The sequence below is a fragment of the Mobula hypostoma genome, chromosome 3 (genome assembly GCF_963921235.1).
Source record: "Mobula hypostoma chromosome 3, sMobHyp1.1, whole genome shotgun sequence".
Taxonomy (NCBI): Eukaryota; Metazoa; Chordata; class Chondrichthyes; order Myliobatiformes; family Myliobatidae; genus Mobula; species Mobula hypostoma.
The window spans coordinates 132,254,683-132,326,771 of NC_086099.1; the positions used below are offsets into that span (position 1 = coordinate 132,254,683).

The 72,089-nt window shown below is 39.5% G+C and overlaps 1 protein-coding gene across 2 annotated transcripts; it reads left to right on the forward strand.

Moving 5' to 3' along the window:
• Nucleotides 1–3,083: 3,083 nt before the first annotated feature.
• LOC134343552 (transmembrane protein 196) lies at nt 3,084–36,033 on the forward strand. Of its 2 annotated transcripts, none has more exons than XM_063042291.1 (4): nt 3,084–3,388; nt 11,318–11,374; nt 14,612–14,863; nt 35,371–36,033. In XM_063042291.1, the coding sequence occupies exons 1-4, from the start codon at nt 3,227–3,229 to the stop codon at nt 35,431–35,433; spliced, it is 534 nt and encodes a 177-aa protein (XP_062898361.1). In that variant the 5' UTR covers nt 3,084–3,226; the 3' UTR covers nt 35,434–36,033. The 2 variants fall into 2 exon arrangements, with proteins under 2 accessions (XP_062898361.1, XP_062898362.1); XM_063042292.1 differs by having other exon boundaries at nt 3,084–3,370.
• Nucleotides 36,034–72,089: the final 36,056 nt, after the last annotated feature.

Sequence of the window (72,089 nt, forward strand, 5' to 3'; positions counted from 1 at the left end):
TTCATTGGTTTCTATTATCTTGTCTATGAGCTTATTTAATAAATAGAGTCACAAGAGACTCTGTAGATGCTGGGAATCTTGAGCAGCACACATAAAATACTGGAGGAACTCAACAAATCAAGTAGAATCTATGGAGGCGAATAAATAGTCAATGCTTCAGGCCAATACTCTTCATCAGGACTGGAAAGGAAGGTGGCCGAAGCTAGAACATGAAGGTGGGGGAAGGAGAAAGAGTACAGGTGGCAAATGATGGGTGAGATAAGGTGAGGGGAGTCACAGTCTCATTCTAACATGTCTGACCATGGCCTCTTCTACTGCCATGATTAGTCCAAACTCTGGTTGGAGGAGCTACACCTCATATTCCATTTGGATAACCTCCATCCTAATGGCATGAACATAGATTTCCCTAACTTCCAGTAATTTCTCTCTACTTCCTCCTATTTTTATCTGTTCCATATTCTGGTTACCCTCTCACCCCTTCTATCTCCTTACTTTCCCATCACTTTCATCTGGTTCCCCTCCTCCTTATATTTTTCCCATAGTTCACTCTGCGCTCCGATTGGATTCCTTCTTCTTCAGACCTTTACCTCTTCAATCTATTCCCTCCCAATTTCTTACCTCATCCCCCCTCATTCACCCACCCATTTCATTTGGTCTCTCCTATCTCCTGCCCAAAATGTCAAATGATAATACCCCTCCATAGATGCCGCCTGGCTTGCTGAGATCCTCCAGCATTTTGTGCATTGATCAAATATTTTGTAGTTATGTTTATTTAAGTGCAAGTGATCTTCAATGTTAAAATGAGAAGTATATTCTTCAAAGTCAATTGCATTAAAGTGTGAACATTACTCCTTGGCCTATCAACTAAATTATCGGCTTTTGAGATGAAAATTTCTTTATGGTTTAGCAACTACAGAAAGTAATTCTGACATTGTTGAGGCAGACTCATTGCATAACTGTGGAACAAATAAATTTATAGTCTGAAATTTATGAGGAAGCTCATTTCTGGCCAATTCTAGGTTATGAATGCCTCACTTATCGACACCCATACATATGAGAAAGCTCCCATTAAAGATTATCAAATTCAAACAAGAATCAGTTTTGAGTTAAAACTGTTCTTCTCACCTGCCTATTGAAGGTGAGGGGGTAGGTTCAAGGTTCAAGGGGGATATGAGGGTTAAGTTTTTTATTCAGACAGTGGTGGATGCCTGGAATGTGCTGCCTGGTATGGTGGTAGAGGCAAATACATTGGAAGCTTTTAAGTGACATTTGAATATGCACGTGGATGTAGGGAAGATGGAGGGATATGGACATGGTGTATGTAGGAGAGATTAGTATTTGGGTGTTTTTGATTTGCTTTTAATCTGGTTCATCGCAACATTGTAGGCTGAACCTCTGTTCCTGTACTGTACTGTTCTATATTCTATGTTTTTTCACCTCCCCCTGAGTCCCATCCTCCTTCTCTTTCTCCCATGGTCCACTCTCCTCTCCTATCATTAAATCAGAGATAACTGCATATGTCAATTTTTAACAGGGAAAAAAAGATTAACACCACAAAGATGCACTTGAAGTGTAATTAAACAAAAATAATTAATGCCAGACATGAAACACCATGTGAGAAGATCTAAAGTATTGTTAAAGCAGGGAGTTTTAAGACTCTTGCAGTAAGTCTTAGACTCAGTTAGAGGGTGGTGGTGTAAGGAAGGGTAGAGAAGGGGATTGGGTTGAGATGGTGCCTGTTGAATTAGCCACCAGTCTGTGTGATATGGATTGCCACATATATAACTTTCAATGGTAAAGTGTCATAGACAGATAGGGCTGTACAGCAGAGAAAGCACTAAGCAGTATTGCACCCACATTGTACTATCTCAGTACTTTTATATTTGTGTGCTGTAGCACTTAATGTTTATTCACAGTTATTGTGTAAATAACACTATTCTTTGCATTTCTGGTTAGATGTTAACTGCATTTCATTGGCTTTGTATCTGTACTTGGCACAATGACAATAAAGTTGAATCCAATTTCATCTAATCTCAACAGTTCCTTCAGCCGCCACATCCACGTTGAGCATGGTACATGATCTATGGTACATAGTACACGACTTTATGGGGTTCAAACATATAGAATTATAGAAATAGAATCATTAAGGTACAGATCACAAATGTTTTTGGTAGTTGGAGATACAAGGAGGACAATGGTACTGACAACTTTAAAAATTGGGCAGGGTCAAGTCCATAAACTGAACTGCCTGCTGAGAATTTTACATTTGAGAGTTTGGGGGAATGAACTGAAAGAAGCTGCAAGGTCAGGGCAATGTCACAAACAAGAGAAAATCTGCAGATGCTGGAAATCCAAGCAGCACACTCAACATGCTGGAGGAACTTAAAAGGCATGGATAAAGAGGTACAGTCCAATGTGTTGAACGAGGGTTCATGTGGTTTAGAATCAAACAGATGATTTAGATCAGCTAATTTTTCCTTGGCAGATATAAGTCTGGTCAGTAGGAAATTAAGACATGGATGTGAGTTTCAGTAGTAAACGTACTGAGTGGGTAAAATGGATATTAGAATTGCATTTGACAGCCTTGGTGAAGAGAGAAAATGCTGTCCAAAGTTCATCTGGCGCCGTTGAAGAAGGGAATGGGGATGCAAAACTGAGTTCCAGAAAGATTGGATTTGTCACTTTATTGATTCAAATAAACGCGCTTGTTGATGCTTTAGCGAAGTTCTGCTCTTGCAACTTAAGGTTTAAGGCATCTATCAGACCAATAAATCAACCATTTCGCGTTACGCTATGCAGATGTGTCAGCCTGTCATCTGGCCGTGGTGGATTGAGCGAAAGCAGTCGTGACTGGCAGTGTTTTTTTCTGTCAACCAGCTGCTTCGACAGAAAATCTGTCGATGTCTAAACGACCGTGAGTTCGCAGCCGTCTGGCGAAAGACTAGCGCCGTGCGCTGCTTCAGCGAGAAAGGTGATTTGCCCAGACGCGGCAAATGACATCTTGGACAGCCTCCACTGTAATAAGTCTCCGTGCATTTTGGCAATGAGAGGGTGTTATTACTGGATGTGGCTGTACATGCATCTCTCCATCAGTTGAAGAAACCGATGGAAGCTTTTTAAAGGGGAAACATTTATTTATTTATTTATTTATTCATTGGTATATTCAGTTGTGTGGCAGGCGTGTTGGTTGTTTTCCTTCTCTCGAGAGAATGCTGGTGGGAGCACCATGTGCACCAGGGGTCAGATCATTGCCAGTCTCTTCGTGCTCTCCGCTATGGAAATAGGCTTCGGGGTTACGAGCGTGGCTTTGGGCGCGGTCACCATCGGGAGGAGCCGAGCTCGCCGACCCCAGCTCGGGGACTCTTCACCGGTATGGAGCGGTGTTTGTGTACGTTGCAAACTGTTTCTCCTGCATTTCTTGTATTGCGTTTGGTCTCGGTGAATGTTTTGCGTTTAGTGCGATCTGGGGAAACTAAAAAGGGTGTTCACGTGCACCGGGAAGGTGGAAAGAAGTGTCTCAAAGCTTTCTGTTCAATTTAAACTACAACGAGATCAAATGGATTAGAAGGCACTCTGACCGAGTTTGCTTAAGGTGCATAGATTGTTAGCCTCACGTTAACTTTGATTAGTTCACTTTTATTTCCCACACAATGGATATAATTGTACATTATGTAAATGAAGGTGATTACGAGTTTAGTGCACCGGATGTACCTGCAAATTAAAATGGGACGATGCGGCCAGTCCATTAAGAATGGACATAAATTAATGTATGCTCTTAAAAAGACAGAATTTGCGGAGTTTGATATTACATAAAAATAATAAATTTGGATGTGGCTGAAACCTGTACCCAACCTAAACTAGTCCTGCATAACACCTTTCTATTGGCTTATTTCAGCTTAATACTCTAATATCTGCAACACTTGCCGGGAATATTTCGGAGCCAGCGCTTCGTTTGAAAACTGCAGCGTGCAGATAAATTGTCGCTTGTGACTTTTTGCCTGGAGCTTAATTTGATGACAGCATTCATCGGGCGCTGTAGCTTGTTAGTGAAAAAGGATGGGACCTAGGTCAGGTTCCAGCATTTCTGTAGATTGTAACCAAGTTGTCAATTGCTGCTTGGTCAAAAACAGTAACGTTGTTACTTGTCTAAGCCGCGGTACCAGAGGCGATGAGGGTGCGATTGTCAGACTTAAGCCCCCGCTCGGCCTCAATCCAACAGTTGAGAAGACACCCTGTACTCCAAACACCCGACTGGGTTCAGATGATCTTTGCCGTTTCTAATGTGTGTTCCGCAAAGTCCATACTATTCAATTAGCATGTGCTGAATATACATTTCTAAATAACTTTCACCGTTCAGTTTCGGATCAACTTTTAATTGCACCGAGCTATATTTTTTGAAGTTTTGAGTTTTGATTTGGTGCCTGAATAGTGGAGTTGCATTTTGTTTAAAAAAAACCTGGTTAATATCTTAAACTATTTCAGGTGAAAGCTGGTTTCTAGGTTGGCATGATTGAAAATACTTTATTCCTTTAGTTATCCTTTGTACCGCTGGCTGCTGGAACACTGTGCCGCCACGATGCAATTGTCAATTGTTTCAGAATTTGCCCCTTATTTATCCTGAAAAATACTAGATATACAGTAGTTAGTAATGTTAGCAGTTAATGAATAATTTTATTAATTAAAAAGCTGGGTACGTGTTTGGCAGCATTTCTTTTTGAGGTTTTCTTCCGAACAGATTGTTTCCGGAACATGGGGAAGCATTTGGTTACAAGACGCGATTTTAAAGGGGTTATAGGGGAAAAAATACTTACGGTCCACAGATATGGCACACCTGTCAAATTGCCATTTTACTAATAGAAACAAAAAAAACACTCGTTACAAACTGCACAGTCGTTAATGTGCTTTATTTTGGCACAAAGATGCTTGGTTGATAAATGTTCCTACACTTGAACATGCTTTTGGTTGTATGGAGTTCTAATTCAGTTCTTTGTTGATTATTTCACAGCTTTGCTTGCCATCTCTTGGTTGGCAGGTTATGGGAGGCTAGGAAGCACGAGTCAGGTTCTGGCTATGGTGACCACTTCCTCAGCAGTCCCATGGCCAACTTCACAGTGTTCTCTGTTTTTCTGTAGTCCAGTGACCAGACTGCCAATCCTGATCATGAAGTCTGCTGTGCTCCGTGTCCTCTTACCACCCCCCCACCCCACCCCATGCATAACCTTTTACACAAGTTATCTTCTGAGTTTGCAAATGATTGTCAAAGGGTGTGGGTGTTTATTTGCCAAAAAACGGCAGTGGACACAAGATGCACTCAGTGGCCGCTTCACATCTGCACACCTGCTCTTTAATACAATTATCTAATCAGCCAATCATGTGGCAGCAACTCAGTGTATAAGAGCATGCTGACATGGTCAAAAGGCTCAGTTGTAGCTCGCACCAAACATTAGAATGGGAAAGAAATGTGATCTAGGTGACTGACCATGAAATGATTAGAACATAGAACACACAACAGTACTTCACAGCATCAGGCCATTGGGCCCATAATGTTGTGCCAAACCAGCTAAAAAGCAAATCAAAAATACACAAACACTAATCCCTGTGTCCATAGCCCTCCATCTTCCTTATATCCATGTGCCTATCCAAACCTCTCTTAAAAGCCTCAAATGTGTTTGCCTCTGCCAACATACCAGGCAGTGCATTCCAGGCATCCACCACTCTCTGAGTAAAAAAACTTACCCCTCACATCCCCCATGAATCTATTCCCTCTCACCTTCAATGTATGTCCTATGGTATTAGACATTTCAACTCTGGGAAACAGATAATCTCTGTCCACTCTATCTATGCCTCTCATAATCTTGTAAACCTCTATCAGATCTCACCTCAGCCTCCGGTGCTCCAGAGAAAATGACCCATGTTTATCCAGCCTCTCATGATAGCACATACCCTCTAAACCAGGCAGCATCCTGGTAAACCTCTTCTGCACCCTCTCTAAATCGTCCACATCCATCTTGTAGTCGGGCGACCAGAACAGTATGCAATACTCCAGATGTGACCTAACCAGAGCTTTATAAAGTTGCAACATAACCTCTTGTCTTTTGAACTCAGTGCCTCAACTAATAAAAGCAAACATTCCATAAGCCTTCTTAATCACCTTATTGATAGCAGTCCTGAAAGTTAAGGAGTTGTGGTCACTTTTCCCTAACAGCTCACCCATTGAAAGGTCAGTCACCTGGCCTGGTTCATTACTTAACACCAGGTCCAGTACAGCCCCTCCTTTCATTGGACTGCCCACAGATTGATTTAAGAAACCTTAAACACTTAACAAATTCTGCCCCATCCAAACTCCTTGCATTAAGAAGGCCCCAGTTTATATTAGGGGAGTTGAAATCCCCTATTATTTTTACACATTTCCTTAATCTGATTAGGCATCTGTTCCTCAATGTCCCAGTGGCTATTGGTTGGTCTGTAGTACAATCCCATCAGTGTGATTACACCCTTCCTATTCCTGAGTTCCACCCAAATGGACTCAGTGTCTGACCCCTCCGTTATGTCTCCCCTGGGTGCAGTTGTGATATTGTCCCTGATTAGTATTGTAACTTCCCCACCCTCAATTTTACCTCCCCCTCTGTCTTGCCGTTGCAAGATGAGGTGGTTTGAGCATCTCAGAAACTGCTGATCTCCGGGGATTTCCATACACAGCAGTTACGTTTATGAAAAATGGTGAAAATAACATAAAAATATCTAGGCAAGACAGTTCTGTAGGAGAAAAGGCTATTGAATGTATCTTTGTGGTCTTTTGCTGCTGTAGCCCATCCACTTTAAAGTTCTATGTATTGTGTGTTCCGAGATGCTCTTCTACACACCACTGTTGAAATGCATTGTTATTAGAGTTACTGTCGCCTTCCTGTCAGTTTGAACCAATCTGGCCATTCTCCTCTGACCTCTCACCAACAAGGCATTTTTACCCACAGAACTGCGGCTCACTGGATTTTTTTTTTTTTTGTTTCTTGCACCATTCACTGTAAACTCTAGAAACTGTTGTGCACGAAAATGCCAGGAGGTCAGCAGTGTCTGGGCCCAACATATTGATAGAGTTACAATAGGGCATGATATACTATATTTCATTGGGAGTTTGAGGAGATTTGGTATGTCACAAAAGACACTCGCAAATTTCTACAGATGTGCCGTGGAGAGCATTCTAACTGACTGCATCAATGTCTGGTATGGGGCGGGGGTACTACTGCAAAGGATCAAAATAAGCTGCAGAGAGTTGTAAACTGAGTCAGTTTCATCATGGGCACTAACCTCAGTAGTATCCAGGACATCTTCAAGGAGTGATGCCTTAAAAAGGGGGCATCCATCTTTAAGGACCCTCATCACCCAGGGCATGCCCTTTTTTCATTGCTACCATCAGGAAAGAAATACAGAAGCCTGAAGGCACACACTCAATAATTCAGGAACAGCTTCTTCCCCTCTGCCATCTGATTTCTGAATGGACATTAAACCCATTAACACTACCTCTTTACCTTTTTTTAAAATTTAGTTTTTGCACTATGTATTTAATTTAACTATATTTACTGTAATTCACTTTTTTCTGTTATTATATTTTGTATTGTACTGCTGCCACAAAGACAACAAATTTCATGACGTAAAACCTGATTTTGATTCTGATTCTGATACTCAAACCATTCCATCTGGCACCAACAATCATTCCACGATCAAAGTCACTTAGACCACATTTCTTCTCCATTCTAAGGTTTGGTTTGAGCAACAATTGAACCTCTTGACCATATCTGCATTCTTTTATGCATTGAGTTGTTGCCATATGATTTGCCGATTAGTTATTTGCATTAATGAGAAGGTCTACAGGTGTGAAGTGGACAAGAGCGTATTTTCAGCTCTATACTGCCACATTACTGTGCCTGGAAATTACACAGACATTGCAAGAAACACCTCTGCCTAGTTTTTAAACTTCCTGCTTTTTATATATCACATACAAAGTGTACCAGCTTCTCAGAGTTTTGGACATCTTTCCAGAGTTTCATAGCATAGCAGCTAAGTACGCTGTTATTGAAAAGCAATGACAATGGTTGTGACCATCACAGCATGTTGAGCTGATTCTTCCCCTCCACCCCCCCCCTCGCTTTCTACAGGGATCCCTCCCTACGCGACTCCCTTGTCCATTTGTCCCCCCCATCCCTCCCCACTGATCTCCCTCCTGGCACTTATCCTTGTAAGCGGAACAAGTGCTATACATGCCCTTACACTTCCTCCCTTACCACCATTCAGGGCCCCAAACAGTCCTTCCAGGTGAGGCGACACTTCACCTGTGAGTCGGCTGGGGTGATATACTGCGTCCAGTGCTCCCAATGTGGCCTTCTATATATTGGTGAGACCCGACGCAGACTGGGAGACCACTTTGCTGAACACCTACGCTCTGTCCGCCTGAGAAAGCAGGATCTCCTAGTGGCCACACATTTTAATTCCACATCCCATTCCCATTCTGACATGTCTATCCAAGGCCTCCTCTACTGTAAAGATGAAGCCACACTCAGGTTGGAGGAACAACTTATATTCCATCTGGGTAGCCTCCAACCTGATGGCATGAACATTGACTTCTCTAACTTCCGCTAATGCCCCACCTCCTCCTTGTACCCCATCTGTTATTTATTTTTATACACACATTCTTTCTCTCACTCTCCTTTTTCTCCCTCTGTCCCTCTGACTATACTCCTTGCCCATCCTCTGGGTCCCCCCCCCCCTTGTCTTTCTCTCTGGGCCTCCTGTCCCATGAGCCTCTCATATCCCCTTTGCCAATCACCTGTCCAGCTCTTGGCTCTATCCCTCCCCCTCCTGTCTTCTCCTATCATTTTGGATCTTCCCCTCCCCCTCCCACTTTCAAATCTCTTACTAACTCTTCCTTCAGTTAGTCCTGACGAAGGGTCTCGGCCTGAAACGTTGACTATACCTCTTCCTAGAGATGCTGCCTGGCCTGCTGCGTTCACCAGCAACTTTGATGTGTGTTGCTTGAATTTCCAGCGTCTGCAGAATTCCTGTTGTTTGTGCTTTCAACATTCTATTGGTTTCTCTGAGATCCCTCCTCATTCTTCTAAATTCCAGCAAGTGAAAGGTCCAGAGGCTTCAATCGCTATTCATAGCATAACCCTATCATTCCCATGTACCTCCTCTGAAAGCATCAACACATCCTTTCTTAAATACCTTTCATGAGATAGCATTTCTTAGAGTGTTTGTGAGAAGCTATCAGAGTGTGCAGTTTACTACAGTCATTGCAGATCATGATGAATTATTTTTGTTTGACTGATATATTTCACTGAAGGTGTAAAAATTCATTTCAGAATAATAGTTCTAAATAGTGTAACAAAACTTATATTAGAGAAAGATGAACTATCATGCTGTGACTTCAACAGTGATTTAATTATAGAGATGTAGTTTCATGATTTTATTGATCATTGCTTCTGAGTGGAAAGATTGTTAAGCTTGAGTCTGGAATATTGTGTGCACATTTGTTTTCCCTGCTTGAGGAAAGACATGCACTCTGGAGGGAGTGTTACATAGAAACATAGAAACATAGAAAATAGGTGCAGGAGTAGGCCATTCAGCCCTTCGAGCCTGCACCGCTATTTATTATGATCATGGCTGATCATCCAACTCAGAACCCCGCCCCAGCCTTCCCTCCATACCCCCTGACCCCTGTAGCCACAAGGGCCATATCTAACTCCCTCTTAAACATAGCCAATGAACTGGCCTCAACAGTTTGCTGTGGCAGAGAATTCCACAGATTCACCACTCTCTGTGTGAAGAAGATTTTCCTAAAACAGAGGATTACCAGATTGATTCTTGTGATGGAGTGAAGTTAGTCCAATGAGGGGAGATTAAAACGACCCGAGCATTAGAAGAATGATTGGTGATCTGTTAGACATACAAATTTATTCCAGAGCTAAACAAAATAGATCCAACAATGATGCTGCTCCGGCTAATGATTTAAAACCAACCTTTACCGTCCCATTGGAAGACGTCATCACTCATGATTGAGATGAAAATAAATCTCTTCATCCAGAGATAGTGAACATGGAACTTAGACCAGTACTGCTCAGTACAGGCCTTTTTGGCACAAGATGTTTTGACAATATTTTAACTTACACTGGATCAATCTAATCCTTCTCCCTCTCAACTCATTGCCCACTCTTTTATTTTCATCCATGTACCTATTTTAAATCTCTGAAATATCCCTTATGTACCTGCCTCCGCTATCACCCCTGGCGGCGCGTTCCAGACACTTACCATTCTCCGTAAAAAACCTACCTCTGACATTCCACCATACTCTCCGCCATCACTTTAAAATTACGCTACCCCATATTAGCCATTTCCGCCCTGGGGAAAAGTCTCTGGCTGTCCACTCTATCTATGCCTCTTATCGTCTTGTACACGTCTGTCAAGTCACCTCCCATCCTCTTTCACTCCAAAGAGAATAACCCAGATTGTTCAATCCATCCTCATAAAGCGTGTCCTCAAGTCCAGGCAGGATCCTGGTAAATCTCTGCACACTCTCTAAAATTTCCACACCCTTATAATGTGGCAAACGGAAATGAATACAATGCTCCAAGTGTGTACTAACCAGAGTTTTATAGAGCTGCACCATTACCTCGCAGCTCTGGAACTCAATCCCCTGACAAATGAAGGCAAGCACACCATATGTCTTCTTAACCATCCCATCAACTTACGTGGACGCTTTGAGGGATCTATGGACGTGCCCCACGATCCTTCTATTCTTCCACATTGTTGAGAATCCTTCCATTAACCTTGTACTCTGCTTTCAAATTTGACCTTCTGTAGTGTATCATTTCACACTTCTCCAGAATGAATGCCATCTGTCACTCCTTGGCCCAGCTCTGCATCCTATCAATGTCCCACTGTAAACCTCGGCACAATTTCTGCATTACCCGCAGTCTACCCACCTTCATATTGTCTGAAACCTTTAAAATACTGCATCATGAAGGCTGTAGCTGTTTAAATGGTAAGTATATTCAAGACAGAGATTAAGACATTCTTGAATATAAAAGGAATCAAGGGATATGTGATTTCAGGAAACTGATGCTGAGCTGAAAGACCAGACAATCTTACAGAAAGGCAGAGTATGCATGAGTGGTCCACGCTTGCTTCTGTTATGTTATTGGAATGCAATGTTCCAAATAATGAGGTCACAAGCTGAAGCTTTATTGCTGGCGGCATTATGAAAAAGATTTCTATTTTATTACATTAATCATTCTGTATCTCATATGTCTTTTCTTCTTTCCAGTTTTTAATCTGTGGAATATGTGGAATTGTCTGCGCCAAAAAGAAATCTGGTCGGATAGTGAGTAACCTATTTAAAAAACATGCTTCAGTACTGTACCTCTTAATATCCATCATGTAATTACCATTATAGTTCTTTCAAAGTAAATCCAAAGCTACAAATTAGCGTACATACTGTTCTTCATAGCTGCCCATGCATTGAATTACTCATTTGGGAAATACAGTGGATTTCAGTTAATTGGGACACCTCAGGACCAATACATTTTGGCTGCTCCAATTAGCCAAAGTTACGTGGAAATAGTTAAAAAGGTATAAAAATGACAAATACCTTTTAACTGAGCAGGAAATTATGTACTTAAATGAAAAACAGAACAGATTTGAATACTACCAGTACTACTACAGTTCTGAAAAACTATTATTTCCTAATTGTTATTAACAGAGGAATTAATCCAGTGTATGCTGTGATGTTCTTTCAATTAACTGTAAATGAACAAAATCAGCGCGAATACCTAGTGTAGATAATGGATTGCCTTCATACAATCCTTTCGCTATGGCATTTTTCCAACTCTTCATTTTAATTATAATACATTCAAGGTGATTGTCGATGCCTTCGAGTTCTTCATAGCTCCTAAATTGTTGAAGTAGTAAAATGGCTTCATTTTCACTCCCGGCCATTTCTGGCATCTCTAAGCCTCAGTGACTGAAAGTGCGATGAGATTAACAGTCCTCAATTGTCTTAATGCTTACTTCTCACCAACTATCAGCAACAGACATCACTACCTTTTGAACACAAAAGTATGCATTTGACGCTATTTCATAACTGTTCGCTCTAAGTGCGGTGTAATGTCTAACAGCCACACAAGTGCATGCACCTAATGCTAATTAGAAACTGTTCAGCAACAGCCTCCTGCCCCAATTAAGCAGCATAGAGTCCCAAATAACCGAAGGGAACCCAGTTATTTTCTTGATTAGTTTTTGTTCTTTAAGAGTTGGGCCAAATAAGCAGCTGCCCCAATTAACCAATCGACCAAATAACCGGAATCCATTGTATTTTTGCTTTGTATATTTATGCTACTTTTAATATAATATTACTAGTTTTACCCTGAATATGGAATATAGGTTTTGTAATGGATCAAAGTCCCGTTGTAACATTGCCATTTGAATGAAAAGAAGTGAAAACAGATACTAGTTCCTTCTTCCATGCCCTGACCTATCTTTGAGACTGTTCCACGATCCGACAAGTCGTTGATTTGTCTCGAAACACTTTGTTTCTAATCAGACGATTTGTTTTTATTTAATACTTTGTGTAAATATTTTAAGCATTTAATAATGAAATTAGAGTCACAGAATGCATGGAAGTAGACCCTTCAAAACAACTCCGCCACAATCAAAGATGCCTGCCTACGAGCTAATGCCACATACCTGTGTTTGGACCATATTAGTTTGTTATTAAACATTGTAATTTTATTTTTTATTATTATTGAGGTACAGCACAGAGTAGGCCGTTCTAGCCCTTTGAGGGCCCAGACCATCAACCCCCAATTTAACCCCAGCCTAATCACAGGACAATTTATAACGATCAATTAACCTACCAGCCGGAAGGTCTTTGGACTGTAGGAGGAAACTGGAGCACCTGGAGGAAACCCACATGGTCACGGGGAGAACGTACAAACTCCTTACTGGCAGCAGTGGGAATTGAACCCGGGTCACCTGTACTGTAAAGTGTTTTGCTAATCATTACACTACTTTGCTGTGCCAATGTATGCACCTCTATCAGATCCTTTGGCAGTTCATTTTGTGTACTCACCACCCTCTGTGAGAAAAACCTGCTGCTCGGGTCCCTTTTAATTTCTTCCCCTCTCACTTTAGACCAACACCCTCCAGTTTTAGACTCCTCTTACTTAAAAATACTGTGACCACTCACCTTACCTTTGACTCTCGTGATTTGATAATGTCATCTCTTAGCTGAATCCACTGAAAACAGTCCTATCTTACCCAGTCTGTCCTCACAACTCCCAGGAATATCCTTACGAGTCACCCTCTCTCGCTTAATCACACACTAGTTATAGAATAGAGACCAGAAGTCCATGCACTATTTCAGATGTGGTCTCACCAACACTTGTGCAGCTGTAACAATCCTTTCGCTTGTACTCAGTGCTCTGCCCAATGAAGACAATTGTGCTATAGAGTCATAGAGCCCTGCAGTTGAAAAACAGGCCCTACAGACCATCTGGTCCATGTCATCCAGGTTTTCTCCCTCATCCCATCTACCTGCACCTGGAACAGAGCCCTCTATACCTCACTTATCCATGTACCTATCCAAATTTTTCTTAGATGCTGCAATTGAATCCGCATCTACCACTTCCCCTGGCAGCACACTCTACGCTAGCTTTATCCTCTGAGTAAAGAGCTTCTCCCTCATGTTCCCCTTAAATATTTCACCTTTCATCCTAAGCCAATGATCACCCACACTGAGGGGAAAATGTATTCATCCTCTCACCTTATCTATTCCCCTCATAATTTGTATGCTTCTGAATGATCTCCCCTCATTCTCCTATGGTCCAGGTAATAAAGTCCTAACCAATTCAACTTATCCCTGTAACTCAGGTGCTCAAGTTCTGAACAACATCAATGTAAACTTTTTCTGCAACTTTTCAAGCGTATCATTAAGCTTCATCCTCACCATAGCTAAATATGTTGCCATTTTCATGAAATTGTGCTACTCCTGGATGACAGATATTCCTCTTTGGACTGATGCCTGGATGCAACCAGTGCAGAGATCAGACTTATTACAGATTGGAAGTAGGTGGGCAGGCTTCTTCAGGTTCAGTAGCAAGTGCCACAATACCAGCTACAAGATTAGGACAACAATTATAACCAGCGCAGAGATCAGACTTATTACAGATTGGAAGTAGGTGGGCAGGTTTCTTCAGGTTCAGTAGCAAGTGCCACAATACCAGCTACAAGATTAGGACAACAATTATAACCAGTGATGTTTAATTTTTGTTAGCATTCGTTGAATCATAATTCTGTCTCTTGAGTATTGAAAATCACCTGTTGAAGAGAATAATTATCACTTTGGGAAATTTCAAATAGCATTTAAGGACTCTTCCATAAACTGAATCATATTGAATTTACAGACACTAATATATAAATGTAATTAATTAAAATAAGATTATTATGCTTAATTTCTAAACTTTCCTTTATGTCAATTAATGGAATATTTATTTTACCTTCTAATATTATTTCCAAATTGCTGGTGTGATACCTGATTTTAATCCTTCCTGTTCCCTACCAGATGATATTATTTTCTGCCTGTTGTATCTGTGGACTGATCGGAGGAATATTAAATTTTCAGTTTCTGCGAGCAGTAGCAAAAAGGACATTTACTTACCCCATTTATCTTGCTTCCATGTCAATGGCATGTCTGGGCATTGTGGGGTGTACACTGTCTGCCTGGCTCACTTGTCGGCTGGCCAGCAACGAGCAACAGAGAATGTTCCTAGAAAGAGATCACTCACTGCACCACTCTCATGAAATGACAGAAAAAGTATGTAACCTTTTGTAACTAATTTTATAAATTTGATACTAACTTTCTGAACCCTGCAGCAGAATGGAAGTAAGAAATTTATATTTTTATTTGAATTTGCAATGCTTGATGCTGTAGAAATATTTGCAGAGAAAACTGTTTACTATTTCTCAAAACCACTTTTGTATTATCATAATAATTGGATAATCTGATCTTTGATTCAAACAACTGCATGTATAAGGTGTCAACTAAAAAAAATCAATCCAAGCCAACTGAATACTGCGCAAATTGTGACTCTAGCATTATATAAAATTAATCACTAAATTATTTTACAGGATGCAAGGGGCAATTTGGCCCATTTTCCTTGTAATATTATTGTTGCAAGCATGTAATTCTGAAATTATGTCGTTATTTGTAAGAATATAGATGATTTTTGTTCCACTTTTGAGTTGTTTTTCTTCTTCAGTTTTTTTAAATGCATTCTTTGACCTTTTATTACAGGTAGCTAGAAGGTGAATTTATTTACCTACATGTGACACTTCCATGTCATTAAGACTTAATTCTACTTTTATTTAAACTCATCCATGACCTGGATTTCAAATTGTAAAATGCCTGATCTCATTCAACCTTATTTCTTCTTAACATTCATAGAGCCTTAAGACACCTAACCATTCTTTTTCTCTATTTATATCGTCTTCTCCTCTACTCTTTGTAGTTTAGTGTACTCTTGCACCACAGATTCTTAGTGTTTGATCTAGGTGACTTTTCTTTAGATTTTTGTTAGAATGGTATAATTTGGCCTCAGCCCTATTGATTGTCCTTGTGAAAACTCAGCACACTTTCTTCAGTTCCTCTTCCAACCCGCCCCGGTGAACCTGCTAATCCACCATGAGAGAAAGCATTGCTGGGACTCCTAATCCCACTGCTGCATGATATGGCTTCCTTTTTATCATTCTAAACACTGAAAATGCTGCACGTGATACAAACTTTAAAGTCACAAGAGCATTGTTTCATTTTTGTGCAAGCTGTATAATGCATCAAATATTATACCTAGATCCAGCCCACTTCTAGCCAAAACTGTCAACCCCAATAAGTGGGTTGAAGAAGACCCACAAGATAAAATTCCATTTACTCAGACTTGAGGTATGAGCAAAATCCAAAGAATTTTGTTCTGAAATGGACTGGATTTCAGGTGCACAGTGCAATATTCAGTCAAAACTGTCAATACACAAACAGAATTATCGCTAAAACAAGAAATTCTCCATTAAGTAATTTTATGATGTGCCAATTTAAATTGTACCTTATCTTGTTGCTTAAACAATTAGCAAATAATAAATTTTTGTTGCATTTGATCTCTATGTAGTTAGAATGACTTGGACATAGATAGACATTGTCAGAATTAACTGATCACCAAAAATGTGGTTTCTGAAAATAATTGTTAGAAGTAGGAGCAAATTAAAACAATCTATTATGAAAACTATACAATAGTACTTCAGTCATGTCAGTCATCTAATGCAAGTATTGGTATTTAGTTTAAACAGCTGTGGTAACCATTACAGCTAAACTCCTAACAATTGCCTGAGAATGTAGGGCTTAGCTTCAACAAAGGAAATCTTAACATGCGATTGATGATGTGTGAGCTTTTTTGAACTCTCAGTGAGACACCTGATATTTCTAGTGGGGAAGTATAGCCACCAAGTACAAGTGAGAAATTGGGAATTTAGTCTCAATTGCTAGAAGGATGTATGTATATACAATATTTGGCATTTATCTGAAGATGGACATCTGTAACTGCAAAATCTAAATACAGAAAGAGTAGGAGAACAGTAATAGCACAGGCATTTGTGTCAAAATATTGGTATGGTTAATGGGACTTTCATTATTTAAGCCTTAATGATTCATCAATTTCAAGTAAAAGCAGAAACAGGTTTAAAGTAGTAAAATAATTGTTTTCTGAGTTACTCTACCTCCCTGATTTATATTGCTCTTCTCCTAATGATTTATATTGCTCTTCTCATCAACACAGTAATATTGCTAACGTAAGCACCCCTAGTCTAAATGTTTGTTGTTTTTTTTTGGAAAATAGAGAATTAACACAAGTAAAGGGAAAGATTTGGGAAAGGGATAAAAAAAATGAAAAAATTAAGTAAATAAGTACATAGGGATTGGATAATTATGTCTGCGGGCAGGAACAAGCACGAACAAATTGGGATATAAACACCTACAATGGTTGGTATATAGGCTTGTATGCAACATTTTGGACCAGTGGAAATGGTCCAGAAGGGTTGTATGGAAACTATTATTACCATTTTTCTTAACAACTAATTTCATTACTTAGCCTAATAGGTTAGATTTACCACAGTACATAATTATCTATTTAAATGTTTATTTTGCTTTTATATCATCTCAATGTGTACTTAAGAATGTATAAATAATTGTAGTTTTATACATATAAAAAAATGGAAAAGGTTATATGTGTGAAAAAAGTACAAGAAATGCATTGATTGGCAGTAATTTCCTGCACTTGTGCAGCAAATACAAGCCAAAGTTACCCAACCCATTCAAACTATACACACTGCGTCTTAATTACAGTTAGTTGATCTCGCAAAATGAAAAAAATATATACTAATGCAAGTTTGGTGCTTCAGGCCTTGAGATTATAATTGAAGGAGGTTTACAAGACATTAAATTATATTAAGATGTCTGTTACACTTTTGTTTTGTCTTTTTCCCTCTCTCAATTCAATCTATTATCTTTTTCTTTCTCCTTATTTACTTCATTTGGAATTGAATTCATCTCCTCTACACTTCCTTCTCAGTTTCCATACCATTAATTGTACAATCATTGGCTTAGACAGTTGCTTGTCCCATTCATTCAAGCCCTAGGTAATGTTTTTTTTGTTTTTCCATGTACATTGATTCATTTGCTATTCTTAAATGCAAAAAAAGTCAAATCAATGATGCCATTAATGATGGACACTACTTATCAGCAAGTAATTACTTGAATAGTGAGTTACAGAGTTATGCAAATTACTTTATACATGCTATTGAGAGACTGTAAACAACAGGACACACAACAGAACATGGGTGAATTCACCATGTCTCAATCCTCATTATTTTTATGTTTAAAGGCAAACCCAGCACATAATAGGCGGGCAGTAACTGCAGCTAAATGATGGACTTCAGACCATAACAACCTGACCCTATAGGAGGAAACTACTGTCGAACTATTCAGGAGAGCTTGAAAGGCATGGGATCTGTGGAGCTTGGAGGCAGCATAGAAATTATGGTTTGTCCCATAATATTCAAATACTTATGATTTGCAGTGTGTTACATCATGATGCCCATTCTCTTTGGCTCTATCTAAGTATATTGAACAGCACGCCACAATAACGCTGTGCTTTCATGGACGCAAGGACAATGCATTGATCTTGTGATATTGCATTGTTATACCCTCACAAAGCTTTTAAGTTTCCCCATTTGCCATAGAATTCAGCTGAATTAGAAATAAATAATCATCAAAGCAGTTTTTTTGACTTGTTACATTTGAGTAGCACAGATTTATGCTAGAAAATAGATAACAAGATCAAAGGAAACACTGATGGTACACAACAATGAGTCCCGATGATGAATGGTAAAATTAGTTGTGGTCAATAAGCACAAATGGTGCTGAGCGAAGGGCTATTATAGTGTTTGCACACCTAAACCACCTGAGATGAGATATTATTCCACCTGCTCTGCTGAAGTGTGAGATATCTGTATAATATGAAAGAGCCAAGCACATGGATGGTTAGCATTATCTCTAATGTTAGTGAAAGTAGTTTTCCGCATTGATACTATTATAGAACAGCAGTTGTAATCTGGTAAAATTCTTGGCCCATTTGAAGTGTGTCTCATGAAAGCTTCCTTACTCATATGAAGCCTCTATATACCAGGGAGCTGTCCTGGCCCAGCTTCAACAGTTATGAGAAAACACAAGACATGGATTCCATGTCATCATTGATGCCTAATGGTCTATACTCAAATTGATTATTAGGTATAATTATCAGTTGTCCCCTGACACATCCATGTTGGAAATAACAAAACAACTACAGGAATTTTTATGTGCTGTTCAGCTTTATCAAATGATTTACTGCAAACCACAGACAGAATGAACCCACAGCCTGAACTCTTATGAAAGCTAATTTATGCTGTAGGCTTATTCAGAAACGGTATTCACACTATTCACACGGTAGGCTTATTCAGAAAGTTAGAAGGCGTGGGATCCAGGGAAGTTTGGCCAGGTGGATTCAGAATTGGCTTGCCTGCAGAAGGCAGAGGGTGGTGGTGGAGGGAGTACATTCAAATTGGAGGATTGTGACTAGTGGTGTCCCACAAGGATCTGTTCTGGGACCTCGACTTTTAGTGATTTTTATTAACGACCTGGATGTTGGGGTAGAAGGGTGGGTTGGCAAGTTTGCAGACGACACAAAGGTTGGTGGTGTTGTAGATAGTGTAGAGGATTGTCAAAGATTGCAGAGAGACATTGATAGGATGCAGAAGTGGGCTGAGAAGTGGCAGATGGAGTTCAACCCGGAGAAGTGTGAGGTGGTACACTTTGGAAGGACAAACTCCAAGGCAGAGTACAAAGTAAATGGCAGGATACTTGGTAGTGTGGAGGAGCAGAGGGATCTCGGGGTACATGTCCACAGATCCCTGAAAGTTGCCTCACAGGTGGATAGGGTAGTTAAGAAAGCTTAATGGGGTGTTAGCTTTCATAAGTCGAGGGATAGAGTTTAAGAGTCGCGATGTAATGATGCAGCTCTATAAAACTCTGGTTAGGCCACACTTGGAGTATTGTGTCCATTTCTGGTCACCTCACTATAGGAAGGATGTGGAAGCATTGGAAAGGGTACAGAGGAGATTTACCAGGATACTGCCTGGTTTAGAGAGTATGCATTATGATCAGAGATTAAGGGAGCTAGGGCTTTACTCTTTGGAGAGAAGGAGGATGAGAGGAGACATGATAGAAGTGTACAAGATAATAAGAGGAATAGATAGAGTGGATAGCCAGCGCCTCTTCCCCAGGGCACCACTGCTCAATACAAGAGGACATGGCTTTAAGGTAAGGGGTGGGAAGTTCAAGGGGGATATTACAGGAAGGTTTTTTACTCAGAGAGTAGTTGGTGCGTGAAATGGACTGCCTGAGTCAGTGGTGGAGGCAGATACACTAGTGAAGTTTAAGAGACTACTAGACAGGTATATGGAGGAATCTAAGGTGGGGGCTTATATTGGAGGCAGGGTTTGAGGGTCAGCACAACATTGTGGGCTGAAGGGCCTGTACTGTGCTGTACTGTTCTATGTTCTATGTATGCTGATAAAAAAATGCATCCTTTGGAGCAGGACAGTGGGCTTTGTAGTCAATCGGGAATATAACTTTCAATTAGGTGAACTTAGGCATGCATCAGGATATTCACAGTGAGTAAGGAGAAATATGTAAAACAAAGGAAGCATAGTATGATACTGTACAGCATTCATTCTCTTTCCCTACATGCTAGTTAGTTTTCTCTTTTAGAGCAGAAAAGAAAGTTTATTTGCTCAAATAAAAATAGAACACCCATTCTCTGCAAGAAATAAGTATGTGGATCAGACAGTAATTCTTTGCTTGAAAGCCTGTATAATAGAAAATTATGACAATTATTAAACCAACATTAAAAATAAATTCTTGCCCAATATTCCAAACCTAAGATCTAAATATTAATAATACTTTAGACAGTGACTATATTGTTTAAAGATTTACATTTGACCAGATCATGCTGAGAAAATAACTAATAAGGTGTTAATTTTCTCTCCTGATATTAACATGCTGACTAATCGATAAATTCATGAGCTTCAATATTCAAAACTTCAGCTAGTTAGTTTGTAACATTCCACTGTGTGATTTGCAAATACTGTCTTCCTGTCTTCTTTCAGAAACTGCTAGGTTTTCATATTAATTCTAAATTAGAATCTGTAGTTAATTCTGTTAGTGAATGCGTTAAATCTGTTTTCACAAACTACTATAGTTAAAAAGAGATGGAAATATTGGATCTGATAAGCATAGTAAGCATTAAAATGTTTAGTATCTTTGAAGTAGATAAATGGCAGACCTAAATGAAATATACCATTATTATTCAAAGCAGCAAGGAAGAAATTGTACAAACTCATCATCATTCTTCAGTCTTCTGTAATTGAAGCAGGCAAGAGCATTGGAGTTTTATTTTACATTATTTAACTAATTGTAAACATAATTTATAGTAATTTTATGCTTTTGCACATCATATAATGCAGTGATTATAACCCCTATTCTGGATTGCCTTCATTATATCATTGATAAATAGAAGGGATAAATGAAGTATGTAGAGGCCAGTTAGGTTAAATTTTGTAGAAGATAAACTATGAAAATCAATTCCAAGAGACAGGTACACTTTCATTTAGAAAGGGACAAAATAATAACAGACTCCGCATGGGTTAAGCTTTGACTGCATTTTTGAGGAGACAATACAGAAGATTGAAGACAGTGTCTTTGATAGAGACTGCATCGGTTTTAGTGAGGATATTGAATTTTCTGTGTCAGGATCACAAAAAAAACGTTCCAAAGATGCAATGGATGATGCCAAATTGGATGCAAAATTGCCGCAGTAGCCAGATTCAAAGTATAATGAATGATGAGTGTATTTCTGTTTATAAAGAAAGCTGTTACTATTGGACTTTCATAGTTCTCTTTACTTGGTTGCTTGTTTTCTGCATTATATATTAATGATTTAGTCTAGTGTGAAAGGATGATAAAGGAGGTTCTAGGTGACAAAAAATCGACTCTGTGATTAAAAGTGAGGAACAAGTGTTTGGACTTGTAACCATCACCAAAAATGTAAAGTGATCATTTAGGAATTCAAGTGTAGCTGAAAGTAATTTTTGACTTTTCCTGTTCTATGATACAGACATGGGGGGGGGGGGTGTGGGGGCGCGGGGTTCTTTCTTGTACTCGTTATTTACATGTTTTTGTTCAAGGAAGTTATTTTAAGATAAATACTTTCCAAATGTATTTCTTCAGGTAGTTCCTTTCACTCTCTTAATACTCAATCAAAAAAAAATCTTCAAATTCTTATTAGGAATATTATTTCAGTAAAATGACAAATCTCATTAATTGTGCAGCATCCATATCACATTACAAAGGGTGAGTTGAACTTAGACTTATAAAGAAATATAATGTTCGAGGAAACTACATACACAGTTGGCTATATAAATCTAAATATCGTGCACAACTTGCAAATGTACAATAGCTAGTTTTGTCAAATTGGCTTCCTCAAAAATTAAGTATTTTATACCTTATTGGTTATTATTTACCAGAGGAACTGAAAAGGAAAGATCAAGGCAGTGTAGTTAATAAAGAGATAGCCCCAAAAAGTCGAAAGTTGATAGCCCCATGGAAGTTGCTGTGATTTTTGTTGTTCTCCATGGCCTTCTGGAACTGTTGTGCGTGTGGATCGCATCTCTTGTGCAAGCTGATGGAGGTTGCAGTGTGACTCTGGGAATAGACGATGAAGCTTCTTGAAATGACTTTTCATGTGCTAGTCAACGGGGATATTCTGCTGAAATGACTATAGCTGTTTTCTTTCATCAAGACTGTCAGAATTGCTGAGATCTACGGATTCTTCTTTTCCTAGATGAGTGAAATGAGATCATGAATTTGCGTCACCATGTATTTAAGCTGGAATTTTTCCTGCTCCAGAAGCTTCGTTGTTCCTCTGTAACTAAAAGGCCTTTTCAACCTCAAATTTTGTTGTGGGATGGTCAGGAATTCCTGTTGACCAATCATATTTTCAAAATGGCTGATTATGCTAAATATCTGAGGACTTGGCCACTTGGAAGTTGGCAGCTGCTACAGGTTGGCTGCAAATAGAATCTCCATACTGGAATTTCCATACTGACGGAAGATTATAGTTGCGTGCTTAACATCAAAGAATACGCATTGTATCAAGAGGACAGGTAGGTAGGCAGAGGGGATGGCATGGCTCAGTTGGTAAAAACATGAAATCAAATCCTTAGAAAGAGATGACATAAGTTCTGAAGATGTAGAATTGATATTGGTAGAGTTAAGGAACTGCGAGGGTAAAAGGACTGTAATTGGAGTTCTGTACAGTAGTCAGGATAGTGGCTACAAAGTACATTAGGAGATAGACAATGCATGTCAAAAGGGCAATATTATGATAGTCATGGGGGATTTCAATATGCAGGTGGATTTAGGAAAAACAAGTTGGTGTTGGGTCCCAAGAGAGTGAATTTGTAGAATGCTACGAGATGGCTTTTTAGAGCAGCTTTTGGCTGAGCCCTCTGGGGGATCAGCTGTTCTGGACTGGGTGTTGTGCAATGAATTGGATTTGATTAGGGAGCTTAAGGTAAAGGAACCCTTAGGAGGCTGCGATCATAATATGATACAATTCATTCTGCAAACTGAAAAGAGAAGCTAAAGTTAGATGTATTAATATTACAGTGGAATATAGGGACTTACAGAGGCATGAGAGAAGAGCTAGCCAAAGTTAATTAGAAGGGAATACTAGCAAGGATGACAGCAGAGCAGCAATCCCTGGTGTATCTGGGAGTAATTCGGAAGGCACAGGAAAAATACAGGAAAGATGAAGAAATATTCTTAAGGCAGGATGACGCAACAGCAGCTGACAAGGGAAATCAAAGCCAACATAAAAGCAAAAGAGAGGGCATATAATAAAGCAAAAATCAGTGGGATGTTAGACAATTGGGAAGCTCTTAGGAACCAACAGAAGGCAGCTAAAAAGCCAAAAGGAACAAAAAGATGAAATATTAAGGTAAGTAGCTAATATTATTAAAGAGGATACCAAAAGTTTTGTCTGATATATAAAGAGTAAAGAAGAGGCAAGAGTAGATATCGGACCGCTGGAAAATGACACTGCAGAGGTAGTAATGGGGGGGGGGGGGTTGCTATTACTAGGAAGAAGGTCGTTGGGATGTTGAAAGGTCTGAAGGTAGATGTCACCTGGACCAGATAGATGACAGCCAAGGGGTCTGAAAGAGGTAGTTGAAGAGATTAAGGAGGCATTAGTAATGATCTTTCAAGAATCACAAGATTCTAGCATGGTTCCAGAGGACTGGAAAATTGCAAACATCACTCCACTCTTCAAGGGAGGGAGGCAGAAGAAAGGAAATTATAGGCCAGTTAGCCTGACCTCAGTGATTGAGAAGGTGTTAGAGTCGATTGTTAAAGATGAGGTTTTTGGGTACTTGGAGGCACATGATAAACTAGGCCAAAGTCGGAATGATTTCCATCAGGGAAAATCTTACCTGACAATTCTGTTGGAATTGTTTGAAGAAATAACAAGCAGGATAGACAAAGGAGAATTGATAGATTTGTGTACTTGGATGTTTGAAAGGACTTTGGCAAGGTTCCAGATTTGAGACTGCTTAGCAAGATGATAACCCTTGGTACAGGAAAGATACTAGCATGAATGGAGCCTTTTCCGATTGGCTGCCAGTGACTAGTATTCCGCAGGATTCAGTGTTGGCACTGCTTCTTTGTACATTGTGTGTCAATGATTTTAATGATGGAATTGATGGCCTTGTGGCCAAGTTTGTGGACAATACAGAGATAGGTGGAGGGGTAGGTAGTATTTAGGTACCAGGGAGATTGCAGAAGGACTTAGACAGATTAGGAAAATAGGCAAAGAAGTGGCAGATGGAATACAGTGTCGGGAATTGAATGGTCATTCACTTTGATAGAAGGAATAAAAATAAAGACTATTTTCTAATTGGGGATAGAATTCAAAAATCCAAGGTGTAAAGGAACTTGGGAGTCCTCATGCAGAATCCCTTAAAGGTTAACTTATGGTTAATTCAGTGAAGAAGGCAAATACAAAGTTAGCATTCATTTCGTGAGGTCTAGAATAAAGAAACAAAGATGTAATGCTAAGGCTTTATAGTGTACTGGTGAGGCCTCGCTTGGAGTATTGCCAGCAGTTTTGGGCCTCTTATGTAAGAAAGGATCTGTTGATGTTGGAGAGGGTTCAAAGGTTGTTAATAAAAATGATTCCAGGATTGAAAGGCTTATTGTATGAGGAGCATTTGATGGCTCTGGACCTGTACTCATTGGAATTTAGAAGAATGAAGGGTGATCACATTGAAACATATCGAATGTTGAAAGGCCCAGTTAGAGTGGATAAGAAGAGGGTGTTTCCCTTAGTGGAGAAGTCTCGGACAAGAGGGAACAACCTCAGAATAGAGGGACTTCCATTTATAATGGAGATGAGGAGGAATTTCTTCAACCAGAGGGTGGTGAATCTTTGGAAATCGTTGCCACGTTGAATATATTTAAGGCAGAAGTTGACAGATTCTTGATAAGACAGAGTATGAATGTCCTAATTCTGCTCCAGTATATGATCTTATGGTCTTACAGAATTGATGGTTGAGATTGGAGTGTTACTGGTTCTGGAATGAAGGTGACAGAGGATGAATGTTCATCTGTCATATAATGTAGCTGAACTTCACTCCAACAGGAGGCTTGATAGTATTGATAGAAAGTGCTATGATGAAGAATATTGAGGAGTTGATGTTGTGAAATATCCTTCCTTGACACAGTCTCAACTGGGATTGAGTTTGTGGTGTCAGTGATGACCATGATCAACCTGTAACTGTGCACTTATTTGGACATTGAGTTGGAAACTGAGGTAAATATCTTCAATTATGTTTTTGTTGGAGCTTGTTCTAAGCACTTGTAAGGCCATGGATATTCATTAGCCTGTCTATCCCAGAACAAAACCACTTCCACAAGGTGACCTTAAAAACTATGGAGCATTTTCCATATGACCATAAAACCATAAGGTGTAGGAGCAAAATTAGGCCATTTGGCCCATCAAGTCTTTTCCACCATTTCATCATGGCTGATCCATTTTCCACTCAACCCCAATCTCCTGCTTTCTCCCCATATCCCTTCATGCCCTAAATAATCAAGAATTTATCAACCTCTACCTTAAATATACGCAATGATTTTGTCCTTTGGTCTGAGGCTCCCCGATAAAGGGACCATCCACTCTATCAAGGCCTTTCAACATTCAATGATGTTCTCCCCCACCCCCCATTCTTCTGAATTCCAGTGAGTACAGGCCCAGAGCCATTAAAGAGTCCTTATATGATAAACCTTTCAATACTGGAATCATTTTCATGAACCTCCTTTGAACCCGCTCCAATGTCAGCACATCCGTTCTTAGATAAGAGGCCCAAAACTGCTCAGAATACTCCAAGTGAGGCCTCACCAGTGCCTTATTAAGCCTCAACTAGGGAGTCACCTCTCAATGATCCTCATCATCCTATTATGCTTTGAAGCTATGGATAACTTACGCTAATTACCTCAAAGCATTGAAGAAGTACCATCAAATCTTCTAAACTCAATGGGAGAGTAGGGAAACTCAGGGATAATCCCATCCTTTGAGGCACAAATTACTCTTAATCTGAGTGGCAACGTCATTCTTATTGCCTGGCTCCAAACATACAAGACACGTCCTCTATTCAGAACTCTGCATGGCATATGACCTCCAGGAGCACAGAGAGCCAATGCATTGAGGATGTTCTCCTAGCTCCCTAAAAAATGTCCAACATCAGCAATAATAGGTGTCTCTGAACTCTCTCATAAACTAGAGGGGAGTATTCGAGAAGGCACTGAACACTTTGAGTCTATGATGAAAACATGAAAATCAAACACAAACAGTGGAAGGGGCTTGCAAGAGGTCAAACCATGCCCCCTCCAGTTTTATCAAGTACTATTTACCCCATCCCTGGAAGACTTTATAGATGTTTTGCAAAGGGCTCCATAGTCACCCCATGGTCATGGAACTCAAGTGGAAACCAGTCAAGCTTGATCATCGGAAACACCTAAAGAACATAATAGTATTGCCAGTGTACAGTATTATTTCTACCTTTGAAATTCAGTTCCATCAGACAATGGAATGCAATGGTGTCAACTTTACTATATAGATTATTTAGCATGGCTAGCATTTCCAAGTGGAAAACACACATAGTTTGTTATTTTTTTCTTAATTTTGGTACAAAATAAAAGAAAAACTCATCTGTAGCATTGACAGATTTTTCTCCTAAAGGTAGACCTGTCTTGAAAGTCCCATTCTCCAAGAATAGTGCTAGTGATAGTTGAAATGATGTAAAATTTATCAGAGAAGTTCATCTTCAGAATAAATGCCTTAAAATAGTGAAACATCCAGTTCAATTTTAACTTGGGTTCCAAGACAAAGCAGGCTGGTGACAATGAAAATCCACTGGCTTCTATCACAATTACAATCAAAAAGCAATGAACAGCTATAGCTATTCTGATCAAATGTACAGGTAGAGAAAATAAAGGATGGAAAATGTTAAACCAGGTTGAAGGTGCATAAATGGTGCCTGCTGCAGATATTAAGAACATTTTTCATTAACTCTCGCTAGGTTCCAGGTTACAATGCCACGATGGGACAGGACTTTCATTGCCTGCAATAGTATTTGGACTTTGAATGAAATGGGATTGGACAGTTGTACGGACATTCATAATTATCGATGTCAAGAAGAGGTCTTGCTTGTAATGCCATATTAATTGTATTAAAATTTCTAATGTTATTTATAGACTCAGCAGATGGTATTTGAGTACAGACCAAGGGTGGTACTGTTTTTTCACAGAGCACTGCATTATAGAAAAATAATTCTCTGGGATCCTCAGGAAGTACAAATTTTTCATTTCAAAATGTAGACATCAACAGGTCTAAATATTTACAAGGAATTGTTATAAATTAACATCCATGAGAGGAATTTCTGGAGAATAAATGAAATCCAAAAAAAAAGTAATGACAGGTGGTCTACAGGATATAATCAACTGAGAAACTCTATCCTGATATAGTTTACTGGAAGTAAATTCAACAGTATTCAAAAGTATACTGAAGAGAAGGTTTTATTCATAAAAGTATATATACAAGAAATACAAAAAATAATGCATTCCCAGTGTTGTTCAGTAAATACGCATAGTACTATCAGGTAGTATTAGCACATTCTACACGCAAGTATTTGTAGTGTTAGTGCATTCTACGTACAAGGCAACATTACCATTCCAGACCCTCAAATATCTAGTGGCAAAAGGATGATATATTCCAATCCCTCTGTCACAAAGGTGTTTCACTGGCTTCAAAAAGCTTCATTGCATCCCTTAGCGCATATCTCTGCAGCCTGGAATTTACTCAAGACATCTTGCTTTACTGGAAGGTCAGGCAAACCAAAACGTGTCTTTCATTGAGTTGATGACCTTCTAGTAGCAGTTGTTGTTGGCTTTGTTAACAGCCCACAGACAAGGACCCTTTCCTCGTTTTCTTTTCTGGACTTACTTTGCAAATCCACAGTTCACGAGGAGGTGGGCAATCATTTTATCCTCTTGCAGCTATTTCACCTCTGCCGCAGGTGAGATGCCAATTTTGTAGGAAGGATCTGATAGAGAGGATCCTTCTTTCTGCGAGACAAGAGAGGAAAAGATTTTAGTTACTCATATTACCAGCAGCAGGTTTCTGGATTTTCTACCATATACGTTGGTATACAGAACCTAGAGCAATCCATGAACTTAGATAACATATTTGTTAATTCGAGAAGTATCAGTTCAGTTAATGGATATGGACCAAACTTATGATGATGATGACATATTGAAACAAATCCAAAAATTATTTTTTATAATCTATAATACTGATTTAATCATTTTTTAAACTGAGGTTAAAATTCTACACTGTAGTGAACTTTTTAACCATTAAATCTGTTTTGATAAGATACTTATTCCCCTTGCAAGTGTACCAAAAGACATTTTACAAATAATCATTTGAGAATAATATAATTTTGTTTGGAATAATTATCATCACAGATTGCAAGCAGTGGTTCCATTACTCATGCTAAAAAGCATGGTGAAACTTTAAATCTTTTTCTGGCAACTATTTTAAATATTTGAAATGGAAGTTACAGCCAAGAAGTCAGGAACAAGCAAATATGAAAATGTCACACTGCCCTTGAGCTCTGCTCTCTTCAACAAGATTATGTAGACCGAAAGCTTATTTCCTTCCTTGGTTTGCATAACTCATCTTTAGAAAACTCTGTCATTTTCAGTTCTGAATTTTTTTATTAACCATGTTTAAAAAAAAAGTCTCTTATCCTTTGTGTGAAGGCGTGCAGCCCACAAATAATCTGCTCAACTTTTTGAACTTTCACCTTTAACAAGGTTGCCTGAACCTTTCTAAAATCAGAATGCTTCAGCAATACTCTCATTTTACTGGTGTATACAAAAAAATGTCATCCAACAAGTAAGATTTGATGTTGAAGTTAACAGTAGAGTTGACAGGCCCCCTGTTACTTATATGGAAATGAGACATCAATATCCAATTAAATAAGAAACAAAAATGCTGTAAAAAACTAGGCATGTCAGATAGCATCTGTGGAAAAAGAAACAGTCTGTGTCCGAGGCTAGAAATAAGTTAGTCTAAGTATCAGAGAAGATCGGGGACCGAGGCCTTATCTAGTGGCCGGTGTTTTGCTGTTGAACACATAAGTCTAGAAGCTGCGGGAATCCAAAAGCTGTCTAACAAACAATTCAAGTATATTGTGTAAAGGGAGAATTGAAAAGAACTCAGAATGTGCCCATTCCCATCTAGATGCAATCTTATGATGTATTCATTTCTACTAATCAATGTATTTGGATACTAAATTTACCTCATTGATTTTTGGATATTGGAAGAAAATTTTTAAGAGGTTAAAATACAGCCTTTCAATATCTCTGTTAATTTAAACATATTTTCATTTCTTTATTTAAATTTAAATAAATTTATTATTTCAGAACTTCCTAAATGACTTTTAAGAATCCAACCCTTAGCATCATGTTCCATGCACCCCCACTCTATGCTTAATAAACCTCACTCTGACACCACCCCTCTACACTTTCCTCCAATCATATTAAAATGATGCCCCTTCATATTAGCCATTTCCTTCCTGGGGAAAAATTCTCTGCGCGTCCACTCAATCTAGGCCTCTCAATATTTTGAACATCTCTATCAAGTTACCTTGCATGCTCCTTTGCTCCAAAAAGAAAAGCCCTTAGTTCACTCAACCTACATTAATAAGACATGCTCTCCAATCTAGGCAGCATCCTGGTAAATCTCCTCTGTGTTCTCTCTAAAACTTCCACATCCTTCCTATAATGAGGCAAACAGCATTGAACACAATATACCAAGTGTGGGCTAACTATGTTTTATAGAGCTGCAATATTACCTTGCGGCTCTTGAACCCAATCCTATGATTAATGAAGGCCAACACACCATATGCCTTCTTAAGAACCCGAACAACTTGCATGGCAACATTAAGGGATCCATGGACATGGACCCCAAAATCTCTCTGATCCTGCACACTGCTCAGAATATTGCCAGTAACTCTCTATTCTACCTTTAAATTTGATCTCCTAAAGAGAATCACTATAACACTTTTTCAGTTTTTAATAATACACTAAACAATAATTACTACTGAATACAATTTAAGGGCCAAAAGACAATTTCCTTGTGTTATTTTCTTCATTTCCTCATGACAATACCATGAATTTACTTTAAATAGAAATTATTTTCTCTATTTTTAAAGTTTATTTATATTTCAGCTAGACACCTTCTGTTGTGTGTGCTCATATTTTTTTCTTTTTGCATGATGAGTGAAGCATTAATTGTAATCTGTGCATGTATTTTTATTATGTGTTGTCTGAGAGAATTTTTCAGTCTGTTTGGCTGCCTTACCTGCTTGATGGCTGCACTATTCTTGGATGCCTGTTTAGCATATAGAAGGTACTTCCAGAATGCAAGCCTCATCAGAAAAGTGAAACGTGACAATAGCAGACTCCACAGACTTTTTTTTCAAGATTAGTTGTTTTGCCACTGACTGTAAAATCTATTCCATTATATTTATTTCTACCATTGGCAAACAAATATCTATTAATGCAATAATTATATTATTTTATTATTTTAATTGCTAATATATTGTAAATATAGTTATTCCGTTTCCCACTTTGTTTTATCCAAGCTGACACCCTATTCATTTACCCCACCCTTCAATTCAATATTGCCGCAAAACATTTGTGTAAAATCTTAACACATGCTTGATTAACCCTGAGATACTGCTACTGCTAAATGTATGAACAAGCTATTATTATTTAATCCATATCCATATGCATTTCTGAAGTTATAGGTTACTGAAAATGCATTTTCCTTATCAACCCTTTGGTGACTATTCTATAGTATCAGTATCTGTTGAGATATATTTTGAGTTTTCTATAACGTTTTGGGGTTTACTGTCCTACCCAGTATCTGGTTCCAAGAAGTTGTGAATCTTTAAAAAATGTTTTTGTTTAATATGATATTTTTGTCCAGTTATATTAGGAAATATATGACTTGTTCCTTTTCTACTTGTTTCAGAAGTAATTTTCCGGCTTTACCTATCTTATGCTGTCAACTGTTTTTCATGTTTCAGAGACGTGCCCTTTCTGTCTCTCTTTTGCACCCCATAACTTTGTTTCTAGGCTACAGAACAGAACTTTTCCCACTATCCTTTATGTATTTGTGAACATTCTGATTATTCTTCTCTTTTAGCTCCTCCACCATGATACTGCGGGACATATTAGGATGCTATTATGGTTAACTTGTCAGTGGCCCAGAATAATAATTATTCCTTGAAATCTGTCTTCGTCAACAGGTCTGCCTTGTATGTGACTCCAGACACGGTCACTCAGCAAACCATTTAGTTGTACATAACTTGAATGTTAAAATAGAAAAAGGATAAAACTGCCAGACCACGTCATATTTACCAAGGCACAAAGACCAGAGAAAACAAAACTCACTCCCAGTGGAGTTGGCCTCTCAAACTCCTCACAAATATTTGCTTATGGGTGTCTAAGTTATGAGACTGGTCCCAAAGACAAGTCAAGCACCAAACAGCATGACACGGGCATCTGTACAAACAACATGCCGGACTCTATAACATTATGTTCTCTTTCACTACCAAGAAGGATTGACTTAAGGGAGCAACACATTGGTACACAGATGGGAAAGAAATCACTTCGTGAGTTCTCAACGTTTACTCCAGATCCCATGAGGTCTCATGGAATCAGGTAGAAGATAGGCCAAGGAACCTCCTATGGATTGTTGACCAAGCACCTTATCCCAGTTAATGAATTGGTGCTCCTCCATATCTTGGGAGAAACACTGAAAGGGAAAACGTCAGCGAATTTACTGTGGATGGAGGATGCATGCTTGTTTGTTGAATCCTGAATATCAGTGTTTCTTACAGGAGTCTTCAGTGATAAAAGTGACCACAGTGGCAACAAAATTAAACCTTCAGTGTCTCTGATATTGCAATTGTACTAAATAAGATACACTTCAGAACAAAACTGGGCATCCATGAGGTGCTATGGACCACTAGAAGCAGAAACATTCACTACCAGAATCCATTATTGCATGGCCCACATATCCCTCACTCTGTTATCAAGTCAGGGGATCATGAGGTGAACAGGACATCATACTAAGCACAGTACTAGTGGTTGCTAGATATAATGAACTAACCTAGTGAAACTGCAACATAGGAAGTAAATACTGAACACCAAAAACAGCATGATCCCACAAACAACTGGTGGAAAGACTGTGGAATGACTCCACAGTCTTTCCACATTTTGTTGTGAATGGTGATGGATGTATAAACTAATCACAGGAGGAAGAGGCTTCAGAGCATCTTTTTCTTCATCGATTGAAGCACCAGTGTGTGAGTGCTAAAGCGAAGACTGAAACTTTTAGAGTCATGTACATCTAAAAGTGACAAATATATGGATGAATACAAAGCTGATACTTCCCCTGACCGGAGTGTCTAGAACCACAAATCAAAATTTAAAAGGAAGGGGGTCAACAGAACTGTGAAGAAATTTCATCATCCACTGGGTGGTGAATCTTTGGAATTTACTGCCCACCAAACTTTAATTACTGACCATGTTCCAACAGAGACTGATTGATCTTTAGATGTAAACAACAGGAATTCTGCAGATGCTGGAAATTCAAGCAACATACATCAAAGTTGCTGGTGAACGCAGCAGGCCAAGCAGCATCTATAGGAAGAGGCACAGTCGACATCTTTAGATGTGTAAGGATTGAAGAGATATCCATGTTAGTGCAGGATAGAGTGAGTTAAAAAGTAGGGCATGACTCTTATTGAATGCTGAAGCTGGCGTGAGGGGATGAACTGTATACCCCACTTCTGATTCATACGTTGATCTTAGCTTCAAGCTGAGATCATCGCCATTATGGAAGTTAGTTTTTATCCAATTCCGGTGTCTCGGTGTGAGATCAAGAAGCGGATCAGGATGCAGTAAAAATTATAGACATCCTGATTCCAAGTTCAGAACTGACTATATCTCTAGATATAGTTACTAACTTATTATCAGGATGTAGCAAAAGCTATGGACATCGGGACTGTAAGTTCAGAATTGATTATACCTCTAGGCAGGCTATCCACTACACTTGCAACATTGGCACTACTTAACAATGTGGAGAATAGCTGAGGTACATCTTGATCACAACAAAACTGGAAAACTCCACTTTGGCTAATCACTTACCAATCAACCCACTCTCACTCAGCAGCAAAGTGATGGAAGTTGTTGCCAACAGTGATATCAAGTGGCACTTACTCATGATTAATTTACTCACACATGCCTAGTTTGAGTTTTGCCAGAACCACTCAGCTGCAAATCTTATCACAGTCTTGATCTGAATATGTACCAAAGAGCTAAATTTCAGAAGTAAGGTGAGAGTGATTGCATTTTCATCAAGGTAACATTGAACATATGAACAAGCGGTCTGGTAAAATTTACATCAATAAGCACCAAGGGGGAAACAACTGTTGAAGTCATGTTTACCAGAAATAAGATAGTTATGGCTGTAAGCAGTCAATCATCCAAATCAAAGTAAGTTAGTTTTGATCAGCATCCCAGCTTCAAGACATCACTGCAGGATTTTCTCAGGATAGTGTTCTAGAATTAATTATCTTCAGCTACTTATCAATTTACACTCCATTAAACAGCCCAAAGTGAGTCTGTCCACTGATGATTGTAAAAGATTTAATTTCCTTCACAGTTCATCAGAAAATGAAGAAGTCTGTGCCTGTTTGCAATAAGACCTATTCAACATTCAGGCAATTACCACAAAAGAGCCAGGTAATGGCCCTTTCTATTGAGAAAGAGCAACCTCCTCAGCTTGACATTCTCTGGTATTGCTGTTGTCGAGTCTCCAAATTCAAATACCTGGGAATCACCAGTGACCAGAAATACAGCAAGACCAGCCTAATAAATACAGTGGAGCCACCCTGATAACTACAGTGGGACCAGCCTCATAAACACTGTAGGAACAGCCTCAAAAATACAGTGGGACCAGCCTCATAAATACAGTGGAACCAGCCTCATAAACACTGTAGGACCAGCCTCATAGGTACTGTAGGATCAGCATCAAAAATACTGTGGCTACAAGAGCAGGCCAGAACTTGGATATCTGGTGGTGAATAACTCCCCTCATTTCATCTAAAAGTCCTTTCCTCACCTGATAGGCACGGTCAGGAGTATGGTGAAGTAACCTCCGCTTGTCTGGATGTTGAAACCTTGACACCATCCAGGAAAGGGAAGCGCATCTCACTAGTATGCCATCCACCACCCAAACATTCATTACCCAATTCCACAATATTGTACTATCTACAATATGCACTGCATTAACCTCCCCACCCCCAACCTCCAGGCTACTCTGACTGCACCTCCCAAGCCTGCAACATGTGCTACTAAGAAGGCTAAGGGAAACAGGCATGGGAGCACCACCATCTACATTGTCACTGCTTCCAATTCCAGGAACTTCCTACTAAACAGGATTTTCACCAGAAGGACTGCAGCAGTTCAAGGAGATGCCTCACTCCAACTGCTCAGGGGCTATCATAGATAAACAATAAATGCTTGCCTTCCAGCAATACCCAAATCTTGAAAATGAATAAATAAATAACAACTATTATCCCTTTTATTCTGTTTATCTAGATTTTGAAAGTAATTTGAGTTTGAATATTCAATTAGATCTGTTCATTATATTCTTGTGATGAATATGTTTTTGAGGCAATGAACAACTAGCTGCACACGGCTGCAACCAGAAGGAACTTGGTAAAGATGTCAGGCAGTCATGCTAGAATAACTTTTTCATGACTTCCAACAGGAATGGAGCCTAATAAAGTGTGGTGGGAAATATTTAGGTATGAAAGTTGTCATTTGCTTTGGGGGACATTTTTATTTCATTTCCCTGGTCCTACCACACTTAATGCCAGCCATATTATAATACTGCAGATGCCCAAATCACCTTTGGATAAAGATACTGTAATTGTAAAGAAAGTTCAAAATAACTTTTTTTCTTCTGGTCTTGTTTTCGTGTACAGGACATCCCAGATAATCTAAGCAACGGAATGCCACAAATTGCACAGAATGGGAGACCCATTTGATTCAACGAATATTGCACAGTAAAATATTTTACTGCAATTTAACTGCATGAGGAATGTGATATGTTTGCATATCCTGTATTTATTAATAGCAAAATCTGGAATTCAGGTTTTGCCAAGACCAACTGATGAACAATTGCCAGTACTCATTCCAATCAAATGGCACTCTATCCACAGGAGCCTAGGAAGGAAAATTAAGTACTGTGCTTTCAGGAAAAATATTTAGAAGAGCCAAAAAGAACTAGGTTTGCCTCAGTTAATAAATTTCTTGAGAAAAATCGAGACTAAAGCTTTAAGAAATGTTACTGAACAAATGTTCTAAGATGCATGCAAGAATGAATTATCCTTAGCTTTCAAGAAAGCACTTGAATAGCGAGAATATTGATTGTCAGAAGTAATTTCTATGGAATGATATTAATATGAAAATAAAACAATCTCCAAATTACTTAATTTATGCTGAATGCACTAAAATATGTATGAAATGCAAGTAGATGTACAATATATCTATTTGATGTTTAATTATATATTTACAATTATGAAACTATTTTTCTAATGATGTAATAATATAATCATGATAAATAAGATGGTAAATAAACTGTTCTATCAGCCTACTGTTTGGTTTCTTGATCTCATTTTTCTTTCTCTTAAAATGTAAAGTTCATCTTTCCTTGTTTGTGGAGAATTCGGATAATAATGGTGATTTTTTTTTCATGTAATGACTTGAGTAAGAGCTTTGTTATGTGATACTACCTCCAGTTTTGGCCTCCATGAAACTGAAGATCACAGTGGCCATGAATGCTCTAAGATAAGGATTCTGAAGTAAAAAGGTTCTGTGGCTTTATAAAGCAATGGTCAGACCACACTTGGAATATTGTCAGCAGTTTTAATCCCCTTACCTAAGAAGGGATGTGCTGGCATTGGGGAGGGTCCAAAGGAGGTTCGTGAGAATGATCCTGGGACTGAAAGGGTTCACATATGAGGAGCGTTTGATGCCTCTGGGCCTGTACTCACTGGAGATTAGAAGAATGGGGTGGGGGGAATGTAATTGAAACCTATTGAATATTGAAAGACCGAGATTGAGTGGACATGGGGAGGATGCTTTCTATAGTGCGGTGTTTAGGATCAGAGGGTACAGCCTCAGAAGACATAGAAAGGAGATGAGAAATTTCTTTAGCCAGATGGTGGTGAATCTGTAGAATTCATTGCCTCAGATGGCTCTGGAGGCCAAGTCATTGAGTATAATTAAGGTTACGGGGAGAAGGCAAGAGAGGGTTGAGAAGGATAATATATCAGCCATGCTAGAATAGCAGAGCAGACTCAATGGGACAAATTTCTGGTCCTATGTCTTATGGTTTCATGGTCTTATATACTATAAGTATTATAGGTAAATCTATGCCGAGTAATGCAACCAATGAACACAAACAATTAGACCCAAGAAAGCTAACTGATAACCAGACAGGTCACTAAATAAGCCATTGGTATGATAATATTACACTTCAGAAATGTCAAAAGGTCATCAGGCACCCTAAAAGTATACATAAGCCAGAATGGTGGTGAAGTACATCAATGACCTGCACAGTACACAAATCACAAGACACAGAACCTCTTCAGACTTCAAGAGGGAGGTGAAATATATAGCACCAGAGTTAGCTTCAGCAGGAACAATGAGTGAAATGGTGCCTGCTTTGCCATTCATCAAGATCATGGCTCTTCCACACATCCCAGTTTCCAACTTCACAATCTTTGTTTCATATAATGTCTAAAAATCTTTCAATCTGGATTTTGAATGAACTCAATGACTACGCTTATACAGTCAATTGGGATAGAATATTCCAATATTTCAAAATCCTCTGCATAAAGATATTTCTCCCTGTCTCGGTCATAAGCAGTCTCGGTGTCAAATTGTGCCCCAAACCCTAGTCTCCATAATCAGGGAAAACATTTTCCATACATTTAGCCTGTTAAGACCTTTAATAATTCCATTGTAAGTTCCCATAAAATCTCTTCTGATGCTTCCAAAATTACAATTCTAATTCACTCAAGTGGGAAGAATATAGGTTGTTATGTATTTAATATTTCAGTAATGTAAATATACTATTTGATTAAGCATTTTTTTGTTTACATTATTCATTATGGGTTATATGTAAAAATATACGAATGGCATAGGGGAGGATCATTACACCCCCATGTCATAAGTGCGTGCCTAACCAAAAGTAAAATTAAACATAACTTACCCCCAGCTGCCATGTTTTTCTTTTGATTAATTTCTGAAGTTACAAAACATAACAGTGGTGACAAGTCAGTTTTAAAATGAACCGCAGATGACTACCCATTTGTTGAAGCACAGCACGCTTTTTTCTTCAAAAGAAGAGAGAGAGTTGTTTGCTTAAAAAAAGCACAGCACACGTTTCTTTGGAAGAGGACAGAGATGGTTGACTTAAAAAAAGGCAGTTAACAGACAGAATTCACAAGTTTGTAAACTGTGAGTACTGGGTGATAATAATAATAAATAAATAAAACAGAAATGGCTGGCTACATCAAAAAGATAGATGTTCAATTGCACAACTGATAACTGGATTTTGTATACTGAGCAAATTAAGCAGCATTTTAAAGCAAATGAGATAGTCGATGAGAAATGAGTGCTGGTTTGCTGAGTGCAATAGGTAGAATTCATACAGTTTGCTTCGAAGTTTAACTGCTCCAACCAAAAGAGCAGAAATGAGTTTTGCTGATATTTTGAGCGTAATGCACAAACATTTAGAACCAAAACCATTGTTGATTACAGAAAGCTTCAGGTTTCATAAGTAGAATCAAAAGCCAGGGGGGTCCATTTCAGCTTGAGGTTGAATTGAAGAAAGTGCCTGAGCATTGCCAAGTCACTAAATGGCTATATGATGCACTGAGAGACCATTCAGTTTGTGGAATCTTACAAGAAAGTATTCAAAAATGTCTCTTAACTGAAACACTACACACATTTAAAAGAGCAGTTGAAATTGCTGTATCAATGGAAACAGCAGACAGATATAACCAAACCGGAAGACCAGAATCTGTGTGGATTGTAAATAACATCTATTCCTTGCTGACAATCAACACTGCTGCCCCTCAGGAATGGGTGCTTAGCCCACTGTTCTACTCTCTCTGTACCAATGACTGTGTAGCTAGGCATGGCTCAAATGCCATCTATAATTTACTCATGATATAACCATTGTTGGCAGAATCTCAGATGGAGACAAGAAGGTGCAGAGGAGCGAGATATATCAGTAAGTTGACTAGTATCGCAGCCAGAACATTGCACTCAATGTCAGTAAGACCAAAGAGCTAATCATGGATGATGGAACATGAACCAATCCTCATAGAGGGATCAAAAGTTGAGAAAGTGAGCAATTTCAAGTTCCTGGGTGACAATATCTCTGAGGATCTATCCCGAGCCCAAAATGTCGATGCAGCTATAAAGAAGTCATGACAGTGGCTATATTTCATTAGGAGTTTGAGGAGATTTCACTAATCACCTAAAACACTCAAAAACTTTTACAGTTGTTCTGTGGAGAGCACTCTGAAGGGCTGTATCACCGTCTGGTATGGTTGAGGTTTTGAAGGAAGCTACAGAGAGTGGTAAAATTAGTCATCTCCATCATGGGTACTAGCTTCCATAGTATTCAAGACATTTTCAAGGAGCAGTGCTTCAGAAAGATGGCATCCATCAATAAGGACCCCATCAAGACATGTCCTCTTCTCATTATTACCATCAGGAAGGAAGTAAAGAAGCCTGAAGGCATATACTCAGCAATTCAGGAACAACTTCTTCCACTCTGCCAACTGATTTATAAATGGACATTGAACCCATGAATACTATCTCCTACTTTTTTATTTCTGTTTTTGCACGACTTATTTTAATTTAACTATTTAATATACATTTGCATATATACTTACCAAATTCATTTTTTTTCTATATTTATTATGTATTGCATTCTATTGTTGCTGGAAAGTTAACAAATTTCATGATATATGCCAACAATAATAAACCTGATTCTGATTCTGATTCTGATTCTGGCACACAATTGGGTTGCATTCAGCACTGAAAGTGATTGTGCACAGCATTGTGTTACTGTTGTGGCAGGGTGCATGCTGTTAATGAAAAATCTGATAATGATGAGAGAAGTGCAGGGATATTTAGAACCAAATCTGATAGTGACACAGAACTCAGTAGCCTTAGGGTTTACAGTGTAAAATCTAATGGGAGGCAGACAACGTGGCTTACACCAAAAGTGAGCAACAAACCCATTAAAATGGAATTGGACACTAGCTTGGGTATTCTGGCTATTCCACATAATGAGTCTGAATGGTATTTCAAAAATACTGGATTGATTCCTGCAGATATCTATCAAAGAACTTACACTGGAGAAAAGATAGCTTCTGTGGGAATGATATTCGTAACAGTGAAATCCATCAACCAACAAACCACATTTTGCTTGTATGTGGTAAAAAAAGTAGGGTCAGCATTGTGAGGTCATAATTGGTAGTGACATCTACAACTTGATTGGAGATCCATCCACCATTTGCATGCCACCCACTGCAACAGAGTCAAATGAAAGTGAATTATGAAAGGCATTGGCTGATGACACAACTTCTACAATGTAGATGTTCAATTCGCAGACCAGATCTATCTCTTTGCATATTTAGTTTGAAACTAATGGCATTGTGGTCACTGGGTACCAGGAGCTCCCCCATACAATCTTCTGTCACCTGCCCTGTCTCATTGAATACTAGCAGATCCAGTATTGCACACTCTCTCAATGGGACATGTAAGTACTGATGAAGGAAGCTTTCCTGAACACATTTTACAATCTCTATCCAATCTAGTCCTTAAAACCAAAGACCATAAGACATAGGTCTAGTTCTGGATACACCCACCCGGGAAACATCCTCTCCACATCCACCTTATCTAGGCCTTTCAACATTCAAAAGGTTTCAATGTGATCCCCATGCATTTTTCTAAATTCCAATGAGTACAGACCCAAAGCTGCCAAACGCTCCTCATACGTTAATTGTTTCATTTCCCAAAATCATCCTCGTGAACGTCCTCTGAACTCTCTCCAATGACAACACATCCTTTCTGAGATATGGGGCCCAAAATTGTTGACAATACTCCAGTTCGGCCTGACTAGAGTCTTATAAAGGTTCAGCATTATCTTCTTGCCTTTAAATCCTATCTCCTTTGAATTAAATACCAACAATGCATTTGGCTTCTGTTCCACAGACTCCATCTGTAGAGTAACCTTCTGCAAGTCTTGCAGAAGGACTCCTAAGTCCCTCTGCACCTCTGATGTTTGAACCTTCTCACCATTTATATAATAGTCCGCACTATTGTTCCTTTTACCAAAGTGCATTACCATGTATTTCCCTACATTGTACCACAGACGCAATCTGTACATTAACCTTCTGCGAGTCTTGCACAAGGATTCCTAAGTCACTTTGCACCTCCGATGTTTGAGCTTCCTCCCCATTTAGATAATAGTCCGCACTATTGTTCTGTTTACCAAAACGCATTATCATACATTTCCCTATACTATATTCTGCCTGCTACTTTTTTAGCCCATTCTTCCAATTTGTTTAAGTCCTGCTGCAATCGCATTGCTTCCTCAGCATTACTTATCCATCCACCTACCTTTGTATCATCCGCAGATTTTGCTCCACAAAGCCATCAATTCCGTTATCTAAGTATTTGACAAACAATGTGAACAGCAACGGTCCTAATACTGACTTCTGAGGAACACCACTATTCACTGGAGTCCAACAAGAAAAGGCCACGTTTATTCCCACTCACTGCCTCCTACCTGTCAGCCATTCCACTATCCATGCCAGTATCTTTCCTGTAACACCATACGAGTTTATCTTGTTAAGCAGCCTCATGTGTGGCACCTTATCAAAAACCTTCTGAAAATCCAAGAAAACGACATCACTGCCTCTCCTTTGCCCACCCTGCTTGTTACTTCCTTGATTTGTCAGGCAAGATTTCCCTTTACAGAAACCATGCTGACTTTGACTTATTTTATCATTAGTCTCCAAGTACCTTGAAATCTCATCCTTAATAACAGACTCCAGTTTTTCCCCAACCACTGAGGTAAAGCTAACTGGCCTATAATTTCCTCTCTTTTGTCTTCCTCCCTCCTTAAAAAGTGGAGTGACATTTGCAATCTTCCAGTGTTCCAGAACCACACCAGAATCAAGTGATTCTTGAAAGATCATGACCAATGCATCCCTTATCTCTTCAGCAACCTCTCTCAGGACTCCAGGATGTAGTCCATCTGGTCCAGGTGATTTTTCCACCTTAAGACCTTTGAGCTTGCCTAGGACTTTTTCCTTAGGCACTCACTGCTGCTCCCTGACACTCACGGACCTCTGGCACACTGCTAGTATCTTCGACAATGTAGATAGATGCAAAGTACTCATTAAGTTCATCTGCCATTTTTTAGTCTCCCATTATTATCTCATCAGCATAATTTTCCAGTGGTCCAATATCAACACTTACATCCCTTTTACTCTTTATATAACTGACAAAAGCTTCTGGTACCCTGCTTTATATTATTGGCTAGTCTGCCCTCATATTTTATTTTGCCCCCTCTGATAACGTTTAGGTGCCTTTAGTTGGATTTTAAAAACTTCCCAATCATCCAACTTCTCACTCACTTTTGCTATCTTATATGTCCTTTTCCTTAGCTTTTATGCAGTCCTTAACTTCCTTTGTCAGCCACAGTTGTCTACCCCTGCCATTTGAGAACCTTTTCTTCTGTGGGAAATGAGAACAGTGCCTGTATTGGTTGATCAGGGTCCTAATGATGGATGCCACCTACTTGAAACATCATCTTTTGAAAGACGTCCTCGCTGCTAGGATGTCTAGCATCCATGAGGGAGCTGGCTGAGTTTATTGAGATGGCTCTGCAGTTTTTTCTCCGATTCTGTGCTTTGGTGCCTTCATTCCAAACAGTGATGTGACCTGTCAGATGCTTTCCACAGTATATCTGCAGAAGTTTGCTAGAGTCTTCAGTGACATACCAAATTTCATAAAATGTCTAATTAAATATAGCCGATGGGGTACCTTATTCATAATTCCATCAATATGGTGGGCCCAGGATAGACCTTTGGAGATGTTAACACCCAGGAGATTAAAGCTGCTCCCCAGTTCCACTGCTGACCTGTCGAAGGACTGGTGTATGTTTTCATGACTTTCCTTCCTGGAGTTCATCTTCAATTCCTTGGTTTTACTGATATTGAGTACAAGCTGTTTGTAGTGACACCACTGAACTAACTGATCTTCCTTGTCACCATCTGAGATTTTGCTGACAAAGTTATGTCATCGGCAACTTATAGATATTGTTTGGGCTGTGATGAGTGTGACGAATACACATAGATAAGATGTTAGCTGTCCAGTGTGATCAGCAGTTGGTCTGCCACCTGTCTTCAAGAGAGAGATAAGGGACACAATGAAACAGCACCTGGAGATGTGTAGAGAGCTGTCTGGAGCGGCTCCCCCTTTGAACCCTGAACCGTTTGAAGTGATGGACAGGCGATACCCCAGCAGGGGGATAAAAAGGGACAGGTTCGCTAAGGCAGGACACACACGCCACCCGAGGTAACGAGACCCTGGAAGCGGTACGCCTATCACGAGTCGGTGGAAAGTATCAGACAACGGCCAGGGTGGAAAGGTACGATCAGCGGGAACCCGGTGTGTGTCCGCCCTTGCCTGGGTGCCGGGTTCACTGCAGAGGATCGACCGCATCTGGAGGAGGGGTCACAGTCGGTGACCTCAGGTGACATCACCAAGGACCTGCCCAAAAGCTGCTTGTGAGCCATATCGCCGGTCTGTGAGTGAAGCCGTGTCTCAATGATCAGTTGTTCCTGTTCTCTCTCTCTCTCTCCACCCCCCCCACGTTGTCCATCGCCATGGCAACGATTACTGCGAACTGAACTACTAAACTGGACTGAACTTTGAGTCACTTTGAAATTTGGTCATTTACCCCTAGACAACGATAGAGCTTGATTGATGCTGTTATCTTAATTCTGTGCACATGTGTGTTTATCATCGCTGAACTGTTGCACTTATTATCCTTTCGATTACTGTGTTGCTTGTTTCTTTAATAAAACTTTCTTAGTTCTAGTACTCCAGACTCCAACTGAGTGATCCATTTCTGCTGGTTTGGCAACCCAGTTATGGGGTACGTAACATGAGCCATGCAATCACGGGTGTAGAGAGAGTAGAGCAGTCGGCTATCCCCCATCCTTGAGGTGCACCAGTGTTGATTGTCAGTGAGGAGAAGATGTTATTTCCGATCTTCACTGACTGTGGTCGCCCGATGAGGATGGTAAGGATCCAGTTACAGAGGGAGTTTCAGAGGATCAGGTTTTGAATCTTACTGATTAGTACTGAGGAGATGATGGTGTTGAACGCTGAGTTGTAATCAATAGACAGTAGTTGACACAGGTATTGCTGTTGTCCAGGTGATCTAAGGCCGAGTGGAGAGCCAGTGAGATTCCATTTGCCATTGATCTATTGTGGTGGTAGGAAAATTGCAGCAGGTCCAGGTCCTTGCATAATTCTAGCTGTGACCAAGCTGTCAAAGGAAAATCACAGTCGATATGAATGTTAATGCATGATAGTCATTGAGCCAGCTCCTCCATGTAAACCTTCTCTTCATTCTTTTAAATTTATTGATAACTTTACTGTCAGTAGGTGACCAGAACTGCACACATTTCTCCAGATTTACCCTCACCAACATTTTACACTTCAAAATAACATCCCAACTCCTGTACTCAATACTGTGATTTATGAAGGCTATTGGGCCAAAATCTTTCTTTATGACTCTATCCATCTATGATTCCACTTTCAAAGAACTATGGATCTGTATTCCCAGATTCCTTTGTTCTACCACAGTCCTCAGAAAACTACAGTTCGCTGTGCAGGTCTTATCCTGTTTGTATTCCCAAAGTGTAACATCTCATGTTTGTCCACGTTCCATTTTTCAGCCCATTTTTCCAGCTACTCTAGATCCTGCTGCAAATTTTGATAGTCTTCATTACTGTGCACTATGCCCCCAAATTTGCATCAGTCTTCACTGTGGAAGGCACATGCAATATGGTGGAAGTTCCAGGTGCAAGAGATCAAGAATTGTATCAAGTTATCATAACTAGAGAGAAGATTCTTAGGAAACTGATAGGTCTGAAGATAGATAAGTCACCTGGACCAGATGGTTGATGCCCCAGGGTTCTGAAAGTGGTGGCTGAAGTGATTGTGGAGGTATTAGTAATGATCTTTCAAGAATCACTAGATTCTGGAATGGTTCCGGAAGACTGGAAAATTGCAAATGCCAGTCCACTCTTCAAGAAGGGAGAAAGGCAGAAGAAATGAAACTGACCTCAGTTAGTCTGACCTCAGTGGTTGGGAAGATGTTGAAGTTGATTATTAAGAACAAGGTTTCAGGGTACTTGGAGGCACATGATAAAATAGGCTATGATATTATGTGCTTGGACTTTCTGAAGGCCTTTGACAAGGTGTATTTTTTGGCTGGCTGCAGGTGACTAGTAGTCTTCCACAGGGATCTGTGCTAGGACTGATTCTTCTCCCATTATATGTCAATAATTTGGATGATAGAATTGATGGATTTGTTGTAAAGTTTGCAGATGATTTGAAGATAGGTGGAGGGGCAGGCTGTTTTGAGGAAGTAGAGAGGCTACAGAAGGTCTTAAATAGATTAGCAGAATTGGCAAAGAGATGGCAGATTGAATACAGCATTGAGAAGCGTATGGTCATGCACTTTGGTAGAAGAAATGAAAGGGTTAACTATTTTCTAAATGCAGAGAAAATACAGAAAAAAACTGAGGTGCAAAGGAACTTGGGAGTCTTTGCGCAGGATTCCCTAAAGGTTTATTTGCAGGTTGAGTCTGTGGTGAGGAAGGCAAATGCAATGATAGCATTCATTTCAAGAGGCCTAGAATCTAGAATGTAAAAGCAAGGATGTAATGTTTAGACTTTATAGAGCACTAGTGAGGCCTCACTTGGAGTATTGTGAGTGGTTCTGGGCCCTTTATCTTAGAAACGATGTGCTGAAAGTGGAGAATATTCAAAGGAGGTTCACGAAAATGATTCCAGGATTGAATGGCTTGTCATATGATGGCTCTGGGCCTCTACTCACTAGAATTCAGAAGAATGAGGGGTGACCTCATTGAAACCTATCGAATGGTGAAAGGCCTTGATAGAGTTGATGTGCAGAGGATATTTCCTATGTTGGGAGAGTCTAAGACCAGAGAACCAAGGAATTTCTTTTGCCAGACAGTGGTGAATCTATGGAATTCTTTGTCACAAGCAGCTGAGGAGGACAAATATTTACGTATATTTAAGGCAGAGATTGATTAATTCCTGATTGGTCATGGCATGAAGGGATATGGGGAGAAGGTAGGAGATTGGACCTGAGAGAAAAATTGGATTAGCCAAGATGAAATGGCAGAGCAGACTCAACGGGCCAAATGGCCTAATTCTGCTCCTATATCCTTGTATGGACCATATGCCAGAATCATGATCTCGGATTCGCACTTGATCCCCAGGCTTCAGGACTGACTGTCTTGTCATGATACTGTTTGGTTTTTTTTTCCCTTTCTCTTTAGCCAATTTGACCTTGTGTGCTCATTTAGGTGTCAACAGGTTTTCATGCTCTGGAAGGCTATTGTGTTTGCAATAAAGGATAATCAAGGACACGACCCACCGAGCCAACACACTTTCTGTCCCTCTTCCCTCCGGGAGAAGGTTCAGGAGCTTGAAGACTCGTACGGCCAAATTTGGGAATAGCTTCTTTCCAACTGTGATAAGACTGCTGAATAGATCCTGACTTGGATCTGGGCTGTACCCTCTAAATATCCGGACCTGCCTCTCAGTTTTTTGCACTACATAACATTCCCTTTTCTATTTTCTGTTTATGATTTATAATTTAAATTTTTACTATTTACTATCGATTTGTATTCCAGGGAGCGCGAAGCACAGAATCAAATACCGCTGTGATGATTGTATGCTCTAGTATCAATTGTTTGGCAACAATAAAGTATAAAGTATAAAGTATGCATTGACCCATCAGCATTTGGACTGGTGAAAGGCCATTCCATAAATCATCAGCCTTTTGAGGAAGTCATCTCATCCATATTGCAGTTCATGAGGCCCTTCACTACCTTCCCTTCTGAGTCACAGAGGCAGACTCAGTGCCAGCTACCTAACTACTGTGATTTTTCTCTGTTAGGTCAACCCAGCCAACAGTATGCAAAGTGATATACCTGTTGTTGAGGTGAATGGCCACATAGGTACTCTGCACTTGCCCCTTAACTCCATTCCTCTTCCGGACAGTCACACAGTTTCTGATGTCCTGTACCTTGGCTGTGCTACCTCGGTATGTCCTATCTATCACTTCTTCAGCCTCCCAAATGATCAGGAGTTCATCCATTTCCAGCTCTAACTCCTTAATGCAGATTGTTAGAAGCTGCAGCCCGATGCACTTCTAGCAGTTCTAGTTGCCAGGAACACTGGAGGTCTCCCTACCTTTCCTCATCCTGCCTGGCTTCTGTACTGTCCTAGCTGAGCAGATATAAAGACAGGAAGGGGAAAAAACATGACCTAGAACTTTTCTTTTCTTTGCTTTCTCTCTCTGAAGCCTTGAAGATCTAAAGCCTCAAGATCACCACCCTGACTCTGCCCACTCAGACTACAGCAGCTGCGACAATGGCTGCTCACTTGTCCCTGCCTTACCTTAATTTGCTCTTGCTAATCATTCTCAAACGCAGATTGGTTGCAGGTCAAAGCGTAATTATGCTGCCACGACCTGCTGCTGCCTTTTTCTACTCAGGCACTGGAACTGACTGAAATTCCCTCCTCTCAATCTTCTGATGTCTGGATTGGTTGCTGTTTAAAGCTCTATTTTGGACCCGCATTTTGCACCCCCGTGTCTTCCTTTGAATAGGTCTAATGTTTTGAAGTTACAAAACATAACACTGGTGACCAGGTATTTTCAAAACAAACCTGAGACAGCAATCGACCTGTTAAAGCGCAGTGAGACATTCGAACCAAAATAAAAACAGCAAGAAACGGCCCAGCACATGGAGACGGTCAACTTTTAAGCAAAAAGCAGTGCAGCACATGTTCTTCAAAAGGGAAATCTTGAACTAGTTTTTTTTTAAATCAGAAAATTAAGAATTCAATGGTTTATAAAGAGTGAGTACTGGGTGATAATAATCATTAAAGAAGAGCAAAAATGGCTGCCTACATCAAAAAGATTGACAAGTTTTATTTCACAATGGGTAATTGGCTCATGTATACTGAGTTACTGGAACAATAGTTTGAAGCAAATGAAATAGGCAAGGAGAAGCGAGTGCCAACTTTGCTAAGTGTTAAAGATGAACAGTTTGCTTTGAAATTTCACTGCTCCAACCAAACCATCAGAAATGAGCTTTTCTGCCATTGTTAAAGTGATGCAGGAACATTTAGAACTGAAGGCATTTTTGATTACAGAATGCTTTAGGTTTCATAAGCAAAATCAAAAAGAAGGGGAGTCTATTTCAGTGTACATGGCTGAATTGAAGCGTTTGTCGGAGTATTGTCAGTTTGGTAATGTGAATAATGATACCCTGAGAGATCATCTATTTTGTGGAATCTGAAAAGAAAGCATTCAAAAACAACTCCTAACTGAAGCACAGCTTACATTTAAAAGAGCAGTGGAAATCATTGTTTCAATGGTGTGTTGTGGTGTATTAAATTTTGTAAAATACTGACTGAAAGTCTGAACAGCTCCAAGTGACACATTAACTCTTTGTGAGCTCGCAGCATGTAAGGTGCCTGCACAAGTTAAATGCTTTAGGTTTTTGCTGATAGTGGCTTGATTCTTTCCTGGCCTCAGGCAGCAGAACAAGGATATCTATCGATGAATGCATGAGTTGTTTGAATGAAAGAGATTATGTTGGATTGAGACATGTCTCCTCATCCCTGGAGGCTAATTTCATACCTCCGTGATATGGCAACACAATCTGTCATTGGTAATCTGCCCTTAGTGGCCCTGAGACTGTCTCCTTTTCCCTTGGAATCACACCCAATTGATGGAATAGGGTCCCCCTTGGTGGAGACGTGTCTGGCTGGCTCTGATAGGGCCAGCTGAGGGTCAGAATATTGCAGAGGCTAACAGTCTATTGGCCCAAAATGAAGGGTCAGATGTAGATCGGGAATGGGTGCAGGTTAAAGGTGCTTTTAAACCCTGGCAGCAGCAGGGGTATTCTGAGTGCATGGTGAACGGAACTAGGAATGCTCCAAAGCAGCTGGTATCAAAGAGCTCCTCTTCCAGTCTTAGTAAAAAGGAAATGTTTCTGTCCCTGCTGAAGGCAAGGCTGGATGACAAAAAAAATTGACAGTGTATCTATTGGTGTTCTTTATGTGAGCTTTGTGTCCCAGATGGGTTGCATTTGATAGTCCAGACAAAGGGACCAGTTGCCCTACATCAGACTATAATGCTAATCCCTAAAAGCAGGAAGTTCCCCAGCTGGGTGAATTGGACCCTGGATGCCAGCCTACTTAGCCTGCCACTTAGGGGTATGGCCAGGGATCCGGGGCTGCCATTGTTGCTATGGCAACTCAAATTTCCAGTAACCCAGAGGGAAACCTGAGGCTATACGGACCTATTACCCCGATGGAACCACCAATCTTATACTGTTATGGGGCATCCCATATGGGGAACTGAGTTATGGAAAGACATTTGGAAGCAATCATCGTATTTTAAAATTACAGTTTGCCATGTCGATGCCCATTTGAAAGAAGAATTGTTAATGACAGGATTTAACAACATGGCTAACAAACTCACTTGTGTTGACACAGCTTCAGATACTGCTATTGCCACTTGTTTGGTAGGCCCATGAGTCTTCTGGACATTTGGAGGTACAGGGTACCATGGTGTAGTCCAGGTAGTGGGGATGATTCCTTCCCACTGATATAACCTGTATAGCAGTAGGTAATTGTGGACTACGTTTAGAATTTAAGGACTGACAGCTATTAACATGACTCTTGGCTGCTACTCGCCGTGGGCGTGCCCCTGCTCAGATTTGGCAAACAGATTATGTTGGTCCCCTTCCTTTACAGAAGCAATTCCAGTACATCCTCACTATGGTGGAGACCTACTCTGGTCTTTTCATGACAAATCCTACAGTTAAAACTAATCTGGATGATATCATTCAGGGATTAGAACACCTTGTTTCAGCATATGGCAACCCCCTTGAAATTCAATCCGATAATGGTTTGCACTTTACGTATTCCAGGGTACAAGAACGGGCTGTCTCTCATGATGTACAGTGAGGCTTCCATGTCCCCTATTATCCTCAAGCCAGTGGTCTGATTTTTTTTTAATATAATTTTTATTGAGTTTTCGAAATGATTGCATAGAATGATAATATCTATCCTCCCCCCTCCCCTTAACCCTTCCCCCCGATATATACCCCTACCTGAAAAATAGATAAAGAAAGAAGGAAGAAGAACTGCCTGGATATTGGAAAGTTTCCACATGCTCCATGGGATTCAAAATAAATTTAGTATATTTATTTATTACTTTCCCCAAGGGACCAACATCTTTATCATCGGAACAACTAAATATGCTATCGTATCTTTTGTAAATATGGATGCCAAATATTCAAAATGCATCATATTTATCTCTTAAATTATAAGTAATTTTTTCGAGTGGAATATAACTAGAAATGTCATTATTCCAACGATCCATACTTAAATTCGAATCCGATTTCCAAGTAACTGCTATAGCCTTCTTGGCTACTGCCAATGCAATTTTTGTAAATTCTTTCTGATATTTATTCAGTTTAAGTTTCGGTTTTATCCCTTCAATATCACCTAATAAAATAAAATAGGGTTATGTGGAAGTTGAGTTCCAGTAATTTGTTCCAATAAAACTCTTAAATTTATCCAAAAAGGTTGAACTTTGGAACAAGACCAAATAGAATGTAAGAAAGTACCAATTTCTTGATTACACCGAAAGCATTGATCAGATAAGTTTGAATTTAATCTATTTATTTTTTGCGGTGTAATATATGATTGGTGTAAAAAATTATATTGTACTAATCTAAGTCGTACGTTGATTGTATTTGTCATACTGTCAAGACACATTCTTGACCAATTTGTTTCATCAATATTAATATTCAGATCTGTTTCCCATTTTTGTTTTGACTTGTGGATTCCTTGTTTAATTGTCTGTTTTTGAATCAAATTATACATAAAAGAAATAAACTTTTTAATATTTCCCTTTTGAATTAAAATTTCAATTTCATTGGGTTTTGGCAAAAACATTGTTTGACCCAGTTTTAAATAAGCCCTTAATTGAAGGTAAGAAATGAAAGTGTTATTTGATGTTTTATATTTATTCATTAATTGTTCAAATGACATCAATATACCTCGTTCATAACAGTCTCCTATAGATCTAATCCCTTTTTGGTACCAATTATATAAAAGTTGATTATCCATTGTAAAAAGGAATAAGTCTGTTTTGAATCAAAGGTCTCCTTGTTAATAAAGATTTCTTTATTTCATTATCAACATTTATCTTAATCCATAGATCAATCAAATGTTTTAATATAGGAGATTCTTTCTTTTCCCGTATCCATTTAGATTCCCATTTATATATAAAATCTTCAGGTATATTTTCTCCTATCTTATCTAATTCTATTCTAATCCATGTCGGTTTTTGTTCGTCAAAGAAAGATGCAATAAATCTAAGTTGATTTGCTTTATAATAATTCTTTAAGTTTGGTAGTTGTAATCCTCCTAACCCAAATTTCCATGTCAATTTTTACAATGATATTCTTGACATCTTACCTTTCCAAAGAAATTTCCTCACACATTTATTTAACTCTTGAAAAATTTTCTGTGGCACTTGTATTGGTAATGTTTGAAACAAATACTGTAATCTAGGAAATATATTCATTTTTACAACATTGAATCTACCCGCTAATGTTATTGGTAGTATCATCCATTTGTCAAGATCTTCTTGAATTTTTTTCAATAGTGGTAAATAGTTAAATTTATATAAATTCTTTACATCATTATCAAGTCTTATACCTAAATACTTTATACCATTTACCGGCCATCTAAATTGGGTTAATAATCGACATTGGCTATAACCTCCTTTAGTAAGAGGTAAAATTTCACTTTTATCCCAATTTATTTTATACCCTGATACTTTCCCATATTCATCCAATCTAGAAGATAATTTACATAACGAATGCTGTGGGTTTGTTAAATAAATCAAAACATAATCAGCAAATAGACTGTTTATATTCCTCCTGATTAACTCTAAAACCCTTAATATCTGAATCAATTCTAATTAGTTCTGCTAATGGTTCTATCGCCAATACAAATAAAGCAGGTGATGATGGACAACCTTGTCTAGTTGACCTTTTTAAATGGAATGGTGTTGAAATTTGACTATTTGTTACTACTTTAGCATTAGGGTTAGTATTTAAAGTTTTAATCCAGTTTATAAAAGGTGCTCCTAACCCATATTTTTCTAATACTTTAAATAAAAAATCCCATTCCAATCTATCAAATGCTTTTTCTGCATCCAAGGCTGCTACTATACTCATCTCCTCCCTTTTTTTGTGCCAAATGAATTATACTGAGTAGCCGAGTTACATTATCTGCCAATTGTCTATTTTTAATAAATCCTGTTTGATCCATATGTCTTAATTTTGGTAAATATTTAGATAATCTATTCGATAAAATTTTTGCTATTATTTTATAATCTGTGTTCAACAAAGAAATGGGCCTATATGATGCTGGTTTTAAAGGATCTCTGTCTTTTTTTGGCAATACTATTACAATCGCTGTTGAGAAAGATTCTGGGAGTTTACGTATTTTTTTCTGCTTGACGTATTAACTCCATAAAAGGAGGAAATAATAAATCTTTAAACTTCTTGTAAAATTCAGGTGGAAAACCATCCTCTCCTGGAGATTTATTACTTTGAAGTGATCCTAAAGCTTCTTCAACCTCTTTTCATGTAAAAGGCATATCTAATCCCTTCTGTTCTTCCGAATTCAATTTTGGAAGAGATACTTGTGTTAAAAACCTTTCTATCTCATTAACATCATTTTGTGATTCTGATTGATATAATTCAGAATAGAAACTTTTGAAGGTTTCATTAATTTCTAAAGGTTTATAAGTAATTTTATTTACACTTGTTCTAATTGCTTTTATTGTTTTGGAAGCCTGTTCTGGTTTCAACTGCCAAGCAAGAATTTTGTGTGCTTTCTCACCTAACTCATAATACCTTTGCTTAATTCTCATGATTGCTTTTTCCATTCTATATGTCTGAAGCGTATTATATTGTAACTTCTTATTGACAAGTTGTCTTCGTTTTTCTTCTGTCGTATGTCTTTGAGATTCTTTTTCTAATTTTGTAATTTCTTTTTCCAATTGATCTAGTTCTGCCATATATTCTTTCTTAATTTTAGACATATAACTTATTATCTGACCCTCAAATATGCTTTCATTACATCCCAGAGTATAAATTTATCATCCACTGAATGAGAGTTTGTATCCAAAAAAAATTGGATGTTTTTTCATAAAATCACAAAAATCTTGACGTTTTAATAATGTTGAATTAAATCTCCAGCTATAAGTCACTTCTTCTTTATCAGTCATTATTATTGTCATTAATAAAGGAGAGTGATCTGACAATATTCCTGCTTTGTATTCCATATTTTTCACTCTGTGTTGAATATTGATTGATAATAGGAAAAATCTATCCTTGAGTAAGTTTTGTGTCTATTAGAATAGAATGAATAATCTCTTTCTTTGGGATTGATTCATCTCCATATATCAATCAAATTTAAATATTTCATCAATGATAAAGTTGGTTTTACTACCTTCAATTTTGTAACAGCCTTAGTTGATCTATCTAAGACTGAGTCTAGGCAAAAATTAAAATCTCCTCCCATTAATATTTTTTCATGTGCATCAGCCAAATTCAAAAAGGCTTCTTGTATAAATTTTGCATCATTTTCATTTGGTGCATAAATGTTCATGAGAGTCCATAATTCAGAAAAAAGTTGACAGTGTATAATCACATATCTCCCCGCAGAATCAATTATTACATTTTGTATTCTAATTGGTACCGTTTTATTGAACAAAATTGCTGCTCCCCTTGTTTTTGAATTAAATGAAGCTGCAACAACACTACCCACCCAATTTCTCTTTAATTACTGATGTTCTGTTTCTGTTGGATGCATTTCCTACAAGAAGGCTAAGTCTACCTTCATTTTCTTAATATGTGTTAAGATTCTTTTTCTTTTCACTGGTGCATTAAGCCCATTAACATTAAAACCCAAAGATACAAAAAGAAAAATAACAAAATACCCCCCTACTAATGTTGTGAATGAAAAAAAGCACAACACTACCTCCCTCCATTTTGCGGGTTGTGGCTACAGCCACGCTTGCACACATGAATTCCGTAGCGATTGGTAGGTATTTCTTCCAGCTCCCCTGTAAAAAAAAATTGTATATATATATATATAAAAATTAATTCACTATTCCCAACTAATATTCTTCAAACTTTAACCTTTCTTCCCCTCTATCATATAATTAATAATATATTTATATATTCTTTTGCCTTTAAAGATCCACCGTTTATTCTTTGACAAAATCTTCATCTTTAATCCATCTCGCTCCCCTGGGTTTGTTCTTGTATCTTCAAAGAATCACGCACAAACTCCTCCGCTTTCTGGTAGTCACCAAAAAAATCTCTTTTCTCCGACAGCCAAAAAATTTTCAAGGTTGCAGGATAGTGTAGTATATATTGCTAACCGTGATCCCATAGGACTTCTTCCACTGGATTAAATTTCTTCCTTCTCTTCAAAAGTTCATAACTTATATTAGGGTAGAAAAAAACTTTGTTCCCTTCTGTCATCAGTGGCCCTTTTCTATTCTTGGCAGCTTGAGCAGCCGCCTGTAGAATCCTTTCTTTGTCTTGAAATCTTAAACATTTTATTAAAATTTATCGTGGATATTGGTCATTTTGTGATTTTGGTCTTAGAGCTCTATGTGCCCATTCAATTTCAATTGATCGGTCTCCCTCTTTCATTTGCAAAGTTTCCGGGATCCACCTTTGAAAAAATTCTATTGGATTGTCTCCCTCTGTGCCTTCTTTAAGACCAACAATCTTAATATTATTTCGTCTACTAAAATTTTCCAGCACACCCAGTTTTTCCAACAGTCGATTTCTTTCCATTTTCCAGGCAAGCATATCATTTTCTGTTTTTTCCACTCTGTCGTTAACATGCTCCATTGTTCTTTCCAACTTTTGAAGTTTCTTATCCATTTTCTCCTGTCTTTTCATAGCTTTATCATAGCTCAGCTTCATGTTTCTAATCTCTATTTTTACTCTTTTTAATTCAATCATTACTTGCAATAAAGCCTCTTTTATGTCTCCATCATTTCCTTTACTTTTAGTCTCTTCCAGTTCTTCCTCCTCTTCTTCATCTGTGTTCTCTGCGGAATCCAATTCTGACTCTGAGTCACTTTCGCTTGCAGTGGCCGTCGGTTCTTGCAGTTTAAGTTGTATCGATTTGCGCATGTGCAATTCTGGCATCTTCTTCCCAGGGATTGCTACCACCACCATTGCTCCCTGTTCTTCTACGCCAGAGATAAAATGTGTCTCCTCTGAAGGAGATCCAACCTGAGTCCAAGGTTCCATCGCTGCAGTAGGCCTTTTTTCCTTCCCGTCTCGCGGCCACTTCACAACAGCAGACTTCTTCTGTTGCGATTTACGAGGCATATCGTAAAGTAGTCTTGAGAAGTTTATAAGTAGTTTTTGGAAAGTATTTATTAACTTTGCTTTGTTTAAACGGTACTTTGCCAATTTTTTACGGGAGAGCTGGATTCATACGTCTCAATCCCATGTCATCACATGACGTCCCCCAAGCCAGTGGTCTTATTGAACAAATGAATGGCCTAGTAAAACAGCAAATTCATTTAGTTACTGCTGCCCATACCTTATCTAAATAGTTACCCGTCCTTCCATGTGCTTTGTATAATCTGAACTACTGTTGTTTGAAAGAAGGTACTCCCTTTTTGCTAATGACAGGACAATCTATTCCTTTTGTTCCTGATGGCACAAATGAATATGCTGATGAAGAGCTGGTTCAATTCTGCAAGGAGGGTAAAATGCTTGTAACATACCCGTCTTCCCCTGCAGTGCAGGGGGAGATTATTGCCGGCAGACAAGGAAGTATACACTAGGTGATGGTATGAGGACAGACACACCCTATGTGTGTGGATAACTGTAAGTTGACATAGATGGCAGCGTCCATTATTAAGGATCTCCAGCATCCATGGCATGACCTTTTCTCACTGTTACCATCAGGTAGGAGATACAGAAGCCTGAAGGCACATACTCAGCGATTCAGGAACAGCTTCTTCTCCTCTGCCATCCGATTCCGAAATGGACATTGAAGCTTTGGACACTACCTCACTTTTTCTTTAACAGTATTTCTGTTTTTGCACATTTAAAAAAAATCTATTCAATATACGTAATTGATTTACTTGTTTATTTATTATGTTTTATTTTATTTATTATTATTATTATTATTTTTCTCTCTCTGCTAGATTATGTATTGCATTGAACTGCTGCTGCTGGGTTAACAAATTTCACGTCACATGCCGGTGATAATAAACCTGATTCTGATTCTGATTCTGAAAACATTTCTATCTTTCTACTTTTGCTTTTAAAGGTCCCTGCAAGAATGTTATTTTGTTCTGTTTTAATGCTTCACTTGTGTTTTGTTGAATGTCGGACTTCTGTTGAGACCCAACAAACCACTGATAACCTAATGATTCATGAAAATGACATTACATTTTCCCTGAAAATGTACATTATGTGATATGTGCAAACTGTGCAGACTGGGGGCCTATACTTGTGAATGAATGTTGTAAACCTAGAGTGACTGGCCTCATATGACTTTTTCCTATGAAACAAGTAAAGTGCCAAATTGATTGTAATCTGACTCTTACTTCCCTAATCACAATGTGATGTTTGTAAATCTTACTCAATCTGTTTTAATTGTCAACCGGATACTGTTAGCACTCCTTATGCTGGCATTTATAGCGAGAGGATTCGAGTACAGGAGCAGGGAGGTACTACTGCAGTTGTACAAGGCCTTGGTGAGACCACACCTGGAGTATTGTGTGCAGTTTTGGTCCCCTAATCTGAGGAAAGACATCTTTGCCATAGAGGGAGTACAAAGAAGGTTCACCAGATTGATTCCTGGGATGGCAGGTCTTTCATATGAAGAAAGACTGGATGAACTGGGCTTGTACTCGTTGGAATTTAGAAGATTGAGGGGGGATCTGATTGAAACGTATAAGATCCTAAAGGGATTGGACAGGCTAGATGCGGGAAGATTGTTCCCGATGTTGGGGAGGTCTAGAACGAGGGGTCACAGTTTGAGGATAGAGGGGAAGCCTTTTAGGACCGAGGTTAGGAAAAACTTCTTCACACAGAGAGTGGTGAATCTGTGGAATTCTCTGCCACAGCAGACTGTTGAGGCCAGTTCATTAGCTATGTTTAAAAGGAAGTTAGATATGGCCCTTGTGGCTACAGGGGTCAGGGGATATGGAGGGAAGGCTGGGTTCTGAGTTGGATGATCAGCCATGATCATAATAAATGGCGGTGCAGGCTCGAAGGGCCGAATGGCCTACTCCTGCACCTATTTTCTATGTTTCTATGTTTCTATGTTAAGGATGAGGACATATCAATGTTGAGGTTAATAATTGGATTTGTATAATTTTTCATATTTTCTTTTTCAATCTTTTTATTAATTTCAAAATACAGAAACAGAACATAGCCATAATACAAATAGAAGGAGATGTAATGTTACACTTAAAAAAAATTAATTGCAAAACCAAGTAGTGGAAATTAACAAAGCTCCCAAACATGTAGAACTAACCACAGATAAAACAAAGTAAAAAAAAACTGGGAAAAAAAATGAAAAAGAAAAAAAAACAAAACAAAAAAAAACCCATCCCCAAAGAAAAACAAAATTAATCAACCAACCTAAAAGACTTGGGCAAAACTAACAACTTAAAAATGGAAAAGAAGAAAACCTTAGTGTCGACGACTCCAATCCCCTCCAACAACAGTACAGAGAGATAAAACAAGTTTGGAAATGATCAAATTACATCAAATGAAAATGCTGAATGAATGGCCTCCAAGTTTTTTCAAACTTAATAGAAGGGTCATAATTTTTCATATTTTAATAATTGTGATAATATTAGTTTTCAATCATCCAAGGGATATTAATATGTATCATTCATTTTAATCCAAAGAAAGAGCTCTACGTGTCCTTCGCCTGTGCAGATATTCAAAGGGGTGGAGGTGTTTGTGGTAAACCATATATATATGCTGTAACTGGGTTAACTGTCTGGACACGCCCCTCTGCTGACTACCCATGTGGCTCCTCCCACAGACCCCTGAATAAAGGTGTTTTTGCCTTGCTCCTCCTCCTCAGTCCAGGGGCAGACACTCAGCATGGAAGTCATATTTTACTGCGAATAAAAGCCTTTCAGTATTTACCCTGCTTCAGTCTTTTGGAGTAATTGAAGGTGCATCAGTGTTGTAGTGTATTAAATTTTGTAAAATATTAGATGAATGTCAGAACAGCTCCAAATGGTACTGTAACTGTGAGATTGCAGCATGTAAGGTGTCTGTATAAGTTAAACCTTGTAGTTTTTTACTGATAGCAGCTGGATTCTTTCCTGGCCTCAGGCAGTAGCATGAGGATGTCTGTCGATGAACGCATCAGTTATCTGAATGAAAGAAACCATGCTGAGTTAGTGGCATGAGAACAAAAGATCAAAGAGTTTGTCTGTCTCTGTGTGTCGCATTACGCTTGTGGATCTCCCTATTTATTGTGGTACCTTTCACTCAGTTTTGGGGAATTCAACTAGACTGAGGGATCACGATGTGTGCCTGGGACGGATCCAGGCTGATTTCACGTGTCAGTATTCGAAGATCCCCCAACAAGTGTGGCAATAAAGTTCCCCAACAACAGTGACAATTTGGCGGCGATTGAGAAACATGAGCTTTGAAAACTTTGTAACTTACAGCGTGTTATTTTGTGTGATTTTTTTATGCTTTCTAATTTATGTTCATAAATTAGGCTTAAGATACTTTGTTCTGCTTGTTCGCTTATTACCCACTTGCCCTAGATAGTTGAATTGTTTGGTGTGGGCCTGATCAACCTAGCGCATTACAAATGAAACCCGCAGACAGACACACGATGGAGTTGCAGTCAGAAATAAAAGTGAACATGAATAAAACAGTAGGGTGAAGCAGAAGGAGGCCTGGCCAAATAAATTGTGTTACCATTGTGGCAAGGGCTCACATACACCAGACCAATGCAGGTTTAAAGGCAAAACTTGCAGAAAATGCAACAAAATAGGACATATACAAAAATCATGCATCTGGAGATAAAAATAAATGGACTGCACAGGTAGGAGACAAAGGTAGAAAGTAAAGTTGCCATTTCAAAAAGAGCACTAATCTGCATGTTGTTGATGAAAAATCTGATTCTGATGTGAGTGACCCAGGACTATATATCCTTGGGATTTACAATATGAAAATTAACAATAGACAAGCAATATGGCTTACACCAGAAGTAAATGGCAAATTAATTAAAATGGAATTGGATACTGGCTCAGCTGTTTCAGAAATTTCACAAAATGAGTTTGAGAGGCATTTCAAAGATACTAAACTGAAGCCTGCAGATATCCAATGAAGAACTTACACTGGAGAAAAGATAACTCCTGTAGGAATGACATTTGTATCAGCGAAACACAAAAACCAACAACACACATTGGGTTTGTATGTGGTAAAAACAGGAGGGACAGCACTGTGGGGACATGAGTGGAAGAGACAACTACAACTTGACTGGAGATCCATCCACCATTTGCATGCCATAACTCCTACAATGAAGCCAACCAAAAGTGAATTAAGAAGGGTACTGGATGATGCCACAACTGTCTCCTTGCTGTACACCATGAACCATTGTACAACAAATGACGAATATTTGTTGGTGCCAACTTCTATGTCTTTGGTTGGAAAGCATGTCGGACCATGGAAGGACCATGCTGCTCAGAGGAATAGTGAAAGTGGCGAAAGCAGTGGTCCGATTACAACAGTTTCTGTAGGCAACATGTCTGAGAAAGCTTCTGATATGTTAATCAGGCAATTACTTGTGATTACTCTTACAATTACTCTTCCTTCAGTTAGTCCTGACGAAGGGTCTCGGCCTGAAACGTCGACTGCACCTCTTCCTAGAGATGCTGCCTGGCCTGCTGCGTTCACCAGCAATTTTTATGCGTGTTGCTTGAATTTCCAGCATCTGCAGAATTCCTGTTAATTACTTGTGAAATGTGGCTTGGTTTCAAGGATGATTAATCATGGAAATGTTTACAGGTGGGCCCATTTACCCTTGGAAAAGAAAATGCCTGAAACATTTACAAAAGAGGACGTTCCTCTTTATGTATTCTTCCTAATGCAAGTCAAAAGCGTCTTTATTATGGCAGAAATGATCCAAAGGGAAACCAGAAAAGGTCCCACTCTGCCTCAGGTCTACGTTGCCACCCAAAATGGATGGAATGTGTATCAGAAATCCCAGTTCTCACATCTTTACCAGTGGTGGGATGAACTTGCCCATGATAGGGTTTGCTTTATGTGGGGATTGAGGGTTGATGTACCATCGAAGCTGAGATCTGAAGTTTTGGAGGAGCTACATGCTGGTCATCTAGGTTTCATCAATATGAAAACATTGGCTCGATGCTTTCTCTGGTGGCCTGGGACAGATCAGCAGATCAAGCAGTTTGTCATGCACTGCTCGAGATGCCAACACATCCAGAAAATGCCTAGAGCAGCACCTCTCCATCCCTGGGAACGGCCGGCACTGCCCTTGCAAAGGATTCATGTGGATTTTGCTGAGCCATTCATGGGCATAGTTTTTTTGTTATTAGTGGATGCAGCTACAATGTGTCCCACTGTGTTCCCAATAGCCTCCACTACAGCTTCACACACTGTTGATGTGTTGAGAAGCCTTTTCCAGAAAACTTAGTCAAGTGACAATGGAGCACAGTGTGTTGCAGAACAGTTCCAGCCATTCTTGAAAATGAATGGAATAAGACATTTTACACCTGCACCGTTCCACCCAGCTACAAATGGCTTGATGGAAAGGTTTGTCCAGAGTCTAAGGAATGCTCTGTGAACAATGTCAGCGGAACACACTACACTGACATTGAATCAGAAACCACCAATTTTGTCTTTTGCACATTGCAATCTTGCACATCCCCCAACCAACAACTCATCATACATTCACGCTTGGATGTCCTCAAACCAAATCTCAGAAGGAGCAACAGCTGAGACAAATTGAGGGTTGCTCAAACAAGGAAGTTCAATGTTTCACTTCTGGACGAGCAGTCCCAGTGATAGACTATGGAGATGATCAAGAGTGGGTGTTTAATTGTCCAGAGCTGTCAGAACCACTTCCTGCAGAGAGAAATGTTGTGTATTTAACATTTCAGTAATATTTGCGTAATATTGTAAATATATTGTTTGACGAAGCATTCTTTGATGTTTACATAATTAATTATGAGTTTTATGTGAAGTACATGATGGCATATGTCATTATGCCACCACGTCATAAGTGCACGCCTAACTAAAAATCTGCAAGTCCAAATCAGAATCAGCTTTATTATCTCTGACATACATTGAGAAATTTGTTGTTTTCTGGCAGCAGCAGAGTGCAGATATAAAAAAATTACTGTAAATTACAATAAAAAGTAAAATTTAAATAAATAGTGCAAAAAAGAAATAACGAAGCAGTGGTCTGAAATCTGATGCCGAGAGGAAGAAGTTATTCCTGAAAAGTTTAGTCTGGGTCTTCAGGCTCCAGTACCTGCTCCCTAATGGTGGCAGTGAGAAAAGGACATGCCCCAGGTGGAGAAGGTCATAAATGACGGATGCTATATTCTTGAGGCTTTGATTTTGAAAGATGCCCTCAATGATAGGAAGGCTTGTGCTTGTGATGGAACTGGCTGAGTCTACAACCCCCTGTAGCCTCTTTCAATCTTGTGCATTGGAACCCCCATATCAGAGAGCGATTCAAGCAGTCAGAATGCTCTCCACTGTACTTCTGTAGAAAAGTGCAAATCTTTGGTGATGTACCAGATCTCCAAATGAAGTGTAGCCTCTTGAGTGTTTCGTTGTCATTGCATCAATATGTTGGGCAAACATCCTCTTAGATGTTGATGCCCAGGAACCTGAAGCTGCTCACTCTTTTCACTGCTGTCCCCTCACTGAGGACTGGTGGGTGTTCTCTTGACTTCCCCTTCCTGAATTCCACAATCAATTCCTTACTCCTGTTGACATTGAGTGCAAGGTATTGTTCTGACACCACTCAACCTGTTGACCTATCTTACTCCTGTACTCAGCAGCAAGTAAGCAAGGAACAACCTTCCCCACTGTAGGAGCCATGTATCTATTTTTTGTCACGTGGTTTGTGCCATGGTAGAGGTAAATAAGCATAGTTACGTATTTTTGTTTTGTTAGTTTTGTTTGTTAGTTAAGAGTTAGAGGCATCCAGGAACGATATTTTGTTTTGTTGACTGCTATTCGATCGCTATTAGTATGCTTAAATACATTTAGAATGTTAATTCTGGTATAGCTAATTAGAACGCTTAGTTTTGCTAATTTGAACACTATATTACTAATTTAGTTTTGTGAGTTATTTTTATTGCTATAAGGTCATTCACACTTGCTGGTTTTGTAATAAAGTCTTGTACATACATTTTTCGACTTTGGAATGTTGTTACTCAGAAGCATGTCACACAGTGTCGATTTCCTGTCTTAACCACTCAGTCATTTTGGTTTGTTTTAAAGTAACCGCTACATTTTGTCAACAAAACAAATAGTAATAGCAAATGAATGCCAGTCTGTGGCAAAAGGTTGCCTTGGATCCGTTGCTGAAATTGGAATTGCAACACTTAGAAATCAAAGCAGCTTGCGGCGAGTAATGACCTTCTGTTGATTGATGCTGTGTATTTGTGGTTTGAACAGTTTCAAATGGTCAGTGCTGCCTGTCCATTGGGGACCATTGCTCAATCGTGTGATGTTTGCCTTGGGGTTCAGTGCATTGTTTTATTGGAGTGCTGAAATATTCTGGTTGCCAATGTTTGAATTGAAAGCTGTTTATTTGGTCTGGTTTTAAGCACTATGGATGCTCAGACAATTTGTTTGTTGACTATATTTTATTGAATCGAATATTGCTGGTGCTGTGGGTGCGACTAGAGAAAGCAACATGAGTGTATTGAAGCATGGAATTGGCACCAGCAACCCTACATTTCAGGTTTGCAAAAAAAAATTGAAACTAAAGCTAAGGTGAATCCAATCAAAAGTCTACAAAAGGAGTGTAAAACAAATGTGAGCAAAATTAAACGTTTAATAACATCAATGATTCAGATTCAGGTTTATTATTACCGGCATGTGACGTGAAATTGTTAACTTAGCAGCAGCAGTTCAATGTAATACATAATAGAGAAGAGAGGAAAAAAATAAATAAATAATAAGTATATCAATTACAGTACACATATATTGAATAGATTAAAAAACATGAAAATATCAACAATACTGTATATTAAAAAAAAGTGAGGTAGTGTCCAAGGGTTCAATGTCCATTTAGGAATCGGATGACAGAGGGGAAGAAGCTGTTCCTGAATCGCTGAGTGTGTGCCTTCAGGCTTCTGTACCTCCTATCTGATGGTAACAGTGAGAAAAGGGCACGCTTTGGGTGCTGGAGGTTCTTAATAATGAACGCTGCCTTTCTGAGACACCACTCCCTAAAGATGTCCTGGATACTTTGTAAGCTAATGCTCAAGATGGAGATGACTAGATTTATAACTCTCTGCAGCTTCTTTCGGTCCTATGCAGTAGCCCCGGACCCCCCACCCCACCATACCAGACAGTGATGCAGCCTGTTAGAATGCTCTCCACGGTACATCTATAGAAGTTTTTGAGTGTATTTGTTGACATGCTAAATCTCCTCAAACTCCTAAGGAAGTATAGCCACTGTCTTGCTTTCTTTATAACTACATCAATATGTTAGGACCAGATCAGATCATCAGAAATCTTGACACCCAGGAACTTGAAACTGCTCACCCTCTCCATTTCTGATCCCTCTATGAGGATTGGTATGTGTTCCTTCGTCTTACCCTTCCTGAAGTCACAATCAGCTCTTTTGTCTTACTAATGTTGAGTGCCAGGTTGTTGCTATGGCACCACTCCACTAGTTGGCATATCTCACTCCTGAACGTCTTCTCTTCACCACCTGAGATTCTACCAACAACGTTTGTATTGCAGGAAATTTATAGATGGCATTTGAGCTAATCCTAGCCACACAGTCATGTGTATATAGACAGTAGAGCAGTGGGCTAAGCACACATGCACAAGCCTGGACGGGAAGATATGGAGAACTGGCTGTTACCCATGCAGAGGGTTCCCCCTCTCCACATCACCGATGTAGTCCAAGGGAAGGGCAAGCACCGATACAGCTTGGCACCAGTGTCGTCACAGAGGTTGCCAGAGTGAAGTTGTAAACAACATCAAACTGCCTTAGGGACCCCGGCTCCAGATTTCTTCCTCGGGGTTTACTCCCGAAGCCTTTCCCATGGGTGGCTATGGCTGCAAGGCAGCGGAAGTTTAAAATCAGAGTTTTCTTTCTCCTAGGCAGGCTGCCCTCCAAGGCTGATGAGCCCCATCTGCCCAAAGTCTGCATTTTCCCCTTCCCTTGTCAATAGAAACAGTTCCACCGGGCCTAGTAGCTAAGCCACACATGAAGGCCAAGATTTGGACTTGGTTGTCAGAGGCTATAAGAGCCGTATGCCATTTGGAGCACCTTATAGGTAGTGGGAGCTTATTCCCACTACCACCCCAGCTATGACAACCTTAGAAACCAAGGTTATAAACTTTCTATAATCCAGTAGAAGTGCGTCTAAGAAGGATAACAAGACAATGGTTATTTACCCTAGAACAAGGAAGTAAAACAGTGTTCTGCACGGTGGTCATCATGAACAAGTTCAACCTCACAGGAAAAAGGACATGCATTCTCTTACACACCATGGCACAAGAGAACGTTGTGAGTAGCTACGTCATTTCAGGATTCGAAGTGGCTGGCTTAGATAGTGAAAGCTAACGTGAACAACCTAACATCTATATGCAGGAAAACATGTCAGTTCACAAAGGGAACGTTCCATGACGGTACACAGCTGGAGCTGACCGCTAACAGGATCTCGGTTTTGAACTTGGTTGAACTTTGGCAGCGGCAGATCAAGGCAGACTTCCCTGATTGCAGTTAGGATGAACAACCTGGTTTGTCAAGAGAAGATCACAAGTTCATTGTGCTCATTATAAATTTTGCAAAACTGGTGGATGGCCACTACCTTTAGTTTACCTTTGAGAAAGAAAGAAGTTAACATGCAAAATAATAGGAAGTTTGTAGAACAGAGTATTCTAAATCAAAGAAGATGATTGAAAAGAATTTGTCATTTCACTCTAAGTACACAGCTTTCAGGACGGACGGTTTCTACAAAGCTTATCCCAAATGAATGCCAGCAGGGTATCTGGAATGCTGTTTTGAGAAAATCTGGTATATTCCACATCATGGTCTTTATCACTTCAGAAAAGGGTGGGAACCGAACTGAAGTGACGGAGGAAAGGGAGGTTGGCTCACAAATAGATAAAGTTTGGAGACAGTGCGAAAGGGAGGATAGGCAGGTGATAGAGAAGGGTCGGATGGTTTGAGATATGTCTATTTTAATGCGAGGAGTATCATGAATGAAGCAGATAAGCTTAAAGCATGGAGTCCTTGGAGCTACGATGTTGTGGCTATTACAGAGACTTGGATGGTGCAGGGGCAGGAATGGCTACTTCAAGTGCCAGGCTTTAGATGTTTCAGAAAGGACAGGGAGGGAGACAAAAAAGAGGTGGGGGTGTGGCATTGTTGATCAGAGATAGTATTATGGCCGTAGAAAAGGAGGAAATCATGGAGAAGTTGTCTACGGAGTCTCTGTGGGTGTAAGTTAGGAATAGGAAGGGGTCAATAACTCTACTGGGTGTTTTTTATAGACCACCCAATAGTGACGGGGCTGTTGTGGTGGGAGATTTTAATTTCCCAAATATTGATTGGCATCACCTTAGAGTGAGGGGTTTAGATGGGGTAGAGTTTGTTAGGTGTGCTCAGGAAAGTTTCTTGACACAATAAGTAGATCAGCCTCCAAGAGGAGAGGCTGTATTTGATCTGGTATTGGGAAATGGACCTGATCAGGTGTCAGGTCTCTCAATGGAAGAGCATTTTGGAGATAGTAATCACAATGCTATCTCCTTTACCATAGCATTGGAGAGGGATAGGAACAGACAAGTTAGGGAACCGTTTAATTGGAGTAAGTGGAACTATGAGGCTATCAGGCAGGAACTTGGAAGCATAAATTGGAAACAGATGTTCTCAGGGAAACGTATCGAAGAAATGTGGTAAATGATCAGGGGATATTTGAGTGGGGTTCTGAGTAGGTACATTCCAATGAGACATGGAAAGGATGGTATGGTACAAGATTCGTGGTGCAAAAAGGCTGTTGTAAATCTAGTGAAGAAGAAAAGAAGAGCTTATGAAGGTTCAAAAAACCAGGTAATGATATGAATCTAGAAGATTATAAGGCTTGCAGGAAGGAGCTTAAGAATGAAATTAGGAGAGCCAGAAGGGGCCATGAGAAGGCCTTGGCGGATAGGATTAAGGAAAACTCCAAAGCATTCTACAAGTATGTGAAGAGCAAGAAGATGAGCCATGTGAGAAAAGGACCAATCAAGTGCAATAGTGGAAACACGTGTATGAAGTCAGAGGACGTTGCAGAGGATAAGACGTGAGAGAATAGGACCAATCAAGTGTGACAATGGAAAAGTGTCTATGCAACCGGAGGAAATAGCGGAGGTACTTAGTAAATACTTTGCTTCAATATTCACTACGGAAAAGGATCTTGGCGATTGTAGGGATGACTTGCAGTGGACTTAAAAGCTTGAGAAAGTAGATATTAAGAAAGAGGATGTGCTGGAGCTTTTGGAAAGCATCAAGTTGGATAAGTTGCTGGGACCGGATGAGATGTACCCCCAAGCTACTGTGGGAAGTGAGGGAGGAGACTGTTGAGCCTCTGGCAATGATCTTTGCATCATCAATGAGGACGGGAGAGGTTCTGGAGGATTGGAGGGTTGCAGATATTGTTCCCTTATTCAAGAAAGGGAGTAGAGATATCCCAGGAAATTATAGGCTAGTGAGTCTTACTTCAGTGTTTGGTAAGTTGACGGATAAGATCCTGAGAGGCAGGATTTATGAACATTTGGAGAGGCATAATATGATTAGGGATAGTCAGCGTGGCTTTGTCAAAAGTAGGCCGTACCTTACGAGCCTGACTGAATTTTTTGAGGATGTGACTAAGCACATTGATGAAGGTAGAGCCATAGATGTAGTGTATATGGATTTCAGCAAGGCATTTGATAAGGTACTCCATGCCAAGCTTATTGAGAAAGCAAGGAGGCATGGGATCTAAGGGGACATTGCTTTTTGGATCCAGAACTGGCTAGCCCACAGAAGGCAAAGTGTGGTTGTAGATGGGTCATATTTTGCATGGAGGCCAGTGACCAGTGGTGTGCCTTATGGATCTGTTCTGGGACCCTTACTCGTTGTGATTTTTATAAATGACCTGGATTAGGAAGTGGAAGGTTGGGTTAGTAAATTTGCTGATGACACAAATGTTGGGGGTGTTGTGGATTGTGTGAAGGGCTGTCAGAGGTTTCAACAGGACATTGATAGGATGCAAAACTGAGCTGAGAAGTGGCAGATGGAGTTCAAGCCAGTGTGAGGTGGTTCATTTTGGTAGGTCAAATATGATGGCAGAATATAGTATTAATGGTAAGACTCCTGGCAGTGTGGAGGATCAGAGGGATCTTGGGGTCCGAGTCCATAGGACATTCAAAGCTGCTACGCAGGTTGACTCTGTGCTTAAGAAGGCGTACGGTGCATTGGCCTTCATCAATTGTGGGACTGAGTTTAAGAGCCGAGAACTAAATGTTGCAGCTATATAGGATGCTGGTCAGACCTCACTTGGAGTACTGTGCTCAATTCTGGTCGCCTCACTATAGGAATGACATGGAAACCATAGAAAGGGTGCAGAAGAGACTTACAAGGATGTTGCCTGGACTGGGGAGTATGCCTTATGAGAATAGGTCGAGTGAACTCGGCCTTTTCTCCTTGGAGCGACGGAGGATGAGAGGTGACCTGATAGAGGTGTACAAGATAATGAGAAACACTGATCGTGTGGATAGTCAGAGGCTTTCCCCCAGGGCTGAATTGGCTAGCATGAGAGGGCATAGTTTTAAGGTGTTTGGAAGTAGGTACAGAAGAGATGTCAGGGGTAAATTTTTTTTACGCAGCGAGTGGTGAGTGCGTGGAATGGGCTGCCGGCGGCGGTGGTGGAAGCGGAAATGATAGGGTCTTTTAAGAGACTCCTGGATGGCTACATGGAGCTTAGAAAAATAGAGGGCTATGGGTAAAGCCTAGACAGTTCTAAGGTAGGAACATTTTCGGCACAGCTTTGAGGGCCGAAGGGCCTGTATTGTGCTGTATGTTTTCTATGTTTCTGTGTTAACTTCATCTGAGGAAGACAGTGGCCTGGATTCTTAGATTTAGCAACCTGCTCTTGTTTATAAGTTGTAAGAGGAAACAATTGAACATGGTTCTTGGATGAAGAACAACAAAAGTATTCTTTGGGGAAAGTGATTGGAAAGGGCAAAGGTCAGATCAGCTGAGGTTGTCCTTTAGTGAAGGATCTCCAAATCTCAGCCTGTACATCATGAAGGGATATAGAAGAGATTGATCAGGTCTGTGCAAAAGGTCCTCAATTCTACCATGAAGGTACAGAATCTTGATGAAGAGAGTTTCCACACAGTCCTTTGTGAAGTAGAGGCTATTATCAATGGTTATCCAATTACTAAAGCATCCTCCAATCCCAATGATTTGGAAGCAGTAATACCCAACCATCTGCTGCTTTCAAAGACCTCACCATCTTTACAATCAAGAAAGTTCCAAAAGGAAGACATTTTAGGTTCATCACAGATGAAAGCATGTCCAAAGCATGTCAAACCTGTTTAGGAAATGGTGGGTCAAGGAATATTTACCACAATTACAAGAGCAGCAGAAATGGTCAGGTATAAAACTGTTAGTACCTCCAGTTGAACTGTCTTTTTGTGTGTTTTTCCCCCTAGCCGTTAGTCCGTGGTTTTGTATTGCCATGTGTTCCTGCTCTACTCTGGCCCCTGTATTACTAAGTACTCCATCTCTCATCTGTTTCTCATTATTACCTGTATTGCTACCACCTTTGTCTCATTGTGCTCCACCTATCATCTACCTCTCTGTTTACTGCTCAGTATATTTCAGTCCTGTGTTTTCACCTGTTTGTTGCCAGATTGTGCCAGTGAATTTTCCTGAACCTTTCCAGCATTTGTATCTGTACTCTGTCTGACTATTAACTCTGCCTGTTTACTGATTCTGGTTTTTGGATTGCTCTGGATGATTTGATCTCTGCCTAAACTTTGATACTGACTTTGTTGACACCTTAGGATATATTACTCAATTAATATCATGGTGTGCACAGTACTGAGTCTGCGATTGGATCCCTGCTCCAGTGTCCTCCCTGGAGCTACTGTGCTTTTTATTGCAACACCTCCAAACTCATGGATTGTGGGAAGAGTAGTTTCCAGACAGAAGAGGATTTGTGCAGCGGATGTGCATCAAGACCAAGACCAGTTATCTGGACAGGCCCCTCTTCACCATTTCACGTCCCCTTTTCTCTCCCTCACCTTATCTCCTTGCCCACCCATCGCCTCCTTCTGGTGCTCCCCCATCTTTCTTTCTCCCATGGCCTTCTGTCTCTTTCACCAATCTATTTCCCAGCTCTTTACTTCATCCCTCCCCCTCCAGGTTTCATTTAACACCTTGTGTTTCTCTTTCGCCTCCCTCACCTTTTAAATCTGCTCCTCAGCTCTTTTTCTCCTCCAGTGCTGCCGAAAGGTTTCGGACTGAAATGCCAACTGTACTTTTTTCCATAGATGCTGCCTGGCCTGCACAGTCCCTCCAGCACTTTGCGTGTGTTGCTCAGATTTCCAGCATCAGCAGATTTTCACTGGAGGTTTGAGGCCTCTAGTGACAGAAGGTATACTGTACATATAAAGAAAAAATGTAATAAAAGCAATTAGCCTGGGGTTCTTGAGATCTCTGCAGAAACTTATTTAAGATAAATAGAATATGTCAGAGCTAATCTAATGACTCTACAATAAATCTATCTCTTACAAAGAAACTTATATTTAGATACAAAGATAAATACAGATGAAATCTCAAGTAAGTTTATCCTGCGTGCCCTGCGGCAATCTAAACTAATTAAGATTGTTACTAGGGCAATGGAAGAATTTGAAATTACATTTCAAAATACACTAAAATAAGGGAAAATTTGAATGTTAGCAGTATCAATTATGAACATCCCTGGATAACAATGCAGAACAATATCCATTTTATAAATCAGTAAATTAAGCTGAAGACAATTTAATTTTGCATTGCTGTGAAATCATGGAAAACTGATTCCTGAACTGTTATCTCTAGTTTCCAGGTAACTCACAGCAGAGCAACTTGATGCATGCTTTTTTTAAACGGTGATCATAACTAAAATATCACCAACCTTATCTAATCATATTAGCTATTAAAATACCTACAATTTATACCTAATTATCAATTGAATTATATTAAATGTATAATATAACTAATACAGTGATTTCATACAAGATCTACTGTTAATGTCTAGCAGATCAATTCTAGTTAGCTTGTAGTATTTTATAGATTCTTAGAAGTTTTCTTAATTCTAAAATAATGAGAGATTTTGTGCAGATTCCATTTTAATGTTAATTCTTCTGTTGAAGTATATTTGCAAATGGGGATTGATTGACTTGCCCATAAGTTGGGTTAGGTCTACAATGGTGTTCCATACTTTTATTCATGCTTCAATTGTGAGCAACTTAATTTGAAAGTGGAATTCTAAAGGTGAATTGTCACTGCTTGTTGCTTATTTAGTAAGTACTGCTTTCACCATTTTTTTTAGAAATAACAGGGAAAATGTAATTCACGCTGAGGATTTCCCTTAAAATGCATTCACAGGAAAGAGCCTGTAGGGTTATACAAAGAATAAGATGTTAGATCTCCCTGTATCCTCGCTGACATTTATTCCTTAACCACTTAATCACTGAAATAGAAAGGTAAGATTTTATCTGGGAATATCTCATGGGAAGGAGGGGAGTGTGATCTTTCTTGGCATTGTGAGACTAAAGCCAAAATCACTTGACTTCCAGGCTTTGTGTGGAACTTTGTAACTGCCCTGATTGGAGGTAAGATCCAGAGGCAGGTTTCAATGAAGCTTCTGAGGAGTCTTACAAAAGAGAAGGAGAACCATCTAGAAAATTCAAAGGTACATTCAATGTCAGAGAAATGTATACAATATACATGCTGAAATACTTTTTCTTCGCAACCATCCACGAAAACAGAGGAGTGCCCCAAAGAATGAATGGCAGTTAGAACCCCAAAGCACCCCCAGCTTTCCTCTCCCACGCATAAGCAGCAGCAAAGCAATGATCCCCCTCCTCCACTGGCAAAAAAAGCATCGATACCCTCCACCGAGCACTCAAGCATGCAGCAAAGCATCAGCAAAGACATAGACTTGCAGTACCCCAAAGACTACTTGTTCACCCAGTATTTGACATACCACAGGCTCTCTCTTCCTAATAAGGGAGTAAGAGATGTCTCTGCTTCACAGTAAGAAGGGAGGCAAAACAAACAACTTGTTGATTTATGATGTTAAAAGGCTGTTGTGTCGCTTTTTCCGAGCTCTGTGCCCAATGAACTCAAGTCTCTGAGCACATAACCAGCAGCCAGCTCACTGCTTTCAATCTTCCGTCTCCCACAACACATCAGATTCCTGCAGAGTCACTGACGTTCGATCCACCTATCTCCAGAGCCACGAGATCTTGGACCCCCGAAGGTGAGTGAAGGTCTTATGCCGCATCTTTAGTATATCGAATAACGGCCGGTCGTGAAACCCCAAGAGCGGGTCCCATTCCCACAAAGAACTGAAGTCAACATTTAACTCCAGGTCAGGGTCTTCAAAAGAACCCTGAAAGGGAAAAACAGAGATATTAAAGATGGAAATGGAGCTGTTTCCGAAAATGCAAGCAAAGGAGTCGCCGTTAGGTGCCATTGACTCCTCCTAAGCTCCTCCTCCTAGGCTCATAATTCCATGTCTGGCTAAAAGAAGCACTCTTACTCCTTCTGGACCTTGAAATATTATCAATAACTAAAATCAGAAACAGAATCAGAGTCAAGTTTGTTGCCTCTGTCATAGGTCGTGAAATTTGTTGTTTTGTGGCAGCAGCACAGTGCAGACTTAACAAATTACTACAAGTTACAG

Excerpts from the sequence above, each read along its gene's own strand:
- LOC134343552 (XM_063042291.1), top strand. The coding sequence starts at position 3,227 with ATGTGCACCAGGGGTCAGATCATTGCCAGTCTCTTCGTGCTCTCCGCT. Across the intron at positions 11,375-14,611 it reads AAAAGAAATCTGGTCGGATA|ATGATATTATTTTCTGCCTG; the intron begins GTGAGTAACCTA and ends GTTCCCTACCAG. Across the intron at positions 14,864-35,370 it reads CTCATGAAATGACAGAAAAA|GACATCCCAGATAATCTAAG; the intron begins GTATGTAACCTT and ends TTTCGTGTACAG.